The sequence below is a fragment of the Glycine soja genome, chromosome 18, assembly GCF_004193775.1.
Source record: "Glycine soja cultivar W05 chromosome 18, ASM419377v2, whole genome shotgun sequence".
NCBI classification, from domain to species: domain Eukaryota; kingdom Viridiplantae; phylum Streptophyta; class Magnoliopsida; order Fabales; family Fabaceae; genus Glycine; species Glycine soja.
The window spans coordinates 44,009,278-44,081,366 of NC_041019.1; the positions used below are offsets into that span (position 1 = coordinate 44,009,278).

General features: G+C 32.9%; 5 protein-coding genes and 1 pseudogene across 6 annotated transcripts; 2 read left to right on the forward strand and 4 right to left on the reverse strand.

Moving 5' to 3' along the window:
• Nucleotides 1-1,138: 1,138 nt before the first annotated feature.
• LOC114395188 lies at nt 1,139-2,472 on the reverse strand. Its single transcript, XM_028356901.1, has 2 exons — nt 2,099-2,472; nt 1,139-1,607 (listed from the first exon to the last, which is right to left on the reverse strand). The coding sequence occupies exons 1-2, from the start codon at nt 2,377-2,379 to the stop codon at nt 1,469-1,471; spliced, it is 420 nt and encodes a 139-aa protein (XP_028212702.1). The 5' UTR covers nt 2,380-2,472; the 3' UTR covers nt 1,139-1,468.
• A 6,509-nt stretch (nt 2,473-8,981) lies between these two features.
• Nucleotides 8,982-11,569, forward strand: LOC114397281. Its single transcript, XM_028359365.1, has 11 exons — nt 8,982-9,104; nt 9,197-9,464; nt 9,565-9,649; nt 9,766-9,896; nt 9,984-10,040; nt 10,157-10,293; nt 10,522-10,679; nt 10,784-10,904; nt 10,974-11,138; nt 11,219-11,293; nt 11,414-11,569. Exons 1-11 carry the CDS (start codon nt 8,982-8,984, stop codon nt 11,567-11,569), a joined length of 1,476 nt encoding a protein of 491 aa, XP_028215166.1.
• Nucleotides 11,570-18,658: 7,089 nt separating this feature from the next.
• LOC114397282 lies at nt 18,659-20,428 on the forward strand. The gene is made up of 4 exons (XM_028359366.1): nt 18,659-18,777; nt 18,899-19,542; nt 19,627-19,845; nt 19,992-20,428. The coding sequence occupies exons 1-4, from the start codon at nt 18,659-18,661 to the stop codon at nt 20,426-20,428; spliced, it is 1,419 nt and encodes a 472-aa protein (XP_028215167.1).
• Nucleotides 20,429-40,778: 20,350 nt separating this feature from the next.
• Nucleotides 40,779-41,685, reverse strand: LOC114395764 (fimbrin-5-like). 2 transcript variants are annotated; one of them, XR_003663098.1, is made up of 3 exons: nt 41,574-41,685; nt 41,279-41,413; nt 40,779-41,170 (listed from the first exon to the last, which is right to left on the reverse strand). XR_003663098.1 is itself a non-coding variant. In XM_028357611.1 (2 exons), exons 1-2 carry the CDS (start codon nt 41,328-41,330, stop codon nt 40,965-40,967), a joined length of 258 nt encoding a protein of 85 aa, XP_028213412.1. In that variant the 5' UTR covers nt 41,331-41,497; the 3' UTR covers nt 40,779-40,964. The 2 variants fall into 2 exon arrangements, 1 of the variants encoding a protein (XP_028213412.1); XM_028357611.1 differs by lacking the exon at nt 41,574-41,685 and having other exon boundaries at nt 41,279-41,497.
• Nucleotides 41,686-44,184: 2,499 nt separating this feature from the next.
• Nucleotides 44,185-45,888, reverse strand: LOC114394794 (E3 ubiquitin-protein ligase RDUF1-like). Its single transcript, XM_028356468.1, has one exon. It carries the CDS (start codon nt 45,703-45,705, stop codon nt 44,767-44,769), a length of 939 nt encoding a protein of 312 aa, XP_028212269.1. The 5' UTR covers nt 45,706-45,888; the 3' UTR covers nt 44,185-44,766.
• A 20,533-nt stretch (nt 45,889-66,421) lies between these two features.
• Nucleotides 66,422-67,817, reverse strand: LOC114397283 (annotated as a pseudogene).
• Nucleotides 67,818-72,089: the final 4,272 nt, after the last annotated feature.

Genomic DNA, 72,089 nt, shown 5'->3' on the forward strand with positions numbered 1-72,089 from the left:
GGAGTTAAATCTAATTAATATTAGTATGTTAGTTGGCTGAGTTAATGAGTTAGTTAGAGTTAGTTAATGAGAGCTGTTGACAGCTGCATAACTGTCTAGCCTATATAATCAAAACAGTAATCCTCAATTCAGTTGGCCAATAATATTTTCATCTTCTCTTTTCTAAGCTTTTCTTTTCTCTCAAATATTCTCTCTTTAGAATTCTGTTAAATAGTAACACGTGCTAAAGTTGTGTTTGGGGAAAAAAAGGTGAAATATGGATGTGGATGTTTAATTTACCCAGATTATTAAAATCAAAGGCGGGCATTGCAATTTCAAAATTTGATTATGTACTTTACAAAAAATAAGACGCTATCTGTTTAACGTTCTGGAGGCAAGATTATAAATCAAAAGTTCTGGAAAAGTTGATCTTCAAGTCGCTTGTTAGTATTTTAACTTCAACGGATGAATCTGTCTTGCCATCAATAAATACTTGGAACCTCAAGATGCATATTACTTATTTGTGGAATGGTCTCAATATTTCCACACTTTTTTTTTTTGTATCAAATATTATAGTTATCGTAGTTATATTTAAAGTTTCTAAAATATATCAATTAATTCCTGAAGTACATGCCACTAACATCATGGGTGCTTATTTTTCCTTGAGCTATTCAGCCCAATGAATCACGTTTGAGCCAGATATTTTGTTTGTCTTTCACTACAAAATTGGTCTCTCTTTATACATATTAAAGTTTCTATAATCTTTTTGTCACCTTCTCAAGCTTGTGAAGCATGTTCTGAAATTTTAAATTCTATACCTTTGGGACAGGGCAACTTATGCTTTCGCAGTTCTGTTTATAGTAAATCTTATAACAATCAGGGAGGATTTCTAGTAATCTAGTTTGAAGTTGGTATTCGATGATCTGCAGGCTCTGAATAGAATGATCAACAACAGTTGGTCTTAGCCATTGTTTTCTCGAACTTTACCAAAAAAAAAAAAAAGCGGAAATATAAAATATAAACAGTTTTTTTATACAAATATATTATAATAACCCAGTCCAAATACGTATTAAGGGTTTTGTTACTTTTGTAGGGTGAATTTTCTGTTTATAAAGATTGAATTTTCCCCTTTAATCAGATTCAGTCGAAAATAGAAATGTGAAGAAAGGACGAACATATATCGTATTTATTGGGCTTTCTTATTGAGAAGTGTACTTCAAGTACATACAACATATGCACACAATTAGACAAGAGATTAAGAGCATCGGGTTATCATGATACGGGAGAGAAAAACACAAATCAGATACATAATGCAAAATGGTAGTATTCTGAAGAAGTTAAATTTGTGTCTTTCTCTCCTATCATGGCATATTATAATGTTCATTTCATAGGAAGAAACACGAGGAGGGGATATTAATAATATATTATCCTTATATAATTACATAATAAGAAAAGAAAGAAAGGGGAAAAGTAGGAAGCATAATGTTGTCTATTTGTCAATTTGGTTTAGTTTGCCCAAACCATTGCAACGAGCACAAACGATTTGGGTTTGATCCTTTCGTGCTGCATTGGCCCTCAATGTCACATCAGCCTTACGCACAAACCCTGCTCCATCACATTCAGGGCATCTGCCACATTCATATTCATAAGTATCATTAACAAATCATCCTCACCAACAAACACATATTTTATGTATACATTCAAATTCGAACTCTAAAACCGTCCTAAACAAGAATTACATAAAGAGAACACTGGGAAAAATAATGCTTTTTGAAAAAAGAGAACACTTCAAGTTCCCAAGATAAAAAAACGTCAACTCAAAATAGTTTCTTAATAGAAATTCTTAAGTCTACACTAATTGCAGCATCAATGAGAAATGGGTTGCCTAACACACCCCAAACAAAAATGAGATTAAACACACCTATAGAAGTGATTGATACAGTTAATTATGTTCTTTCAGATATGGTTGATACAATCTTTTTCATTACATCAATAATTGTTTAATTATATTTTTACTTGAGGAAAATTAAAGTATTGCATGAAAGTGTGTACACTATATATTAAAGCCATCAAGTATTACAATGTTAATTGTTGGGAGAGAAAAGATGATGGAATTTACGTGTCTTTGCGGGAGAAGAAGATGGGGAAGGCTGTTCCAATGAGAGCCACAGCAATGGCACCAGCAACAAGGTAAGTGGTGCCATCAGATGAAACATCTCCAACTGCAGCAACCACAATGGAAGAAGATCTATTCCTGTTCCTCTGAATCCGGGTGCACGGTACCCTACCTGAGCCAGCAAATGAGATCTTAGTAGTGTTGTTGGAAACACCAACACGAGGAGGGAGATTCGGTGCATTCTTGGGAACCATGGTCTGAAGCATAGTCGTCATGGATGCCATGTTTGCTGGCACGAGATTTTGGATGTGAGAAGTGAGATTTTAGAAGGACTAAGTGTTTTTGTGTTCTTGGTCTTGGATGTTAACATGACACATAGCATAGGTTTTATTTTATGCATGAAGAGTTGAAGATGGTTTGAAAAATATTTGGATAAGGCCACGTCAGCATTACTTGAGATTTTCCAAGGAATGTGGATAAGACAGGGTGCACAACCCAGGTTTTTAGCAGGAGAAGGATGTTAACCACATGAAAATGAAGCAATGTAAGAATGAGAGGGTTACACGAGGTTGCCTATGTGACTCTGTCCCTTGCGACCACATTAAACAACATGTGTGGATCCGGTTTAGATTTTTCATTTTTTCTTCTTCACATGTTTTTTTTTTGTTAATTATTAATTTCATCTTTAAATCATTTTAAAGTATTTAATTTAGTCTTCAAGTTTTTAAATAATTTAATTTAATTTTTAATTTTTTTTAAAAATATACTAATTTGATCATCTTTGTTCAATTAATTAGAACTATCAATTTCAGTTTAGATTTTTCCTTTTTTCTTCTTCACATTTTTTTGTTTAATTATTAATTTGATCTTTAAATTATTTTAAAATATTTAATTTAGTCTTCAAATTTTTTAAAATTTTAATTTAATCCTTAAATTTTTTTTAAAAAATATACTAATTTGATCATTTTTGTTCAATTAAACTGACGCCGACACGTTAGAATTATGAATTCCAGCTAGTTTTGTTTGCAAAGGCTGACAATTTTTAATCCATACTATATTTTATTATTATTTTAAAAAAATAAAACGATTCCATTTCTGATTTGTAGTATCTCTTGTTCGGTGTCAAAACCGAAGGGTGGCTGATGCCTGACACATCCACGCGGCTTTCCAACAAAACAGAGCGAGCCACCATTGATGCTTTGCAAAAAGAAGGAAATGTTATAAAATTAAAATAAAATAAATAAATGAGATGAAAATGTAAAGTTTAAGTTAAATAATAAAATAGCTTCACTTGACAGAAATTTTTAAGGGAAAAATAATTTAAGGAAGAAAATTTTAATCAGCATGGGTTGAAGTGCGCAAATATTATCCTTAGATAGGAAACATCCTCAATGTATTGGTAGAAAAATCTGATTATGTTTCTCTCCCAAAATACGACAACCAGTTGATTTCGATCATGTGCAGCGAAAGGATCCGTGAACCTTCTGAACACCATGTTCTTGCTCTCAAAAATAATTTTTTCATAAGAAAGGAAAAGACAAAATTTAGAGAGAAAGAAATCAAATTGTTTAGTATGCTTGCGTGTCTTTTCCCGAGAGGAAGAAAAGGATATATATATAGGCATAGACTTTCTTATGCAACAACAAAAATCTAACAGATCTTAAAACAAATAGTTTATTTTATAAAAACAGAATTAATATGAATAACATATTTTTATAAATTTTAAATTATAAAACAAATATTTATTAGCATTCCCCCAAATAATTTAAAATTTTAAAATATTTTTTTAAAAATAATTTGTATAGAAACGTAAAAGAAAGAGCATGTGATATTGTATTTTGGTATAAGCAACCTTCTAAGTTTAAGTCTTATACCTAGTGTTTATGAACTTCCACCCAAAAAAAATATAATGACTTAATTGTCTTGAACTATACCTTTTTTAATCCGACTTTAGTATACAATCCCTACAATATTGACGTTCATTTAGGTTCTAATTAGTGGTAGCGCGTTACATGACCTTGCACATGTATCTTATTTCGTGAGTGTCACTTAGAAATTAGCCCATATCTCAATGGCAGTCCCACCACCACACTCACTAGGTGAATCCTCAAAGAGTGGTTTGTGACCCCTACCCCTATAATAATTGTCGTCGGATTCATTAAGAGGTATTTTTTTATACCAAAAATACACATATATAAATACCTCAGCCTTAATATTGTCACAATTTATAATACATCTCGTCATAGGAATGAGAAACGGAACAACTTCGCAAAATTTTATTTTGGTGTACTTTAGTCAACAAGCAATTTCGTTGTTACCCGTTAAACTTCATTCATGGGATCACCAATCACATGGAGATGAGTATCCATTGTTGTAACTAAATAATAGGCTCTAGTCACATCCCCTCAACGACTCAAGTACTTGTTGGCGCATCAACCCTTGTGTAAGGGAATCCGCAATATTATTTTCTGACCTGACAAAGTCAAGAGAAATGGCACCATGAGAAATCAAATTTCTGATAGACTTATGTCTCACTCTTAAGTGTCTTCTTTTTTCATTAAAATTTTTGCTAGTAACTTTAGATATAGCAACTTAACTATCACAATGCATTGGAATTGGAGGTATAGGCTTATTCAACAATGGCAAATCATATAACAAACTTTTAAGAAACTCAGTCTCACTAGTAGCAATATATAAAACAATAATTTCTTCTGCTTTCATGGTAGAACGTGAAATAATAGTTTGTTTAGCATATTTTCATAATACTACACCACCAACTAAAGTAAAGACATAACCACTTGTCGATTTTGTTTCATCAGAAATCCAATTTTTATTAGTTTTAAGAGAACTCATTTCATCATTAATAGCTTCTTTCCAAAAAGATGCATCAATTGACCTCATGGCCTCTTCATAAGTTTTAGGATCATCTTCAAGTAGAAAAGAACAAAATTCAAAACCAAAATCATTAACCTTTTTAGATCTTTTACTTCTCCTAGGTTCAAAAATAATGTCCTTATTAGCATTACTACAAGATGATAAATTAGAACAAGAAGTATCACAAACAAATTTAGACAATTTATTTTTCAAAGGAAAAACATTTTCAAAGAAAGTGACATCTCTAGATTCCATAATAGTACCATTAGAAATTTTGGATACTTCTGAATTAACAACCAAGAATCCATAAGTAGTATTATGCAAAGAATATCCAACCAAAACATAATCAACAATTTTTGGTCTAATTTTCCTTTTCTTATTAATAGGGATGTTAACATTTGTTAGACATCCCCACACTTTAAGATATTTCAGATTTGGTTATCTTTTTCTCCATAGCTCATAAGGGATTTTTTTCAAAAAAATTTATAAGGTACTCTATTAAGAATACGACATGCAAAATATAAAGTTTCATCCAAGTGTTCATTTTATTGCTTTGTGTGTTGTATTTTCACATGTTTATTTTTGTTAACAAGGAGTTACATATATAGAGGCAACCAGTCACCAACACATAGCAACAAAATACTTGCAGCAATAATATTAAGAAACAGAAAATAAAAATTGAACAATCTTCCTAACATCAAATACTTGTTACGTTCACAAAGGAAATTGATCAAGTAAAAGATAGCTTCCTAACATATAGGAATGAAAGTAGTGCGATGCTTTTAGTTTTTCAAAGAAACTCATCCTAAAAGCATTTTATCTTTAAAAAACATAACCGATAAAGAAAATATATTTTAATTTTAAATTTCAAATTATAAGAAAATATTTTTCAACAATCACCCACTAATTTAAAATTTAAAGAAATGAAATAATATAATAAAAATATTTTTAATGGAGCATAATACATTGCATTTTCATCCATTAATTTTTCAGGCTTACTAGAAAGGGACTCAATCATATCTATGACAGATATTTTGGTAAAATAGAATGCTATTTGTAGAAAAGACTATGCAAGAAATAAAATAAAATAAAATAACAAAACAACAGTATTTTTAGAGAGAAAACATGCAAAGGAAAATAATTTAAGGGATAATTTTTTAATTAGTCTAGGTTGAAGCGCACAAATGCTATTTTTAGAGAGAAAACACCCTCATTGCACTGGTAGGAAAATCTGATTGCGCTCCTCTCCCAAGATATGACAACCGGTTGGTTTCGATCGTGTGCAACGAAAGAATTCCCGAAACGAGTTCCGATCGTGTACAACAAAATGATCTCTAAACCTTCTGAACATTTGCTCTCAAACATAATTTTTCATAAGAAAGGAAAAAATAAAATTTAGGGAGAAAGAAAGCAAATTGTTTATCCTACTTATATTTCTTTTCTAGAGAGGGAGAAAAAGATATATATAGACATACACCCCCTTATGCAACAACAAAAATTCCAAAGTAAAACTATCTGACCGTTACCCAACATACAGATAAAAACAAACGTAACAAATACATAATAAACTACATCAATCCACTAAAACAAAATCTTAAAAAAAACTAATTTTACGTAACAAATTCTAAAACAAATAATTTATTTTATAAATATAAAATTAATATGATTAACATATTTTTATAATTTTCAAATCATAAAACAAATATTTACCAACAGGGTCAATGATTTGGCTCAACTAGTAGGCAGAGGGCAAGTTCATTGGGGAGACCAAGGGGGAGAGAGATAAAGGGTCCATGTGCACCGCCACGACTCTTCTCCACAACCACCTCACCATAACTAATAATTCTTCTTCTCCATTTCGCAACGCTCAATCTAAGAAAAAAAATCATGGATAAATAAAGAGGATATTGATTTGAATGAGGTATCATGTAGTGTAAGATGAAGAAGTGATTCAATTTTGGGAAGGGGAGGGAAGGGCGTGTTGCAGCGGGACGAGTAGGAAGTGCTTTCGTTAGGAATTGTTTTATTTATTTTTTAAATATAATAAATATACTAACAGTTAAAAATACTATTTATTCATAATAGTTTTTTTTTAAAAATTTGTAATCTTAACAACATCAGTCTAATTAGACAGAAATGATTAAATTGATATATTTTTAAAAATCTTTTGATAATCAAATTAAATTTTTTAAAAATTTGGAGATCAAATTGAATATTTTAAAATAATTTGAAAAATAAATTGATAATTAATTCTTTTTTCTTCAAGAAAATAATATTTTCTTGAGACATGATAAGCTATTGAATATTGACACCTCCATTGGCAAAGATTCGAAGTTATGATTCTTGGTTTTTGTAACATTAGTTATTACACTAGAAGGATATTCAGCTGATCGAATAGCTGAATACTCTCCTTAAATAAGAGCGACACTATAACTTTAAAACAAACAATTTTTAAAGCTTTGGGTATTTGACCTATTGAATAGCTGAATACCTTCCTAAAAACAACCAAGGTATAAGCGTCATTGTATGAAAGCGAGGTCTCAGGTATTCAACTGACCGAATACTCGAGTACCCTGTTACAAGTGATAATCATCTATCATGATACAAACAAGGCCCTGACAATGCTGACGTGGCATTGCCAGGGCTAACGTGTCACCATGCCATCGATCCAACTTCCCGCCTAAAAAGGTCTTTCACTGTGCATTAATTGTTTTCGTCGTTTTCTGCGTTGCCTGTTCAATTACCAATGCGTTTTCTAATTTTTTACGCTTTTCAATGTTTCATGTTTTCCATTGCTACGCGCCTTTCCAGTTTTCCATTTTCCATTTCCATTGTGCCTTTTGGATTGTGGGTTTTGAATTTTCTCCCGTTTCGATTTGCTCTCCAAGCTTTGCATTTTTTGTTGGACTCACCATAGGTGCTCTTTCTTCCTCATTTTTGTTTATCGTTTTCAGCTTGGTTTGGCATGTATGATGAGGTTTGAATATCGGTGTATATCGGTGTATGTGTTTTTGTTGTGCTATATGAGTTTTTGCAGGCCAACAAGACAAAAGCTTGGACCTTTGTTGATTTTATCATTAGTTTATCTTTTCCTATACCAAGCTTTTCGATTTTTGGTCGGTTATTTTTGTCTGTGAACCATTTTTGATGATGCATGTGCATCCTTTATAAGGTTTTCTTCGTCATTTTTGTTTTTCGTTTTCAGCTTGGTTTGGCATGTATGATGACTTTTGAATATCGGGGTATATCGGTGTATTTGTTTTTGTTATTTTATATGAGTTTTCGCAAGCCAACAAGACAAAAGCTTGGACCTTTGTTGATTTTATCATTAGTTTATCTTTTCCTATACCTTGCTTTTTGATTTTTGGTGGGTTAATTTTGTCTGTGACCCATTTTTGCCGTTGCATGTGCATCCTTTATAAGCTTTTCCATTTTCCATTTTCCATGGGTTAATTTTGTTTTCCGATGTATATCGGTGTATGCATTTTTGTTAAGGTATATGAGTTTTCGATTTTTCGTGGGTTATTTTTGTCTGTGAACCATTTTTGATGATGCATGTCTATCAGTGAATACGTTTTTGTTTTATTCTTGAGTTTTTGCAGGACAACAAAACAAAAGCTTAGACCTTTGGGCATTTTATCATTATGTTATCGTTTCCTAAACCCAGATTTGTTGTCTTTTGGTCTTCATTTTTGTTTGGCTTGGTTTGGTATGTTTGGTTTTTTCACTTCTTTATCAGTGTATGTGTTTTTGTATGAGTTTTCGCAGGCCAACAAGACGAAAGGTTGGACCTTTGTTGATGTTGCATGTGCATGTTTTAGTACCTTTTTTTTTGTTGTTGTCATTTATTTTGTCAACCCTCATTTATTTGTTCAATCCTCTTTAATTTGGTTGTCTATTGGCGGAGAATAACCAAGAAGCCGAAGACTATACCTACAGGTTTGTTCTTCAATTGTCTTATATTTGCTTAAGAAGTATGTATAATGTGTTTGACATAAATTTATTTGTAGTCATGTCTCGCAAAGAAAACCTCCTATGTGAACTGCATACAAAGAAAGGTACTTGGAAGATAGTGATGCGAATAACTGATATGTGGCATCTTAACAAGCATAATGGTCGACAATCCATTGAGATGGTGTTGATGGACCACGGTAATTTAAATGTTCTTCAGTTTAACAAGTTTTTCTACTTTAGTTAACTGACAAGTCTCATTTCTATTTGTTGCAGGGTACAAAGATTGGGGCAACTCTATGGCAAGAATTGTTCCCTGAATTTGAGCCCAAGTTGCGTTGTGGTGGTGCATATGTTATTCAGAACGTGAAGGTTGTTGATACTCATTCTGACTACAAAGTGACTACAATTAAATATTTGGTTTATTTTGTGAAGACAACGTCTGTGAAAGAGGTAGAAAGACCTGAGATTCCTCCTAATGTTCATGCCATTACTTCATTTGCTGATATAATTTCAGGCGTTGCAAAACCTGATACTTTAGTTGGTATGCAATTTATCTTTTTGGTACGCTTCATTGTACGCATCATTAGTTGGTATGAATATATTCAACATAATTGGCATTACTGTGTCTGCAATGTAAATAGATGTTGTTGGTGCTATTGCTGAAGTGATTGAGCGCAAAACAGTTAATCCTGCATACAGAGTGACTATCAAGTTGAGAGACAACAGGTTTTTTTAATTTTAATCCAGCTCTGCAGTATTCTGTGATCTGTAATCAAATTTAATTTTGTCATTCTACCCCAGTTGAGACACAACATGTATGTATATGTTTTGCTATGTTATAGTCATGCTGAGATCATCATGACTGTGTGGGAGGAATATGCTCTTCAGCTGGATGATGCTATTGAGAAAAACCATTTTGTGCAAAAGCCATTGGTTGTTATGCTAACCCTTGCTAAGATCAAAGAACCCAAGGGTCCTTATTAAGTCATTTTCCATCTATTAAATGTTTCATTGTTTACTTCAATTTATGAATGCATTATACGCGTTATATTTTTTGCAGACAAGTATCCCCTCAGTGTACAAAATATAAAGCATGGTTCGAAGTTGTATGTGAATGGTGACATCGTAGAAATCCAACAGTTTCATGATAGGTACAATGAATTATTTGAATTTCTTTGCTGGGTTATTAAGCAGTTTGGTACAGGTATACATTTATATTCTTCATTCATGCAGTTTACGTGTGCATTTATATTGGCGGTCTAGATGATGAGGGTGGTGTTTCTCAGTCGCAGTCTACCCAGTATTGCCAAGATAAGTTTTTGCATAATGCTCAAATAGTGAGCTTTGGTGAAATAAAGACTCTGCGACAGGTAAGTCTATTAACTATTGTTAATTTAAAATGATGAGAGTCATTATCATTTTCAAATATTGTTATTTATTATTAAAGTCATTGTTTTAAAATTATTATATTCATTTTATGAACTTAATCTGTTATGATATTTCAAATTTGTTATGAACTTAGTCTATAGTTAGCCGAGGACTTTGTTATGATATTTCTAATTTCTTATAATTTTTCAAGATGAATTAAACTTATTTAGGATTGTTACTGTTTGGCTGTTGGCACTGTCGATGAAGTGATGATTGATACACCATGGAGTTATGACAGTTGTCCATACTGTACTACCACTTTTAATCCATTAAAAATAGGTGCAGTCTGTCGTTCGTGCCAGAACCATGTTACTCACACTATTCCAAGGTAACATCTATTTTTCACCAAATACAAATTGAATTAAATTCGAATTTCTGTTGTTTAAGTCATCCACATTCACTGTTTTCTGTAACAATGTTTTGTTGGTCTAGGTATAAGTTAGTTGTCAAGATGAAACAGAATGGGGAGAAGGCTAACTTCCATTTTTGGGATGCAGTATGTATCAAAATATTTGGTAAAACTGCAGATGAATGTCGTCAAGAGTTGATTGCGGTAAGTTATTTATATCACAAAACGATTAATGAACACAAATGTGTATTTAAAATGGTTTTTTATTTGTAGAGTGGTGATGAGATCAAGGTGTTACCTGCGTGTGTTGATCAATTGTTGGGTAAAACTTGGGTTGTCAGATTCAAACACCGTATACAAATGCACCAATCATCTGTGTTGGATTTTAGTGAACAGAAACATCATATACAATCAGTGATATCCACGCTAGGTCTACAGGTAATAATAATTTGACCATGTCAGTGTAATTTGTAGTTTTAAGAAAATAATTTTTCTTATCAATCTATTCATACTTGTAGGATGAACAATGTATAAGCAACAAGTCACTGACTGTTGGTGTTGCATCTTCATCACAACAAGATTACCATCCTTCAGTAGACATTTTATTTATTTGTTTACATTATTTTTTTTTTACCGGGAATCACTTTAATTATTATTGTATTGCTATTTACTAATAATTGTTATTTACTAATAATATATGTATTGTTACACAGCCTTCATCATCACAGTCAGCTGAATATGATCCTGGAAATACTGTCTTTGTAACTCCTGCAAAAAGAATGTCCGATCAACAAGGAAGTAGTCAGTTTGATAGTGACGAGTTCGCAACATATGAACTATCGACCAACAAGCATATAAAAGCTGAGTAATTAGTTGTTATTTTCATTTAAAAAACTGTAACTTTTTAAGTGATGTATGTATGTTATGTTTGACATGTCATACCTTTTGGTTTGAACAATTAGGTCATCATTATGATGTATTTTGTGATATGGAACAAGTTTAATTACCGATGTATGAAGAATGAATTGTATGGATGTTACAACTTATACCAGCATCAACCTTGAGTTAATTTATAAAATAGATAATGTAGAATATGATAATAACAAAATAATAACTTTAAAATTGTTGATAATGAAATTCGAATATAAGATTAACAATATAATACCAAACATTAATGTCTTTTAATTGTTCTTGAAAACACTGAAATCATTCAACGTTTTGTGTTGTGTTTGAATTGTTTTATGCATTGTATTAAAATGAAATTAAAATTGTTGTCAAATTCAAATTTGTGTAATCAATTTGTTCAGTACATTTTATGTCTTTCATTTTCGTAAACAAAACTTGATTTTTATCATTTTACTATATAATTTTAATATGGAATGTCATACTTTTATTTACATGCAGGTGTTTGAATTCTTTTAAGCATTGTATTAAAATTAAATTAAAATTTTCCTAAGATTCGAATTCGTTTACTCAATTGGTTCAGAACATTTTATGTCTTTTATTTTCGTAACCAAAAATTGAGTATTATCATTTTAATATGGAATATGGAATGTGATAGTTTTATTTACTTGCAAGATGACAAGTACAAACGTAGAATGTAAAGCTTCACATATCAATGCTGACGTAGTTATCAAGGTAACATATACTCATTTACAAAATCCGGCCAAAGGATCTTCTTGGAATTATTACATATACAGGTATGCTGGATGCCTATACTTTATACTTTATAATATATAATATATAATATTATGGCCATAAAAATGATCATGGGCTTATAGCTATAATAAGGCTTATGGGTACAATTTAGATATAGACCAGTACATAGTAATTATTATAGGAGATTTATATAATTAATTGAGCAAATATAGAGTACAAATGTGAACAGGTGCAAATTCCCAATGCACAATATATGTGTCGAAAATTGTAGTAGTCTAATCATTATTGGGAGGTGAGAAAGGTAATCATTATCATTGCGGGAAGTGTAAAAGCCTCCCAACTAATACACATAAGCAATATTAAATATTTTAATTTAGTTTATATAATTAAGAAAACCTTTATTATTATTAACTGTTAATTAAGTGTTGATAGTGGTGCCATTAAATAGTATATTTGAAGAGACGTCACTTAAAAACTGGTTTCCAATCAGCAATAACTGCTACGACAAGTGCATTATGTATTTACTAAACCCCGTTCATTTTCATTCAATAATAATTACAAAAAGTTCAATATATCAAACCACCACCAACAATTATCCACATTTCTTATGTCATTTCTCAAAGAACATCATACAACCCTTAACAGTATGAGTACACAATCATCAACCACCTCCAATGTCGTAAGTTCTTTAACTTTTCCATCCTTCGTCTTTACTTTGTATATGTTTTTCCATCGTTCGTCTTTTCCTTCTCATTTGTATATGTTCAACTTTGTTTCATCACTCATCCTTGCAATGTTGTTAGTGTATTTTACTTTTCCCTCCTTTTTGTATGGTTATTATATATTATATGTATCTTATATTTATATGTTGTTTATAGACTACATGATGTTCATGTTTGTAACACTATTGACTACGATATTCATCATGTTCAGTCCCCAGATTTGGAAAATATGACTGTAAGATTTATGTCTTTTCCTATTACTTGTGTCATACTTCTTATATGTTTATGTTCCTTATAAATTGGTTATTCAATTCATGTGTGTGTGCCTAACTTGGACGGTGTTGACGATTTTCATCATATCTTCCATGATTTCCCTTATTTTTTTTTGGTTTGTATATTCATTATAATTTGCTTGCATTTTGGTTCATCTTTTGTTACATGTTTTTTAAAAATGTCTTCCAAACACAAACCCAAGTACATATATTTTGTAGTGCCTTCGTATAGCGTATTTTTCTATTTTGATTTTTGGTTTGTTGTAATGAACCATTATTTTTGTTTGTGTTGCCTTATAATCCCGCGTGTGTATGATTCACTACATTTTTTTGTCGGATCATTGAATATTAAGGTTTGTATTCGAAACATTAACGATATTTATTGATCATTTTCATCAGTACCTTCGTATACCTGTTGTTATGTTTCATTATTTGCTTGCATTTTGGTTATGTCATTCAGGACCCACCTATGTTATTCGCATCCGGTATGACATACCAATTTAAGGCCGTATTTCATGTTGACAGGATAAGTATTTGTCATCCTCTATGATATTTATCCATTTTTCTTAATCCCACAAAAAAAATAATATATGTTGTAATATTTACATGATCCCATATAAATCAGTAACACGTTTAGGTCTTCCAGAATATCATTGAGGTACCCTCACTTTATCATAAACAATGGGCTCTAGATTACCCAAATTATGTGGTGTTGGACTACAATGGAAACAAGCACCATATAAGAGTTAGAAAATTTAATAATCGAGTCTACATTGTTGATGGTCTCAAACACTTCAGGAGGGATATGAGAATATATGAAGGTGTGATGATCACATTTGCTGTGCCGGACAAGAATTGGAAGTTTGATATCCACTTCTCACCACCACTCCATGCACAGACATGTGGCAGGCCTCCATATTCTGCCAGAGAATATGTGTTTACTATGGATGTCGACAATCGCATGATTGTTAGACTTTATCCATTGGTAACACTTTGGTCATATGAAGTTTGTTTTTGTTTTCTAATATCATACATTTTAAATATTTACTCACTAGCTTCGTTCCAATGTATGTACTGTCACTCGATGCTGTGAGTTATGTTAATGCAGGAGACGAGTATATTACTGTCCTTGGTGTTCGTGAGCGTCGTCACTTTTGGAAGTTGAGTATCCATAATGGGCTTCAATGTCTTGCTGAGCCATGGTTCCAATTCTTAACAGAAAATGATTTGATGGCCGGTGACGAAGTTGTCTTTTATTTCAGGCCGAATCAACTTCTTTGGGAGGTCATTGCCAGAAAGTAGACGGTGTGGGACGAGGACGACTCCCCTTGATTATTTATCTTCAGAATCCACTAGCCTTTAATATTTTGGTTTAAAATATTTGTAACTTTGTTTGATATTTTATTTAGTAATCATGTCATATTTTTAACCATTTTAATATTCCCTAGGGGAACCAGACAATTTTTTATTTGTAATGTAAGTTTTATGAACAATATCTCGCTTAAGATTTGGATGTTATTGATTATGAATTTACTTAGTTGCTATATTTATGCCTTTACATGTTTGAATAAGGTATTTGATGTTAATTAATTAATATGATATTTATTCCTCATTGCTTAATACCATCCAACTAGACTGAAACAATGTAATGCGTACGATGAATTTAGTTTTTAGTCTTATTAATCATTCTGTTTGAACACCAACAAATTTTTAATTTTACCAACCTACATCAAATACAATGACTAATATATACGACATTAACTACTGTGGATAATTATAAAATATTTTAATAAAAAAAATCTATTGTGGATATTAACAAATATCGATGTATATTAATATATTAAATATTAAATATTAAAAAATATATCACAATAAAGCAACTTTTCCCATTTGTCAAATCAAAAGTACAAATTTCCAGGATTAATTGTACCATTGTCATGCATATCCATAAAGGCTACAACCACATTTAATGGAACAATTAATAACAAGTATTGTTGTGTACTGTGGGCCTGATTGACACAAGCGTGAGGGCCACACAATGTTTGATCAAAGGCTTGGAGGAAAAGAAAACTCCAAGAATTACAGCCAATGTACTGAAACCACTTCTTCTTTTTTGTTTAACAACTTCAGTGCAGAGTAATAACGGAGAATAATTCATAATCTTAGTCTCTCATCTTCAACAACATTCACTCACATTCACCACCATCTAAAACACATATATTCATAAATAATGAACCAAAAGTGAAGCTGCTAAACAACAACACCACATCACTAACTTCTATTGCTAACTCTCAAGTAAGCTTTTTATGTTAATGCAATAAATTATACTTTACATTAATTATCGTCCACTCTTTAATGTACATGTATGGGATGTATATGAGATGATGGTATTTGAGCATGTTGATCTGACATTTTCATTATGAAGCTCTGACACAATATTGTAGAACTTATTCATTACGAAAAGGTTAAATGGAAAATTTTTCTCAACAGAGGAAACATAGAAAACACATTTTGCAAGAAAGAAGACAAAGCTTTGCCACTCCAAATCCAGATTTACATAGTGGTAACAATACATTCAAATATTCTTTTAATTTGTACTTATTTTATAAATATTTATGCATGTATCACAATTATTGGTGCAGAAAAGCGTAGACGTACCTCACCATGTGAAACACACCTTTTTGTAGATAGTGCCTTACCACATACACACTCTACACCATTATCAGAAAGCACTTTGTCTGCGAATCAGAAAGAACAATATTTTACATGGCAATTTGAAACTCGACCAAATTTTTTTGTCAATTCACGTACCATCAATGCTTCTTCGATACAGAGGAATTTGTTGTCCAAGTTTGGGAAAGAGAATATAACTATGTCAACTCTTAATTCATCACCATGTACTGCACCACATACAACTACAGGTTTTTGACCTACTTAGATTGGGATGACTTCTCAACATATAAATTCAGGAAGATACACAATATTCAATTCCAAACTAATAGAGCACATCTCGGATGACACTGATGACAAACTCGATATAACACAGGGAGACATTGTTACAGGTAATACGTTGTTATGTTAATTACAACATTTTTAAATTTCCAACTATTTGTATTTAATTGCTGACTATGTATGTGCTATATAGATTATTCACTTGACGACATAACTGAGGATTTTGCTGATACCGATTACGATGGCAATCTAGACGCACCATATGACAATGAAAATACCGGTTTTTACATTCACTGTCCAAATTATGTTGTATTGTCCTTCATTACCTTTGACAATGTACACAGTCTAAATTTTTGCATTTACATGTTGGTGCAAGTTACAAGGATATTGGAGATCCAATTTGGCAATGCAAGCAATGTAAAGCGAATATGTGGTATGATGAGAGGATTAACAAAGATAAACATACAAAAAACCCAAAGTTTTCATTATGTTGTGGTGATGGAAAAATACAACGGCCAATACTACATGATGCTTCGCAACCCTTGCGGCAACTACTCTTTGACAGCAGAGACTCACAAGCAAAGAAATTCCAGCAAAACATACGTTTATACAACCTAATGTTTGCATTCACATCTCCTGGTGTCAAAGTAGACACATCCTATAATACTGGAAGAGGTCCTCCTACATTGCGCATACATGGTCAATCACATCACCTTATTGAAAGCCTCCTACCTATGTCTGATAACTCACCAAAGTTTGCACAACTATATATTTATGACACGGAAAATGAAGTCAACAATAGCCTTTCACAATACCCGTAAGTCAAAACATTCGACTAATCTAATGTCACCTTTATAGTTATTTAAATTTAAATTTAAATATTTTTTTAAGAATGGTTACCATTAACAATTGTCTATGTCCAGTATAAAAAATAATGTTGATGAAGACATTATAATTGGTATCAAGAATATGCTAGATACCCACAATCCATATGCACAAAAATTCAAAATGGCAAGGGATAAACTAGACTCTTCTGCAGTGTGTGACCTGAAACTAAAGCTCATTAGTGACAGGCAATCAGATGGCAGATTATATAATTTGTCAAATGCTTCTGAAGTGGTTGCTTTAATTGTTGGTGATGAGCATACAATGAATAACAGAGATATCATCATCGAGAAGCAAACAGGCATGCTGCAAAGAATAAATGAACTTCATGCTGCATATTTACCTTTGCAATATCCTCTTTTGTAACCACACGGTGAAGATGACTACAGACCAAACATTCTTCATAAGGATCATCCGCATGGCCATGCTGCAAAGAGGAACAAAGTTACCATGCGTGAGTATTTTTGTTACATGATGCAATCAAGGGATAATGAAGCACAAACAATACTTCATTGAAGAAGATTGTTTCACCAATGGGTTGTTGATGGGTATTGTATGATTGAGTCTCAAAAACTAAACTATGTTAGACAACATCAACAAGAACTCCGAGTTGACAAGTACATCAATTTAAATGACTGTAATAATCAGCCCCTAACCCAAGGCAATGAAAAAGGTAAGAGAATTATACTACCAAGTTCGTTCGTTAGTAGTCAGAGATATATGGAACAATTGTATTTTGATGGGATGACAATTTGTGCCCATGTTGGATTTCCTGACCTATTCTTGACATTAACGTGTAATCCAACATGGCCAGAAATACAACGACAAGTTGCAAAGTCAAATCTTACAGCTCATGATTGCCCTGATGTTGTGTCACGGGTATTCAAAATGAAACTAAAGCAGTTGATGCATGATCTTAAAAGTGGACATGTGTTTGGTCTTTTTCCTACATTCCAATTTTACAATTATACTTAGAATTATACATTATTAATCATGATACTGATATTTTATTTGTAATACAGTTCTTTACACCATTGAGTGGCAAAAAAGAGGATTGCTTCATGCTCATATCTTAATCTTTTTGCATCCTTCAAATAAGTATCCAAATCCAGAAGACATTGACAACATAATTTCTGCTGAGATACCTAACAAGGACACACATCCAGAATTGTATCAAATTGTCTCCAACCATATGATGCATGGACCATGTGGACTAGCCAATAGAAGGGCACCATGTATGGCCAATGGCAAGTGTATCAGGTTTTTCCCAAAAAAGTTTCAGCCAACCACAATTGTTGACCAAGATGGTTTTCCTGTTTATAGAAGAAGAGACACCAGACGAACTGTGAAAAAGCAGGGTGTTCAACTCGATAATTGATTTGTTGTCCCATATAGTCCACATTTGCTACTCAAATATAGAACACACCTAAATATGGAATCGTGCAATCAAAGTACCTCAATAAAATACATGTTTAAGTACATCAACAAAGGATCTGATCGGATTACAACAGATATTGTCAATGACCAAAACCAAGATGGCACACACAATCAGGTTCATGATGAAATTAAACACTATCTTGGTTGTCGGTATGTGTCCATCATCTTCTCATTAAATGCAATTCTTCTATAGACAAAAAAACCCTTTGTTATTTCATTAATTAATAATTACTACAAATTATGTGTTCATATTTTATTTTTCATTCTCCAGGTATGTGTCGGCTCCTGAAACATGTTGGAAGATTTTCGCATTCCCAATGCATGGACGTGCACCAGTAGTTGAACGCCTTTATTTCCACCTAGAAAATCAACAGCCTGTTTACTGGAAAGATAATCATGAAATTGGCACAGTACTGGCTAAGAGTACAATCAAAGAATCAATGTCCACAACATGGATGGATTCTAATAAAATATACCATCATGGACGAGATCTTACTTATGCTGAATATGTGTCCAAATTTGTTTATGATGCCCGAAAAAGATGTTGGAAACCAAGGAAACAAGGAAATACTATTGGCAGGCTCATTTGGGTGCCCCTTTCCAGTGGAGAGTTGTTCTACATGAGGATGATGCTTTCCTCTGCTAAAGGATCACAATGTTACAAAGATATTAGAACAGTAGAAAATGTTGTCTATCATACATTCAGAGAAGCATGCTTTGCAAAAGGTTTTCTAGGAAGTGATCAAGAATTTGTTGGTGCCTTACAAGAAGCAAACAGTTGGGGAACTCCACACTATCTTAGGAAGTTATTTGTGAAGTTTCTATTTATGAATACCATGGATAGGCCAGAATATGTGTGGAAACAAACTTGGCAATGGATGGCAGATGATATTGTATTTAATCATAGGAGACAAGGTAATTTCATCAATCCTAAATAAATACGTATCAATCATAGCAAAAAACTCACTTACTGACAATGTCATTTTTTACTATTCATAGGCATCCAACTAACAGACAAAGAAAAAATGCATCTTTGTTTGACGGAAATTGAAAACCTCCTGCAAGCCAACAGGAAAAGCCTACGAGATTTTCCTTCAATGTCATACCCACTAGGATATGTTGTCAACCCGCACCAAAATAATCTCATCTACAATGAACTGGCTTACGACAGGGACATATTGGCCGCCGAATTTGATAAATGCTACCAGTCGCTAACAGGTATTTACAAAATATTTCACTTTTTACTAACACAATATGAATGCCCAACAATCCACACTAATAATACATCATTCATACATTACTAAATGTAGATGAGCAGGCTTCTATTTTTAATAAGATTATGCATGTGGTTGCAACTCAATCAGGTGGAGTTTATTTTCTGTATGGATATGGTGGCACATGCAAGACATTTGTGTGGAAAACTTTATCATATGCTATACGCTCTACTGACAACATTGTTTTAACAGTGGCTTCAAGGGGGATTGCCTCAATACTATTGCCTGGCAGTAGAACAACACATTCTAAGTTTGCTATTCCTGTCCCTGCAACACAAAATTCTACATGCAATATCCATCAAGGGAGTGATTTTGCTGAATTGTTGCATATCACAAAACTCATCATATGGGATGAAGCTCCAATGTGTCACAGATACAGTGTTGAGGCCCTTGACAAAAGTTTACAGGACATCATGCACAACGGCAATCCTTTTGGAGGAAAGGTCATTGTTTTCGGTGGTGATTTCCGTCAAATACTACCTGTTGTGCCAAGAGGTAATCGTTCTGACATTTCTATGCAACTCTAAATTCATCTTACATTTGGAACCATTGTCAAATTCTAAAGCTGACAAAAAATATGCGATTGCAATCAAATCCTACTGACCATTCCAACTTGGATGAACTAAAACAATTTTCTGAGTGGCTGCTAGACATAGGTGATGGTAAACTTGCAGAACCAAATGATGGTTATGGTGAAATCACCATCCCAGATGAGTTTCTTATCAAGGACTTTCAAGATCCTATCCAGGCAATTGTTGAAGCAACATATCCAGACTTATTACACAATTACAACAATGGAGATTTCTTGCAAAAAAGAGTTGTCCTTGCCTCTACAAAAGATGTTGTTGATAAAATAAATGACTATGTCTTGTCTTTGATTCCTGGTGAGGAGAAAGAGTATTGTAGTGCTGATTCTGTTGACAAATCAGATGAACTACATTTTATAGGGGGAGTAAACGCATGCACATTTTATCTATATACAATTGTTTGTTGCTTGCTTGAATCTTGATTTCAGGTATTGTATTGTCATCATCAAAAAGGGGGAGATTGTAGATGCAATTGGCTTTGATGTTTTGATGATGATCATGATGATGTGTTGCAATTGATGCAAATGGGCTTTTCAAGATTAAAATTCAAGACAATACTTCAAGATTACAAGTCACAACATCAAGATGATCACTAGAATATTAGGAAGGGAATTCCTAATTGAATTAGCAAAGGTTTGGCCAAGTGATTTAAATTAAAAAGTGTTTCTCAAAGGTTTTACTCTCTGGTAATCTATTACCAGAGGATGTAATCGATTACCAGTGGCCAAATACATTTTATAACAGCTACACAAATTTGAATTCGAAATTTTAGACTGTGTAATCGATTACACAATTTTGGTAATCGATTACCAGCAGTTAGTAAACGTTTTAATTCAAATTTTAAAAGCTGTAATCGATTACACAATTACTGTAATCGATTACCAGACAGGATTTTCAGAAAAATAATTTCAAGAGTCACAACTTTTCAAAGGCTTTATTCATGACCACCAATGGTCTATATATATGTGACTTAAACACGAAATTGCTTAGAGATTTTCAGAACAACAAAGTGTTTATCCTCTCAAAGAGAAAATTCATTTTATCCTCTTAAGAATTCCTTGGCCAATTCAATTGCAATTCATTAAGGAATTATTTGAGTGCTCAATCTGTAAAATCCATCTCTTTCTAGAGAGATTTGCTCTTCTTCTTCTTCTCATTCTCTAAGGGATTAAGAGACTGTGAGTCTCTTGTTGTAAAGGATCTCTAAACACAAAGGAAGGATTGTCCTTGTGTGTTTAGAACTTGTAAAAGGAATTTACAAGATAGTGGAACTCTCAAGCGGGTTGCTTGGGGACTGGACGTAGGCACAAGGGTGTGGCCGAACCAGTATAAAACTGAGTTTGCATTTTCTCTTCCCTTAATCTCCTTTATTTATTATTGCTTTATATTCATATTCAAATTGTTTCATTTGAATTAATATTTAAGAAGATTGTCATTAAGGGAATTCATAACTTGAGTAAAAAGTGAAATAGATTTTTAATTAGGGGAAACAGTTTCGAATATCTTAATTCAACCCCCCCTTCTTAAGATATCTGAGGCCACTTGTCTAACAAGTGGTATCAGAGCTTCATTCTTGTATAAAGTTTAGAAGCTTCAAGAAAAAGATGGCCTCAGCAAATTCCTTATTTCCGGAAGGGAATTCTATCAATAGACCTCCAATCTTTAATGGAGAGGGTTACCACTATTGGAAAACCCGAATGCAAATTTTTATCGAGGCAATAGATCTAAATATCTGGGAAGCCATAGAAATAGGGCCTTATATACCCACCACAGTAGAAAGAGTTTCAATAGATGGTAGTTCATCAAGTGAAAGCATAACCATAGAAAAACCTAGAGATAGATGGTCTGAAGAGGATAGAAAACGAGTACAATACAACTTAAAAGCCAAAAACATAATAACATCTGCCCTAGGAATGGATGAATATTTCAGGGTTTCAAATTGTAAGAGTGCTAAGGAAATGTGGGACACTCTTCGATTAACACATGAAGGAACTACAGATGTTAAAAGATCTAGGATAAATGCACTAACTCATGAGTATGAATTATTTAGAATGAATGCAAATGAAAATATTCAGAGTATGCAAAAGAGATTTACACATATAGTAAATCATCTAGCAGCCTTAGGCAAAGAATTTCAAAATGAAGATCTTATAAACAAGGTGCTAAGATGTTTAAGTAGAGAATGGCAACCCAAAGTAACGGCTATTTCTGAATCAAGAGATTTGTCTAACATGTCTCTTGCCACTTTATTTGGTAAGTTGCAGGAACACGAGATGGAACTATTGAGATTGCACCAAAATGAAGAAAATGACAAGAAAAAGAAAGGAATTGCTCTTAAAGCATCATCCTCAATTCAAGAAGAAAGTGATCAGGATAATGATCCAGATGATGATGATGATCTAAGTCTCTTTGTAAAAAGATTCAACAAGTTTCTTAAAGTAAGAGGAAATCAGAGGCGACCAAATTTTAAATCAAAGAGAAGGACAAAAAATTCATCCTCTACTCTAAAATGCTTTGAATGCAATCAACCTGGACATCTGAGGGTTGATTGTCCCATCTTCAAGAAAAAGATGGAAAAATCTGAAAAGAAAAATCATAGTGAGAAGAAACTAAAGAAAGCATACATCACATGGGATGAAAATGATTTGGAATCCTCTGAAGATTCTGAAAATGAAGAGATAAATCTTTGCCTTATGGCCAAAAGTTACGAAAGTGATGAAGAGGTAACATCTTCAAACAACTTATCTATTTCTTTTGATGAATTGCAAGATGCATTTGCTGATTTGCATAAAGAATCAATTAAACTTGCAAAATTAGTTTCATCATCAAAGAAAACAATTTCAAATTTAGAAAATGAAGTTTCGAAATTAAACAAAGAATTAGATCTTCTTAGAAATGAAGTATCAATCTCTAGAACAAATGAAAAAGTTAATATCTCCACTATTAATGACAAGAAAATAACAGATTCTTGTAGTTGTTGTGATAAATATGTAAAAGAAATTAAAGAGTTGAAAAATTCACTTGCAAAATTCTCATATAGTAGAAATAATTTAGATGTTATATTAAGTAAACAAAGATATGTGTCTAATAAAAATGGACTAGGGTATAAATATGAAAAACAACAAAAGGTTCATAAAAACTTTTTCACTTCCACACAAAAATGTAATTCTAATTCTATCACTTGTTTTTACTGTGGAAGAAGAGGACATGGCATATCAACTTGCTACTTCAAGAAAAATTACAGTAACATTAAAATGATATGGGTCCCAAAAGGATCCTCAGTTTATACTAACATGCAAGGACCCAATAAAATTTGGGTACCTAAGTCAAAAACTTGATTATGCAGGTATCTTTGAGAAAGAAGTGGTACATAGATAGCGGATGCTCAAAACATATGACTGGAGATGCATCAAATTTTACACATATATCTCCAAAGAAAAGCGGGCATGTAACATATGGTGACAACAACAAAGGTAGAATTCTTGGAGTGGGTAAAATAGGTACAAATTCTTCAAACTCCATTGAAAATGTTCTACTTGTTGAAGGCCTTAAGCACAGCCTGCTTAGCGTTAGTCAACTATGTGACAAAGGCTATCTAGTATCATTTGATTCTCAGAAATGTCTTATAGAACATAAGCATGACATTAATATAAAGCATGTAGGACATAGAGTCAATAATATTTACATGATAGACTTAAGCATAAAACAAGAAAACAATCATTGCTTTCTTAGTAAAGATGATGATCCATGGTTATGGCATAAAAGAATTGCTCACATAAACATGGATCACTTAAATAAATTAATTTCAAAAGATTTAGTAGTTGGTTTGCCTAAATTGAAATTTGAAAAAGATAAACTATGTGATGCATGTCAAAAGGGCAAACAAACAAGAGTCTCATTCAAATCTAAAAATGTTGTTTCAACCACTCGACCATTACAGTTATTGCATATGGATCTATTTGGTCCATCTAGAACCATGAGTTTTGGAGGAAATTACTACGCTTTAGTTATAGTTGATGATTTCTCTAGATATACTTGGACATTATTTATTACACATAAAAGTGATTCATTCCAAGCATTTAGGAAACTTGCTAAAGTCATACAAAACAAGAAAAATCTCAAGATTGCATCCATTAGAAGTGATCATGGGGGTGAATTTGAAAATAAAGATTTTGAATTATTTTGTGATGAACATGGTATTGAACATAATTTTTCTGCACCAAGAACCCCTCAACAAAATGGAGTTGTTGAGAGGAAAAATAGGTCATTGGAAGAAATTGCAAGAACTTTATTAAATGATACTTCTCTTCCAAAGTATTTTTGGGCTGAAGCTGTCAATACTGCATGTTACATCATGAATAGAGCCTTGATAAGACCTATTTTAAAGAAAACCCCATATGAGTTATTTAATGGTAGAAAACCTAATATTTCTCATCTACATGTTTTTGGTTGCAAGTGCTTTGTACTTAATAATGGTAAAGATAATCTAGGAAAATTCGATGCAAAATCTGATGAAGGCATTTTTCTTGGATATTCATTACAAAGCAAAGCATATAGAATATATAATAAGAGAACTATGAATATAGAGGAATCCATTCATGTTACCTTTGATGAATCTAATGCTATATTGTCAAGAAAGAATATGCTAGATGACATTGCTGATTCTTTAGAACATATGAACATTCATGAACAAGATTCCAAAGGAAATGACAAAGGAAACAATGAAGATCCTCCATAAGAAGGCAAATCCAATGATGCACTCCCAAGAGAATGGAAAACTTCAAGAGATCATCCCCTCGACAACATTATTGGTGATATCTCAAAAGGGGTAACAACTAGACACTCTCTTAAAGATTTATGCAATAATATGGCTTTTGTATCCATGATTGAACCTAAAAATATAAAAGAAGCCATAATAGATGATAATTGGATCATTGCCATGCAAGAAGAATTAAACCAATTTGAAAGAAATAATGTGTGGAAATTAGTAGAAAAACCTGAAAATTATCCTATCATAGGTACACAATGGGTTTTTAGAAATAAATTAGATGAACATGGTATAATTATTAGAAATAAAGCCAGGTTAGTAGCAAAAGGGTATAATCAAGAAGAAGGAATAGACTATGAAGAAACATATGCTCCTGTTGCAAGATTAGAAGCCATTAGAATGCTATTGGCATATGCATCCATAATGAATTTTAAACTTTATCAAATGGATGTTAAGAGTGCCTTTCTAAATGGCTTAATTCAAGAAGAGGTATATGTTGAACAACCCCCTGGTTTTGAAATTCCTGATAAACCAAACCATGTTTATAAATTACAAAAGGCTCTTTATGGTTTGAAACAAGCCCCTAGGGCATGGTATGAACGATTAAGCAATTTTCTTCTAGAAATAGATTTCTCCAGAGGTAAAGTGGATACCACATTGTTCATAAAGAGAAAGCATAATGATATTTTGTTGGTTCAAATATATGTTGATGATATAATTTTTGGATCCACTAATGATTCATTGTGCAAGGAGTTTTCCCTTGATATGCAAAGTGAATTTGAAATGTCAATGATGGGAGAACTAAAGTACTTTCTGGGATTACAAATCAAGCAAACTCAAGAACGTATATTCATCAATCAATCCAAATACTGCAAGGAATTGATCAAAAGATTTGGGATGGATAGTGCAAAACACATGTCTACACCGATGAGCACTAATTGTTACTTAGATAAAGATGAATCTGGTCAGTCTATAGACATAAAACAATATCGAGGTATGATCGGATCTCTTCTTTATTTATCTGCTAGTAGACCTGATATTATGTTTAGTGTATGCATGTGTGCTAGGTTTCAATCCAACCCCAAACAATCACATTTAAGTGCAGTAAAGAGAATCATGAGATATCTATTAGGAACAATCAATTTAGGATTATGGTATCCTAAGAATTCAACATGTAACTTAATAGGATATTCTGATTCTGATTTTGCCGGATCTAAAACTGATAGAAAAAGTACAAGTGGAACTTGTCAATTTATTGGATCGGTTCTTGTCTCATGGCATAGTAAGAAACAAAACAGTGTTGCTTTATCTACTGCTGAAGCGGAGTATATCTCTGCCGGTAGTTGTTGTGCACAAATTTTATGGATGAAGCAACAATTATCTGACTATGGCATCATTCTTGATCGCATACCTATTAAGTGTGATAATACTAGTGCCATAAATCTATCCAAAAACCCAGTTCAACATTCAAGAACTAAACATATAGAGATTAGACACCACTTTCTTAGAGATCATGTCTTAAAGGGAGATTGTGTATTAGAATTTGTTGACACTAAGAATCAACTTGCTGATATTTTCACTAAACCTCTCCCCAAGGAAGTGTTCTTCTCTATTAGAAGAGAATTAGGTCTCTTAGATGTAAGAGATTTAGAAAAATAGGGATTGATTGGTTGATTGATTGGTTGATTTACTTCTACCTTTTGATTGTAGATTATTTTGTTTGATCTTGTTTGAATTCTTGTTTTTATGATAGAATTTATGATTTCTTGTGTATATAATAATTGAATGATTGAATTTAGTGTATTAATAGTGAAAATTAGTCATATAGGATGTATTTGAGCATAAATATAGATATTCTCTTAAGAAACTAGCCTAGGATAGGCTCTGGTAATCGATTACCATCCAGTGTAATCGATTACACATGAACAGGCAGCCTGTAATCGATTACAACATCCTGTAATCGATTACCAGAAGGCTTATTGGGCCTGTAATCGATTACCAATACCTGTAATCGATTACAATGCGTCATCTTCTATAAATACTCACGAAATCAGAGCTGCTGCGCAGCCAAAGCATCCTCCACGTTTTCCTCCATACCTAGAACTTCAAACCTTCGATTCTCACTCAATTCTTCACCAAATCACGTCCCGTAAAGCCCAATCTTCCTCTTTTTCACTCCTCTTTCACTTCCACCGATCAAAATCCAGAAAAACTTCATCAAATGGCAGAGCCATCAAAGAAGAGAACGGGATCATCCTCCACCGCTACCGCTGCTGCCCATCGCCGTCACGGCCCATCCGGAGCACCCACAGCACCTATTCCTCCTTCTTTGTCATCTCCAAGATCATCAACACTGTTTTCATCCGATGATCAACGTCTACGATACCTTTCTCAGTTTTCTTCTAGAATAATCTTAGATCCTAAGTACCTAGACGTAGAGTTCTTTAATGATGAAACGTTTGATTGCTATCAAGTGTTTCAAAACTCTGGTCTTGTTGATTTCATGTCATTAAAATTGCCGTATTATCCTGAACTTGTTAAGGTCTTCTACTGCAATTTAAAAATTCAGGATGGTATTATTATGTCTGAGGTGCATGGTACTTCTATGGTCATTGATCAGTCACTTTTCTTTTCTTTGACTCATTTACCCAGTCAAGGTGCACCTTTTGAGGGCACCATTGTTGATGACTGGAAATTCGATTATTCAAGTCATGATGCTCGTCGCATGGTCTGCAATGATCAAGCTGAAATGACCGGTAGATTGCTGGCCGAGTCATTAACTTTTGATAATCGCATCATGCATTATATCATTGTTAGAATTTTGCTACCTCGGTCTTCAAATTTAGCACAAGCCTCTGAGGAGGATTTGATTCTTATGTGGGCTTTTCTTACCGGTCGTCAGATCGACTGGGCCCATTTGGTTCGGTACCGAATGCATAAGGCATTACGGGCCAATGCACCTCTTCCTTATCCACATTTGATTACTCTGTTTTTGCGTCATTTTCAAATTCCGCTTGATGATGAACCCTTTGTTCAAGTCAAGCGTTCCTTTGCAATTGGTGCTGGTGCAGTGACCTCCTTTGGGTATCGTAAAGATCGGAATGGACAATGGCTGAAGAAGGATGCACTCCCTCCTCAAGATGAACGTACTCCTTCACCTCCCCCTCAACGTGAAGATTCCGCACTCATGAATGAAGTCCTCTCCGAATTACGGGGTCTTCGTTCTTATGTTGGTGACCGCTTCGACTCGTTAGATTCACGCTTTGCCGGTATGGACATTTGCCTTACACAGCTTGAAGAGGATGTCGGATACATTCGTCAGAGTTTTGATCTTCCTCCACCACCTCCATCTTCTTAGATTTTAGTTTCTGACTATATGTCTTTTTATAAGCCGTGTATTTTGGCTTTTAGTTTCTTAGAATTTACATTATTATGCTAAGTACTTTGCTTATTTATCTTTTGGTTTTTAAATTTCAGTCTTGGATATTTTGTGGTTGTTGACATTTTATGTTATTTGAATTCTAGTTTGATTATTTCTTGTTTGTGAGTTTGGCTTATTGTGTTTAAATACTCTGATATTTATATCTTGCAACTCCATTGTTATATCTGTGTTGATTTCCGAGTTCTTTGGCTTTTTGATGTTGCCAAAGGGGGAGAAAAGGTTGCTTAACAAACTTAGAAATCAAGTGATCATGTATTCCGAAATATAGGGGGAGTAAACGCATGCACATTTTATCTATATACAATTGTTTGTTGCTTGCTTGAATCTTGATTTCAGGTATTGTATTGTCATCATCAAAAAGGGGGAGATTGTAGATGCAATTGGCTTTGATGTTTTGATGATGATCATGATGATGTGTTGCAATTGATGCAAATGGGCTTTTCAAGATTAAAATTCAAGACAATACTTCAAGATTACAAGTCACAACATCAAGATGATCACTAGAATATTAGGAAGGGAATTCCTAATTGAATTAGCAAAGGTTTGGCCAAGTGATTTAAATTAAAAAGTGTTTCTCAAAGGTTTTACTCTCTGGTAATCGATTACCAGAGGATGTAATCGATTACCAGTGGCCAAATACATTTTATAACAGCTACAAAAATTTGAATTCGAAATTTTAGACTGTGTAATCGATTACACAATTTTGGTAATCGATTACCAGCAGTTAGTAAACGTTTTAATTCAAATTTTAAAAGCTGTAATCGATTACACAATTACTGTAATCGATTACCAGACAGGATTTTTAGAAAAATAATTTCAAGAGTCACAACTTTTCAAAGGCTTTATTCATGACCACCAATGGTCTATATATATGTGACTTAAACACGAAATTGCTTAGAGATTTTCAGAACAACAAAGTGTTTATCCTCTCAAAGAGCAAATTCATTTTATCCTCTTAAGAATTCCTTGGCCAATTCAATTGCAATTCATTAAGGAATTATTTGAGTGCTCAATCTGTAAAATCCATCTCTTTCTAGAGAGATTTGCTCTTCTTCTTCTTCTCATTCTCTAAGGGATTAAGAGACTGTGAGTCTCTTGTTGTAAAGGATCTCTAAACACAAAGGAAGGATTGTCCTTGTGTGTTTAGAACTTGTAAAAGGAATTTACAAGATAGTGGAACTCTCAAGCGGGTTGCTTGGGGACTGGACGTAGGCACAAGGGTGTGGCCGAACCAGTATAAAACTGAGTTTGCATTTTCTCTTCCCTTAATCTCCTTTATTTATTATTGTTTTATATTCATATTCAAATTGTTTCATTTGAATTAATATTTAAGAAGATTGTCATTAAGGGAATTCATAACTTGAGTAAAAAGTGAAATAGATTTTTAATTAGGGGAAACAGTTTCGAATATCTTAATTCAACCCCCCCCCCTTTTTAAGATATCTGAGGTCACTTGTCTAACAATTGTAACAATAATTAACGACGGATTACCTAAAGTGATAGTCAAATATAAAAGTTCATAACTCCAACACCCATTAAGGTATCTATAAATATGAGTGAATTCTTGAGTTAAAAATATTGTTGATTTTCATTTATTATATTTATTTATTGCTTATTGGCAAGTCTTATTGACTTTATACCTTGGTGTGTCTTTTTCAAATATCTCACCCTCTAAAGAGAATCAAACAACCAAATATTTAGAGAAAAGATCATGAAGTGAAGAAGTTATTGAGAGGAAAGTTACTTTACTACACTTTGACATGTATAATTACTTTGGCTAAAATCAAATCCTATTCGATAACTTTGACATAGTTAGATAATTTAGAAATTTTATAAAATCTTGAGACATTATAATATACACTGAATTTGTTGTCTAAACTTGACTATTTAAAAGTGTCAAATTGAAAAAAAAAACAAACATAAATGCAAATGTAGAATTTATTGTTATACTTCCTCCGGTTTAGTATCAAGGTGATTCTGTTTCTGTTTCTATATATATATGGGTCCGTGCAGCATTTCCACGATATCGTTATGATTATAAGATCCAAATTAAAAATGATGTTTATTTATTTTTATAAGATCAATTTCATGTTGTCACATGCATTATTTTTTTTTAGACTAGAATATCCCAAATTAATTGTATGATAAGAAATTGATTAGAAGAGAAAAAAGAGTCTATACAAGAGAGGGAAGATTATTAATGATATGGGTAATTTTGAAAAAAGAAAAAAACAGTTTGGATAAATTTATTATTGTCTACTAAATTAATGATTTTCAATAATTGTAATGAATTAGATAATTAAATTTTATAAATAGGAATAAAGGAAGTAAGTTATTTTAAGTATGAGACTTGTACTAAACTAGGGTAATCCCAAATTACACTTTTTAAGTATATAAGACTTTTTATAAAATTAGGATGAGTTTAGACTAATTTCGACGAGTTTAGATTTTAGAAATTAGACTCAATTATTTTGAGGATATGCCTTTTTTATACTTTGGGCTATTCTAATTCTAGTCTGGTGTTTTATATATAATTTTCTTAAAATAATTTTTTCTTAATAATAAAATTTCATGACTTAAAAGAAGTTCATGTTATATTCTCACTAATTCTTGAAAGGGTTAATATCATAAGGTCTTCTCGTGTCAATGATAATGCGAGGTTCATTTGTAATGAATCTAACACTCTAGTTTGTAAGAAATAAAGTGATTAATAATTTGTAAAGGTTATTCAAGGTATTTATAACCAACTTGAATGTTTCACTCTACTAAGAGGTACGTGAATGTATATATACAAGGAAGGCATAATCGAAAAATGAAATAATTAATCCTAAATTTGTGATCAAATAATTTGTTCTATTTACAATAACTAGAAAAGTTAAAAATAAGGAAAATATTAATAACTAGGAATAAAATCTCAATATAATAATTTAACTATAAATATATTTGTGAATCTGATTGATTTATTTTTTAAATGCTTGAAGAGATTTTAGTATGCCATTATGTGGTTTAAATGTTAACCATTATTTATTATGTTTTGATTTACTTGAAAATCAATTTTTGCATGTTTTCTATTGGGTTGACCTATTTCTAAACTTACAGGCCGTTGGGCTAAGACGCTATCTTCAGTCCAGAATATTTTACCCAAATTCATGTGGGTGTCATTCCAGTTTTTTGTTTTTTCAACTGTTGCTATGCGCACCCAGCATAATTGTTGGTATACTCAGAAAAATCACAAAATTTCATTTTTGTCCTTCTGTAAAATAGATAGATTGATGAATTTGTAAGCCTAATATGGATTGATCAATCCATAAGCCTCATATGAATCCGTATGAGGCCCAAACGATGCCAAACGAATTGAATTGGGCTTATGACCAATCCATATGAGGCCCAAACAATTTTTTTAAATTTTTTTCAAAAATATGTTTTACAAATTAATTTAAAATTAATGACCCATGCATGAATCAAACTTGTTACTTTCGTGTTATTAGCACGATGTTCTAATCAACTGAGTTAATAGGTCAATTATGTTATAAAATAATTAATGTCGCTATATATAACAATAAAATTTCTAATGCATATTTAATGCACATGTAAATTTAAAAAATAAATTTTGTGACAATTAATTTTGATCTAATAATTAATTTTTTTACATATATAAATTGTAAATAAAAATCATAGGTTTGATAAAAATTTATATATGTAAGTAAATAAATTATTAGATCAAAATTAATTATCATAAAATTTATTATCTAAATTTACATGTGCATGAAATATGCATTAGAAATGTTCTTGTTATATATAACGATATTAATTATTTTATAACATAATTGGCTTATTAGCTCAATTGGTTAAAATATTTTTGAAAAAAAACAAAAAAAAAACTGTTTGGGCCTCCTACGAATTCCGTAAGCCATTTCGTATTAGCTTTAGGGTGAAAATGGAATTTTACTGTTTTACTGGGTGTACCAGCAATGCTGGATGCGGGTAGCAACAACCTTATTTTTTGTTTAATATTTGATTTGGGTTTAGAATTTAAAGTTTACATTTTTTTCTTGTAGTTAATTGTTTTAAAAAGTATAAATAAAATAATTTTTGATTTGGACAAAAAATAATAATAATAAAATATTAAATATAATTAGTAAGGAGTACATATGGACAACAAATAAAAACAAATAATCTCACCTAAAAACTCAAATGTATGAGGAAAAAAAACAATGATAACAACATTGTCTAATAAAAACTCTTCATAATGCTGCATGTAATTTCTCCCAATGTTTTTTTTTAAAATAAATGTGTTGAAAGATGTCAGATAGAATATATAATTCGTAACAGAATAATGTGAATTGTGACAATGTCAAATTGTTTTATGCTCATAGTGTGCAACTTCTTCCCTCTGTAGTAGTAGTAGTTAAGAAAAAATTCTAAGTAATTATTCAGAGAGGAAATCAAGTCAGCACGTCTTCCGCAAACATTCATTATGCCAATTCCTATTTTCAAAATCTTGTAGAGTCCAAAGATGATTGACCCAGCCCAAGTTTACACGCAAAAGGAGTGTAATACTTTGTTCATACCACTCGTGTACACATTCATCCATGCTACCTAATCAAGTGGTTTAATTATAAATTTGTTTAGACAAATACGGAAATTGCTAACCCCTACTATTCAAACTTGTCCGGTGCAAATTTGTTTTGTGTTTGTAAATATCAAAACTCGTAATTTGGCAAGTTTCCTTCACTCAACACAATCATAAATATGTCTTATCATTGTTATCGACCATCAAAATTGTCTACAAATCGTGCTAACAAGTCAAGAAAATCAATTAAGTAATAAGGAGTAGGATGAAAAGGGTGTAGTCTATTGGACAATGGCAACATGCAGGTATTCCAGTCAAGTTTCGCTTTCAAGACAGCGGTTTCCATGGCACAACTGCTTCTTTTGTGTTTCTATTTTGTATTATTCTTCCTTATTTTTCTAACAATTTGAAAGTGAACCTTTATTGTAGTAATAAACAAAAATGATTTAGAATGTGCCAAAGATTGTTCTTGGTTTGTCAAAGTTAGTACCTCCCAATGGAATGAACTATCAGTGATGGTCACAAAAATTGATGATTCTATTTGAAGCCCGAGAGGTTGATTATGCATTGTTTGATGATCCTCCCAATGACCCAATTAATAACATTGATGTACCAGCAACACCTATACCTACTAGAACTGAGAAAGCACTTATAACATCAACACTTGCTACAACCGGGAAAGCTTGTGAAGAGGCCAAGATAAAATATGCAAAGGACAACAAAACTGTAACGAGTCATTTATCGACTCGTATGATAGATAATATGTTTGATATATCCATCAATCAAAAGTCTCTGAAGGAGATCTGGGACACTCTGTTGAAACATTGTTAAGTCTGGTTGTGTCCAAGTCACTTGGACTGTACTAAACAATTAAATCCCTAAGATTTTGATGTTAACAAAGTATAAATATAATATAATATATATATATATATATATAAGCACAGAAAAACATGAAATGAAAGGCTCTAGACGATAGGCAAAATATCAGTCATTAGACGATATTGCTTCAGTGTCAAGTCTTGAGAAGACAAGTGCTTTAACACTTGGCTCACAGTATAAAAGCAATGAAACAGTTACTATATCCTCAAGTATTGAAAACAATCACAAGAAAGTAACGTCCATAGGCTTAGTAAGAAACTCCCACCATAACGCACAAAAGGAAGATTTAAATTATCTTATCTTGACATTCTTAATTTATTTTTGTCTTATGTTATTAATGTTTCTTTCAATTTGTATGTTGTAAGTCAGCTTTGAGCACTAGACAACATTGACAAACTATACTTCTTTAAAGATATGCACAGTAATGGCCTCATGTCAAGCACCAAAGCTATTAAACAACGACCAACTGGAATTTCTCAATGGATTGAAGTTCTGAAGTCTATATGAAACCTAAAGATGTTCATGTTAAGGTTGTCGAATTACAAGAGAATATTTTGAGAAAAAATGAACAAGTGTTGTAATGCTATCAGTCCACTGGTCGAAGGAAACTTGAGCATATTGAGTGAATCTTAGCTCCGCCAAGTTAGCGAGTTTCATTATATTCGAACTTATTGTGTAAACACTCATTGAGTGATTATAATACATTTTCTATCAAACATATATTGTTTGTAAAATCTAAGAGTGACTTAGTGACAAAAAATACTTGGGTTCTAATCTTAGGGGATTAAATGTAGTGTCAAGAGTGACCTAGAAAGTATTCGTTGTAGCCAGAAGTGGCATAGAGTATACTTAGTTGTAATCAAAGAATTGATTAGTGAAACCCTTCAAGGTTTGAAGGAGAACTGGACGTAGCCCAAGAGTAGGGGTGAACTTGTGACTCCTACCTCATACATATATGTACTAATAATAAAAGAAATAAGAATTCTGAATTAATTATTTTTTTAAAACGCATTTAAATACAAGCCTTTCAAAAGGGTAAAAGACTCACATTTACTTTTTTAACATCAAAATAAAACTTGTCCAAATAAATAATAAATCATCTCGTCTCAAAACAAGGTCGTCCAAGACTTCATGCAATTAATATAGAAACATATATCCTAATGTCACATCCTATCAGAGTATTGTGTTCTCGTTTCCTCTAGCATGAGATTCTTCATAGTCATCCACCTAATCATCTACTCCCACGAATACAAAGTTCGAGATCATCACATGATCCAAACACAAATAGCACACGGGGAGTGAGTTATCACATTCCTAGCTAATATATATATATATATATATATATATATATATATATAATAAATGAGATATAACTTACTTAAACATAACTCATGTAATTCCACCTCTTTGTCATTTAAAATTCACTTTTCAATCTTCAATCACATTACACATGAATCACACAATCCGATCAAGATATAATAACACATCAATTTCATAATAAACAATTAGCAAGCATTATGCAACAGTTATGCTGAGACTCAATGCTATATACAATGTGGTACCATGTTAGTGAAAAACCACATTGAGGCGCTTAGGAGTACATAACAAGACACACTACAAAATGGATATTGTCAGATTACTCTCACTAAGTAAAATCATAGGGAGACCAGTCAGGATCACGTTGTTTTGCGAGAATACTCCAATCATATGAGATCAGCACAAACTTAAAGGAGCATTCAAACTGAGTGTATTTACCCCCAAGGTCTACACTCCGAAGAGTCTGTTCGGGTCTCTCCCGCCTGATTCAGATCCAACCCCTAAAACAATTTTTACATACAGACACTGTTCATGAATTATACAATACTCACGACCTCACACTCGTGTTTTAAACACGTTCAACACAATTGCACTACAATTTAACATTGGTTCTTAAATAGGAAACCTACACTTTCCCTTTAACACTGCGCATCAACATTTTTTTCAAGATAAACACTGATCGGGTTATTGTATAATTCACAACTCACGACACAAGTAATGTCACATCAAGTGTTAACTGCACACTTATTCACAACTAAAACTCATGTTTACAATTTCACATCTCATAATATCACAATCCATCATCACATGTTTACATGTATATCACAAATTAACACAGTTCAACTTTGCACTTGTACTAAATTTCAATAATAATATTATAATCCCAAAACAACATATTATTCCACAATTCATCACAAATTCAATTTATAAACACTGCTCATGAATTATACAATACTCATGACCTCACACTCATGTTTTGAACACGTTCAATACAATTGCACTACAATTTAATATTGGTTCATAAATAGGAAACCTACATTTTTCCTTTAACACTGCGAATCAACATTTTTCTTAAGATAAACATTGGTCAGATTATTATACAATTCATAGCTCACAACATAAGTAATATCACATCAAGTGTTAACCATACACTTACAACTAAAATTCATGTTCACAATTTCACATCTCATTATATCACAATCAACCATATCAAGTTTACACGTATCTCATAAATTGACACATTTCACTTTGCATTACTCAATCTTCATAACAATATTATAATCTCATTTAATAATTTATCACGCTTCATAACTCATATACGCATCACACAGAAATAATATTTGCATGACACAAAATACATACATACATACATACATGTTGATCATCATTGTGGGAGAGTTAGAACAAGATAATAATTTGTATAAAATAAGTCATTAAAGAATATTATTTAGAATATAATTCGCGTTAATTAAAAGAACTCAATTTTTTAAGGATTCACACTCAACACAAGAATATATCAATTTCATAGCAACTTCTCATTGGGACATCAATTGATTTGTCAAACATATATAATTCACAATTATAAATGCAAGGATAAAATCAAAATTTGCATAAACACCCAAAAACCCATTTTAGTTGATACTCTAAGGATCTCTACATATGTTTTCATTACTCCCCAATTGTGAATAACTCATTCCTTACCTCTAAGCGGATTTACGTGTGTATTGTGACAGTAATAGCAACATCTCTAACGATTTCCCGAGATTCCTTAAGTTTTTCTTCTAATTGTTCTGATAGGATTCTCAAAACGTTAGAGAGAAGGAGAAGAGATTGAAATCTCCATTCCATTATCTACGTGCGATGAATATTTCTCCATCTATAGGCATTATTTTGCAAATCCCAACAGTGAAGATGTACACAAATAAATAAAGAACCACATATCAAAATTTCACGACAATCCAACGATTAACGAATCTAAGATCATGGTTTTACTGAGACAATTTTGGGTTTCTGCGAGAAAAGAAAAAACTACGATACAAAGGATATTTTTCTCAGCTCTGACATGTTTTCTTAATTTCTAACGGTGAGAGTGTTCGAAAATGAGTTTCGAACCTGGTTTTTAAATTTTACGACAATCCAACGGTGAATGAGTCTGAGATCATCGTTTTTCTGAGATAGATTTGGTGGTATGCGAGAAAAAGAGATGATTTTGGAAGGAGGAAAAGGGAAAACGAAATTGAGAGGAAGAGGAGACGTAAAGAGTATCGTCAGAAAATTGACTTAAGATGTCTCTATTTATAGATAGGGTACTCATTTTATAAAAAAGAACTATATTTTATTCCCTATCAAATGAATAAATAAAATACTCTTTTTATTTTCTCTCAAACCATTATTTTAATTAATAAAGTTATTTCTCCTTATTTATTTAACTATAAAAAACTCATCATTTTTCTCAAACTCTATTTATTTATAAATAACAATCTTTTTTAAATTAGTTTACAAAAAAAATGGGATGTTACAAAACCAATATAAAACCTTTATGTTTTCTTTATTGCTTCTATATAACTAGTTATTTTCTATATATCACTTCTACACTATTACATCCAAGTTTTGTGACTGGTTTCTAAGCACAATGTGATTTTGAACTCCTTGGACAAAATCCTTTGTCCATTGATATCTGTTTGAAAAAAATTTTATTAGTTTCCGAAAGACCAAGTTTTTATTTATCACACTATTCAACCCCCCCACCCCCCCTTTACTAGTGTGCTTCAAACACTATGGCACCGATGATGTTGGAAAGAAAAAATATGTGGTGGGGAATTGACTGTGTTTTTGAATGAAAGATGACAAACTAATCATGGACTAGGTTCATGAGTATAAGAATCTGGTTGGTGATGTGTTGAATATAGGAATGAAGATGTGCGAGATATTGCAGGCTAACATGATGTTGGAGAAATTTCCATCCTCCTAGAGTAATTGTCGCAACCAATTGAAACAAAAGAAAAGAGATTTGTAATCAACCATATGAAGACTGAAGAGGCCAACAGACTTAAAGATAAGAATGCTTCACATTCTATAGATTCATTTAATGCTAATGTTGTTGAGTTTGCTAATCAAAAAAGGTTCAAAGGCAAAGGGAAAAAAAATTCTAGAAACAAGGACAATAGAAAAAATAGCTTAACTTCAACAAAAGTGACAACAAAATTCAAAAAAAGAAGATTGTTGGCTATGTTTATGGCATGTTTGGTCACAAAGCATACCAATGCAATATGAGATAGAGACAATAGAAGAAGTGTCAGAAGCTTGCTGCACCTCAAGCAAACTTGGCAGAAATAGAAGAAGTGATAGCTGTTGTGGTAGTGGAGGCAAACCTGGTGGAAAACAAAGTAGATTGGATTATGGATACTAGAGCTTCTAAACACCTGTGCACCAACAAAGAGCTCTTCCGCCAATTTTAGGATGTTATTGATGGAGAATGTATCTTCATGGGAAATTCTGCTACAATTGAAGCACTCGATAAAGGAAAGATTTTGCTCAAACTTATTTTTGTAAAAATCTTATATTTGAGTGATGTCTTGTATGTTCCTTCCCTACGTAGGAATCCAGTCTCTAGTAGCTTTACTTAATAAAGCTAGACTAAAATTGGTTTTTGAAGCTAATAAAGTCATAATAACTTAGAATGAGGACTTTGTGGGGGAAGGATACCACCTTGTTGATGGATTGTTTGTACTAAACACTATTGCTTTTGCATCTAATAATAATTTCTCTACTGGTTGTGCTTATATTGTTGAATCTGTTAATCTTTGGCATTATAGGTTGGGACATGTGAATGTGGATTCCATTAAGAAACTAAAAAATATGCATTTTATTAATATGTTAGATGCAAATAACTTCTCTAAGTGCCTTATATGTAAAAAATAATGGCAAAAATTATCATAAACCAAGAAAGAGAGAGAATTGATTTCAAAATGATATATGACCCCACATGAAAACTTTTCAAAATACATTCCTTAATTCAATTAATCCAAGAGATTTTTGGTGTGTTGCAAATACTTCTTGATTCCTTAAACTCAAACAAACACTTACCCAATTATGAACGACAATTATTCAAAGCTTAAAGGATAAGAATCTTATGCAAGAAGTGATACTTGAGATTAAAGGTTAGAAACAAAGATGCACACAATAATTTGTATTGATTTGATTTCTAGGAAATCTACACCCAGTTGATTCAAGCAACTGACTTGAACCTTTCAACTATAATCTTTTGAGTCACAAATAAACTCACAAGCAAATGCACACCACATATGCCTAATCTCTTGAAAACCTATCAAGATCTAACACACATGTAAAAAAACCCATTACATGCAAACCATTGAGAACCCTACTCAATGAAAAACAAAAAAATAGAATCACAATTTAGGAAAGATTTCACCTTGTCTGTGAAAGATATAAAAGTTTTGAAATACTCCCTATGTAACTTCAAACTACTCTTCATGATCCATGCCAAGATCCATTAAATCCATGTGAAATCATGATTTTTAATCAAGGATTCAAGTGGTGATGACACTTTGAGGTTTTTAGAAACTCTCTTAGTGAAAACATAATGAAAAATAAGAGAGATAAAGGTGTCACACCAAAATCCTTCAAAAAACTCATTTTTATAGTCTCATAACTAAAATAGTCGATTATGCCATACAGATTGTCAACAAAATTGTTCTTCGCATTACCTGGGTTTTCTGAAGGACATATAGTTGATTATATTACCATTTAATCAACTGTTTGAAAAAGCAACAACTTCTTCAGAACTAGATAGTCAATTAGATTCTTAGGATAATCGATTAGCTGTGAGTTGTTCTGAATTATGAGAATTCAAAGGCTCGATATAGTCGAAAATAATAGCATACAGTCGATTATCATGATGCAAAGTTGAAACTTCGTGATTATAAAAGCTAAGTTACAAAGTCCAACTCTTTAAGGCTTCAAATCAATGATTAATGCAATGATTAGCATGTAGAGTAATATTGATCTACTTCTCCTAGTCTAGGATGCATGTAAGCATGTTTACCACACACATTCAAGCATTATAAGTGTAAACATACATCCTAATAATGACTAAGGTTCCTCAAAACAAAATGCATCATCATCATCAAAATAAGCTAAGAGCCTTCATCTTTATCTACTCTTTATTTGCACAAATTTGGTCCTAAATTACACATTTTTTGGTGAGGAAGAATCATCGCCAATGATAAAAATTTACACAATATTTTGTGATGAAGCATTTGTTGTAATTATAATTTTTTGACAGCAAGTGTTGAATTGATTTTTTGTAGCTTTTATTTTTCTGATGAGAGAGTATATTTGTTGTCCTTAGACATTGTCCTAACCAAACAATGTGAAACACTATTGTTTTGACAAATTATGATAGTAAAATTGGGAAGCAAATTGGTGAATAAGAGAAAAAATGTCATACAAGATTTAGTTCGGCTGAAATCATGCCTCAACTTCTCAGTGGGTAAAATAAAAATAAAAAACAAAAACTCACCCTAAGGAAGGACTCAAAATCAATCTCTTCATCCATGTTCTGATGTGACTCTGCCAAGGCATCCTTAATCTCATCCTCAGTGAACAGTTCAGAGAAACCCTTCAATTTCTTAAAAATAGGTCGAAAATTTCCGACAGTAACACGTCCTGATTGAGTCCTTTCTGACACATAATAGAAAGAATGTAACAAACATACACAATGCGTGTTCTGAGTCTGAGATTGTGGTGTCGAAGAAAAAAAAATCAAAAGAGAGGAAGAAAGAAACATACCTTGGATTTGAGGGTTTGAAGTTCGACTTGAGTGAACTGGCTCTGAAGCCATGGATCAGAAACAAGGACACCGACGAAACTAGACATGTTCGACTCGGTTGGAGAAAAACAACAAACACTCGGAACAACATTGAGCTAACACACGAAAATCAAACGTTTAAAAGCCAATAGAAATAACACATTTGTTTTGAAATCAAATCAACGATGCGTGAATATTTAAATTACACCGATCCAACAGTAGATTGCGACAAGGCTGGCACGAAGCGATTGGGAAAGGAGAATTGAGAAAACGTACCTGAGAAAGTCAGAAAATGAGAGCGAGATTAAAAGGCTTCGTATAGAGGCTTGTGTTTGTTTGATTGTGCGAGAGAGGGAATGGGATAGGGAGAAAAAAAATGAAAGGACCTTTTTATTTTGTAGCACCTTAATTAAGATGTGACTGAGGTGTTACACTCTCTGATGATACTTTGAAGTTATAATAATTTTATGATTTTTTCTTACTTGAATAATTTATTTTATTTTATTTTATTTGATATAAAAAATTTGTAAAATTATATCACAAATACTTATAGGTAAAAGCTGAACCAAACATTAAAACTTCTTAAAAAAAAACTTCTTATTTTTTTAAGAAAAAAATAACAAAAAGATGAAGAATTTTTAGAAAGTTTAATATTTATGGCTATACACTCAATTATATCGATCTATAACATACATTTTATTGTAACTTTAATAACTATTAGTATTATTTTATAAACAACACTTTATGATGAAGTTTAAATTTAATTATATCAATATATAGTATATATGATATTACTTTTTATTATTTAATGAAATTTATATAATAATTGTTTATATTAGATTTAGAAATATAGTAACCAAAAATTGCTGTCAAAAATCTAAATAGATATAAGTAGTATGATGAGTTTTATGTTAATGTATTGAAAAACTCCTATTATCTTCCGTGTTTTATCAATATATTCATAATTTATATATTGGTGTAAATTTTTTAGTTTGATCAAATTTATCATAAAACAAATTATAAATTATAATCATAATAAGTATAAATCTTTCCAAGATAGTAGTAAGCACACAAATTAAACCAAGAGTCATTCACACACTTACCAATACCAAGGTAGGATATGTGGCATTTTATTGTTTGAAAACTCCAGATATTTTATTAACCTTCACCTAAACAAAAGATAATCATATAATATGATGATGACAAAACATCTGCTGCAGCAAATGACCACACCAATCATTCGTAACATTAATGATGATTATGCATAAAGTATACAGCTTAAAACTGTAAACCAGAAACCATACCCTAGAATCAAGAATCAACCATAAATAAAAACCCCAAATCTCACATGTCATCAAGCAATAGAGTGAATCAACAGATTCCAGTCATTTTAACAAATACCAGATTGCATTATAAGCTCGGGAAAGAAAGTGTGTTCCTTGAGTCATGCATAAACTCAAGAAAATTGAGGCAAACATATGCTTAAAGTTGAAAAGATCCTATAAAATAACGACAGAGAGCCACAGGCGCAATGAAACTTCCTAATGCATCACATAAGATCCCAATAGAGGCATCCTGGCATTCAGTAGAAAAAAACATAAAAAGCAATTGGTAAAACACAAAAAGAGACATGCAAGTTTATGGCGAGTTTAAGATATCAGAGAATCCCTCCTTAACAATTTTTTGTAAGCATGTCAAATGCCATTAAGCAAACATACAAATATCACTTTATTGACTATAGTGAGAAAAGATTTTTCACTCAAACATTAGTAATAAGAAAATTCCCCAACAAAAGAAGTCAGCATATGCAAATGGCATCTGAATGCAGCTAATGCTGGCATCATTTTGCATTCAGTTGTCAAATTACTTTCCTTCAATCTTCTAGTGAAGTAAAGTGACATATCACAATACCTTCAAAGTATCACTGGCAACCGCCTACAAGAGAAATACATATGAAAAGTACACTTGAAAATTATTCAAGTTATGAGCATTTATTTCCTTTTTTACCCAGTCAAGATAAAACTTGCAAATGAAAGTGGTCAAGCAAGAAAAAGGACACCCAAAACCAGAGAATACAACATAGCTTCTTAAATGTAGATTAGACCATTAAAGGCATAGGTGAGAGTCAATCCCTAGATTGACAATTTACTCAGTCATAAGTAGCATGATCCTCCTAAATAAGCATCAGACAACACAAAAGGAGGTGGAGTTCTTATTTCAAATGGTGATCTATTTTCCTTAACCCATCCTTTACTGCTATTTGGTACTATCATATATGAATAAGCAATTTTCAATTGCCCAATTCTAAAGGTGTGAAATGTTCATCTACCTAAACCAATCACATGGAAAATGAAATTTGAAAGCGACAAATGCCACCAAAGCAGACCCACAAATATTAAACACCACCTAACATGAACCCATAAGAAACCAAAGCCGTGGTAGACAAAGAAACAAACCATGTTACATCAACAATAGAAGTCATAATTTCTCATAACCCAATAGAACCACATTTCAAAACAAATAAAACACCATAACTCACAAGCATTAATTACTCTAACAACAAAACCAATAAAATTATTCAAAACCAAAAGACAAAGAGATACAACAACAGTTACACAAGATCCTCTTCCACCCCCAATTTCCACCCTAACATGACATCCCATCTTCATGTCTTCCATCCTAACTCACTCATCACAACCACAAGCAAACTGCATAACCCTGAACCTGAATTTCTTAAACAGTCAGGAATTTAACACATTCATGCAATCAGCTAATCTTAACTAAATCATGTTTCATCTCATACAACAACAACAAAGCCTTATCCCACTAAGTGAGATCGGCAAAAAGAAATCACACAACAACATTTAATACTGTTAAAAACTAAAACTTCAGGAAATACAAATCATATTTTTATCTCATAAATAAATTATCAATTATAAAAATACATATCAGAAGTTTAAACCGTCTGATCCTTATCCAACAGCACTAATTCACAACTGCCTGAATGCTCTTATCCAGTTCCCAAAACCCTGTGCCAATCCAAAACCGCCATTCAGCAATTTCCAGAAACCGTTTTATCAGTTATAGTTATTTACAGTATCAGAATCCAATCGAATACTTAACAGACTAAAAACATTACAAAAAAAAAAAAAATCGCAATTCCCCTAAAAATTCAAACGAATACTCAGTAAACTAAAAACATCACAAAAAATTGAAAATCCCACTGTGGTCGGGGTTGCAGTATCGTGATTGTTTCCGATACTACAGAAAAAATTGCAGACAGAAGCAGCTGATGCGACCGCAATTGCAATCACGTTTTTTTCAAAACCTTATTGCGGGGTCTCGTCCCGGCCGAGTCTTTGATATGACAAAACGCGACCAATGTGGTGACGCCGATTGCGAGACCGCTTTACAGAGTCAGTGACCTCAAAAACCTTGAGGTTACGGTGGAAATTGCAGTGTTTTTTTTTTAAGAGCGAGATCTTCCGTTGGCACGCGAATTTCTCGTTCGGCGAGAAAACGAGCTCCTCACCCTCCCGAAATACGAAAAGACATTCCTCAGAGCAGAACCGAACCCTCTGCTCTCCCTAGACCTCCCAACAGAGCTATCCCAAGCGACTCTTCTGGGAGCGCCGTTAGCGCCGTTAAACCCTCCGTCCATCTCCGTGTAAACCAGCGGGAGCTCCCTCCCTCCGATGAACCTGCCCACAGCGAATCCCCCCCCAGGAAGTCTCCAAATAGTCAACCCCACAGTATTATTGTTACTATTACTATTACTTTCTTCAACTTCATCGGAAGGAACCTCGTGGCGGCACACGGGGCACGAGTTTCTCACCGAGAGCCACGGCACGATGCACTCTGAGTGGTACACGTGCCCGCACGGCATCTCACGTGCGTCGCAGTTGATCTCAAAATTCTCCATGCAAACCGCGCAGTGGGATTCTGCGTAGGTGTGGCTCGCGAGGATCTTAACCACCGGCATCGACTCAATCGCCGCTTTCGACGCCGCCGCGGGGGGAGGCGGAGCGCTGCCCCCCGCGGCGCCGTCGAGCTGGTCGAGTAAATTGTCGAAGCCCGAGCCCAAAAGAAACTCGGTTACTCCTTGCGGTAAGGGGCGGAGAGTGCTTGGGCCGGAGGAACCTGAAACGGCGTCGTTGTAGTAGAGTTCGAAGTTCCGCGTTTCGGGCGAGACGACGTCGTTCGCGTTGCGGAGGACGATTACCGGGTTGAAGGGGGACCCGCCGCCGCCGCGCGTGGATCGGCGCGAGTGGGGAGGGGTTTGTAGCTCTTCTAGGAAGCCGGAGTTGCAATCTGGGCAGAGGAGAACGGCGTCGTTTTGTGGAACCCTAACGATGCGGTTGCAGCGGTAGCACCAGAATGATGAAGACGGAGATCCCAGTGATGCCATTAACTTTTTTTTTTCTTTTCTTTTCTCTTTCTCTATCCTTCGAATCGGGAAAGAATTAAGAAGGAATTCGAATGTTTTTTTTGTTGGTCTTTCTCTTGGCTGAGAAATGAGGGTGAGATTTTCCGGAAAAATTCTCGAGTGCGAGAATTGGTGAGGGGGTTTAGAAACAGAGAGAGTACGGGTTGAAAGTGAGGGAGATATTTATAATTTAATTGAATTTGTATTTTATAGTTGATTTTTTTTTTCTTACTAAAAACAAGAAGACGCTTTACCATGTGCGTGAAACTGAAGAACTATTAACTGTATTTCGTATTTTTTTAATAATTTAATATAAAAAATAAGATTTTAGATTTTTTAAGATAATAAGTTCGTTTTTTATGGTGATTAACTGATTATTTTATCGTAAAAAATTACATATATTTCATAATTATGTTTTGGGCAAGAGAATATTCCGACGCACATTCCTTTTATATTTTTGTTGAACTATTGAACATATGTGATATGTTAAAATTTAAGATGGAATAGTTTGAATATTATGAGTTCGATTTTTTATTAAAATATTTTTTTGTTAATTTTATTATTCAACTTCAAATTAATTATGATTGTTCTTGCTGGTGATGAATAGGGGTTCAAGACAAAATAAAAAATTTGTACATATTCTCTGTATCTTCGACTCTTAAGTGAGTTATGATTAATAATTATTAATCATTAATAAAAAAAAGGAAAGAAAAATAGAAAAAGTTGTCTACGTTATTCTTTTTTTTAGAAGTGTCTGCGTTATTCTATTCTGTCTTGATTATGATTTTCTTTAATTTCTTGCAATAATATGAACTAACGAACTCTTGTATATTCTATGAAAATGCTAATCAGATGCTAAAATCATGATCGTATTCGGGGTGCAGGATACTATGAATGTTCTGTATCTGAAAAAAAATAAAAAGATGCAATGAATGTTCTACAGGGTTACTTCAAAGTGGATTGTGTCATCAGGTAATTTATTTTAAATGGACCAAATTGTGTTTATGCATCAAAACTTGCTTTCTCCCTCGCACTTTTACCCGAAGAAAAGTAATATATGACAAGTGATAATATTTTTACTCTTGATGATTATTATGCGCAATGCTATGAGATTTACCTGAGATATAAAGTTTGCACTGGTTGAGGACGCGTGAAGGAAAAAGGAAGAAAAATTTATGATAGTTTTAAAAAAAAAAGTAATTCATATCTACAACTAGCCACAATTTTTTTCAGAAAAAATTAACATAAAGAAAACATATTTCCTTTGCTTAACAAGGGTGTGAATAATACACAACGGAAAACATGTTTTAGTCATATATTTTATACAACAGAATCGTATTTTAATTGCAGCGAAGGGGTGCAAATAAATGTAAAACAAAAATATTTTTTTCATTGTATAAAAATACAACATAAATATATTTTTGTTGTATTTTTTTTAAGCCTCTTACATAATAAAAATGTTTTAGTTAAAAGGGTTTTTGTGTAATTTTATTATGGACGTCGGGTGTGAATAGCAAAAATGGGACTAAGAATAGCCATTCCCTTTGTTCTAATGCCATCACCACGCATGGGCTGTGGCTAGCACCATTTTGGCAACTACATCGAATCATTATGTGCCCTTCAACATCAGCACACAGAATTTGTGACCAAATTTACTATGGCCAATGGCCGGAAATTGTCATGGTTTATGTAATTTTTTTTACTAAATGGATTTTGAGAATAAATCTTTGAAAAAAATGAAAAAGTTTAATGCCCGCAAAAGTATATTTGACCAATTAAATAAAATTAAAATATTGATGTAACAATTAGGCCACCTTGGCAACTCAAAATTTAAATATATAATCAATTAAATCTGAATATAACTTAGTAATTGGATCGTCTTAATGGTTGATTTTTTATATAAGAAAAAAACTCATTTGACTTCTGAAAAATTCAAATAGTGCAAAAATAATGGAAAAAAATTAGTAAGTCACGAGGCACAAAAAAGTTATTAGCCCATATTTTAAGCTTGGCCAGTATGAAACCATCCGAACCACGAGAGTTGTTTGGGGCACCCAACATTTTTGTTGGGACACCCAACAACTCGGGTGAAAGAGCCAAAATGCCCTTCACCCTTTCATATAAAACTAAATAGTGACTCGTCTGTACGAGTCACTATTCCCGTAAACTTTTACGTTTCTTCTTCCTCCTGAGCTTCCTGCTTCCTCCTTCCTCTTCGGTTTCGTGCTTCTTCTTCCTTTTTCTTCCTACTCCATAGGACCTCTCGTTGTTGCGTTCATGCTTCCGTGAAGTTGCTGATGTTCGTGGTTCTTGTTGTGTTCATGCGTTGCTGCTTCTTCTTCATCTCTATGTGGGTTCTCCTTCGAGGTAAGTTATTTCTTGAGTTTTTTTAATTTCTTCACTTGTTGGTGATGTTTGTTGCTGGTTGTTGCTGCTTGTTCTTCTTCTTCATTGCACTTTTCTTCTTATTCATTGCATTTTTGTGCCTCTGCATGTTTTGGTCTGTGAAAAAACATATAAGGATTGACAATCCGTAAGTGATTTTTTTAAAATTGTTTAGTATGTGATTTATTTGGTTATTATTTATTTTATGTATGATTTATTTGTTTATTATTGATTTTATGTATGATTTATTTATTATTGAAGTATGAAATATTTATGTTAGTTATTAGTTAGATTATATTAGATTTTAGATTAGATTAGATTTGAAAAACAAACATTAGATTTGAAAAAAAAAATAGATTAGAAAATATAAATTTGTTAAATTATGAAACAAAAATTTAAATTGTAAAAGATTGTTAGTTTAAGAAAATTGGGTGAAAACCAAAAACAATATCTTAGTTATAAGTAACATTAGATTAGATTAGATATTAAGAAGTAATGGTTTTATGTATGAAAAAAATATGTTAGTTGCTATGAAGATTAGATTTTAGATTAGATATTAAAAAAATATTGAAACCATATTTCAAAAAGTTGGTAGTTATTTTTAGAAAATTATTGAAAAATAAATTTAAGATATTTAAAAATGTTACTTAGTTTTTAAGAAAGATTAAAACATATTTATTTTGGAAATTGTTAGAGGATGATTGAAAAAAAATATTAAAAATGTTAGTTAGTGAAAATAAAGATTGAAAACCTAATTTAAAAAAATTTGAAAGTGTTAGTTTTTTGTAGAGATTGATTGAAAACAAAAATTAAAATATTTAAAAATGTTAGATAGTGAAAATAAAGATTGAAAACCTAATTTAAATTTTTTTGAAATTGTTAGTTATTTTTAGAGAATGATTGAAAACAATAATTAAAATATTGAAAAATGTTAGTTAGTGAAAATAAAGATTGAAAACATATTTTGAAAAATATAGATTTTGTTATTTTTTTAGAGAATAATTGAAAACAAAATTTTAAATATTAAAAAATGTTAGTTAGTGAAATAAAATATTGAAAACATATTTTTCAAAAGTTGAAAATTGTTACTTAATTTTAGACAATGAGTTTTTAGGTAAAAAAATAATTGAAAGCAAATTTTTTAAAAAAATGGACATTTTGTATTTAATTTTAAAAAACAATTGAAAAAAAATACAAAAGTTGTTAATTTTAGGTAAAAAAAACTGTTGAAATAATTTTTTTAAAAAATTTGAAAATATTATGTGTTTGTAATAAGTGATTGAAAACAAAATATACGATATACGAAAATGTTTTATAGTGAAAAAAAAAGAGTGGAAGACAATTTAAAAATTATTTGAAATTGGTATTTATTTATAAAAAATGAATGAAAATAAAATTCAAAAAAAATTGAAATATTAGTTAGTTTAAAAAAAAGATTGAAAGCATATTTTTAAAAATTATAAAATTGGTAGTTATTTTTAGAGAATGATTGAAAATAAAATTTTAAATATTTAAAAATTTAGTTAGTCAAAATAAAAATTGAATACGTATTTTTAAAAAATTTAGATATTGTTAGTTATTTTTAGGGAATGATTGAAAACAAAAATTCAAATATTTATAAATGTTAGTTACTGAACATAAAAATTCGATATGTTTTTTTAAAAATTTAGAAATTGTTAGTTATTTTTAGAGAATAATTGAAAACAATAATTAAAATATTTTAAAATGTTAGTGAAAATAAAGATTGAAAATGTATTTTAAAAAAAATTGAAATTGTTATTTGTAGAGAATGATTGAAAATAAAATTTAAGATATGATAGGTTAAGATGTTAGTTAGTTAAAAAAAATACGATGCAAATAATGGTTAAAATTAGAGGTCTTGGTCGAACTTTAGACCGAGCTATAAGAAAAGCCTTGAGGAGGAGAGACGCGAGTGACGATGATGCCCCCAGCGGTGGAAGCCTACTGCATCAGCCCGTAGACAGCGACAACAAGAGCATGTTGTCGAGGACCCTCCTAGGGCCGCGGAGGAAGAGCAGCCAGAAGCACCTGTTGAAGAATCTATTATTGATGTTGAGGGTTTTCCAGACGGACCCCATGACACATCAGTTCTCAAAGATTTTTAAAATCACATTGCTTTGAGAGTTTGAAATGGAGAGATATGTAATTTGTAAAAAACATAAACATCGTAGTTTACTAGTTAATAATTTTTGTACATGATCAATATTATTGTTTGCAGGAACATCCTGAGCTGAAACTATCTTCCCATGGAAGGAAGATGAATAAGTTTGGGAGGCCTGCTCCAAAGATTGAAGACCTTCTGGCGGCCACCTTGGCAACTAAAAATTTAAATATATAATTAATTAAATTTGAATATAACTTAGTCATTGGACTGTCATAATGGTTGATTTTTTATATAAAAAAACTCATTTGACTTCTGAAAAATTCAAATAGTGCAAAAACAATGGGGAAAAAATTAGTAAGTCACGAGGCACAAAAAAGTTATTAGCCCATATTTTAAGCTCGGCTAGTATGAAACCATCCGAACCACTTGTAACTCATCCAACTCGAAGGTCCAGTTAGACGAATACCAGCAAGCAAGAAATTAAAGGGATCACTTTGATTCAAATTGGAATTTTGGGATGTAAATCCAACTAAACTCGACTCATGATAACCCTAATAACCATGTAAAGGAGAAACAATTCCTTTAAATTATTTAGTTTATGTTTAATTTTACACTTTAATACATTTCTTGTGTTTAAACTAATTTCATCGTGTATCATTTAATTTTGATGTCCTTGGCAAATTTTATTTTTAAGTCATAATTTTTTTTATTCACAAAAATTAAATTTAAATGTAAGTAAGTTTATAACAATTTGTGACATTGCTCAACTAACTAAGCTAGACCCTTTTGTTTGAGTCATAATCTAATATAATTAATCAATTTTAATTTTTTAACGATTTTTATTTTATTTTTTCTTCTAACTTTTTGAACCGCGAGATTTTTAGTCAAAGTTTTATAATCAAAGTGATTTTGCCCTGCCAACTATATGGTAATCCAATCCATCTTTGGGAGTTTTGGGGCTTCTTGAAGGATGACATAATGAGGTATCTTAGGGAGTTCCATGCACATGGGATTCTTCCTAGGGGTACTAATTCTTCCTTCATTTCCTTGATTGCTAAGTGTGAAAACCCTCAAGGATTTGGTGACTTTAGGTCAATCTCCCTTGTCAATTGCCTTTATAAAATACTAGCTAAGTTATTAGCTAATAGGATGAGTAAGGTGTTGGGTGAAGTTATTGATTTGACACAAAGTGCTTTTCTTGGTAGACAACTCCTTGGTGGCTAATGAGGTTGTGGAGGAAGCTAAAAGGAGAAAGAGGAAGTGTCTTTTATTCAAAGTTGACTTCAACAAAGCTTATAATTCGGCGTCATGGGAATTCCTCCTCTATATGTTACATAGATTGGGATTTGCGGGTATTTGGATTAGATAGATAATAGGTTGTTTGGAGTCATCATGGACTTTGATGCTAGTGAATGGAAGTCCATCACATGAATTTAAATGAGAGGGGACTTCGCTAACACGATCCTTTGACACCTTTCTTGTTCCTTGTGGTAGCAGAGGGTTTAAGCGGGTTGATGAAAGAAGCAAAGAGGTGTAACTTGTTCTCCGGATATAAGGTTGATGATAACGGTTGTGAGGTGGGTTTACTTCAATACGCCGATGATGCTATCTTTGTAGGGGAAGTAAATTCTAGGAATGCTTTTACTATTAAAGTTATTCTTAGAGATTTTGAACTTGTTAATTTTGCAGATAGTTGTGGTGGTGTTATAGGGGTACCAAGTTGGGAGGTGGAAAAATGTGTGGACTTGTTGTATTGTCATATGCTTTCTTTTCCTTTTGTATACCTGGGCATCCTTATAGGTGCCAACCCTAGGAAGGAGCATATGCGGGAGCCCATTGTGCAAAAGTTTTCCAAGAAGCTAGCTTTATGGAAACACAAGTCCATCTCTTTGGCGGGTAGAGTTTGCTTAAGAAATCTGATATTATCCTCTTTGTCTCTGTTCTTCCTTTGGTGGGGGGATTTTTTTTTTTTTTTGGGGGGGGGGGGATATATGGAGAACAAAAAATTTCTTAAGTGAGTTGGGAGGATATATCTATTAGTAAAGAGTGTGGTGGTTGGGTATTAGAAATATCACACACTTTAATGAGGTGTTATTGGGAAGTGGAGATGAAATTTATTTCACAATAAGAAAGGGTTGTGGGTGAATGTGCTTGAATCAAAGTATGCGGGTGGAGGAGACTTTAGAGGGAGAAAGGTGTTAGGTGGGAGTCAACATAATGGAGAGACCTTAGGACTATTTATGGGGGACCTCTCGGGGAGGGATGGTTTGATAAAGGGATTAATTGGAAAATAGGTGTTGGTGAAAAAGTGAGATTTTGGTATGATCCTAGGGTAAATGGGAAAAAGCTTCTTGATTTGTTTCCTAGACTGTTCATGCTCTCAGCACAAAAAGAGAAAACCATTGGCAATATGGATGCTTTGAGGGAAGGGGGTTGGAACTGGGATCTTATTTGGAGGAGAGAAGGATTTGAATGGAAAAAGGACTTGATACATCAATTAAATCAAGTGTTGGACAATATACCTATACTTGGTTCAGCAAAGGACTCTTGGTTGTGGAAAGGAAGCAAAGAAGGGATATATACATCTAATTTGGCTTACAATTGGATTATGTGTGTGGATAGACCTATTAAGGTGAAGGAATTATATGCTTTTTTGTGGCACATTAAAATTCCAAGAAAAGTGCTAATTTTTGTTTAGAGAATACTTAAGAACCGACTACCTACTTGGGATAATCTTACTAGAGGAAATGTTATGCAGTAAGATAAGAGGCTTTGTCCGTTGTGTTGGCATCATGAAAAGTCTGCCCAACATCTCTTTTCCATGTGTGGGGTGGCATCAGGTATTTGGAGGAAGATTTATGCTTGGAGATGTGAAGATTTTGTGTTGGTGTTGCCTACAACAATTAAAGATCTCTTTTGGCAAAATACTTCAATTGGTTATTCCCGATCTCAGTTGAGTGGCGGCAAATCATTTGTTATGCCACTGTATTCTGTATTTGGAGAAGAAGAAATGATGTAGTCTTCAATATTTCTCAGTTTGATCCAAATAGCATTTGCACTACCACAAAAATGGTCTTCTACGATGCAGGTTTTACGATGATTGTACAAAAACTGATGTTGTAAGTAAAGTGGTGGTATTTTTGTAAATAATTGGAAATTTTTAAAGGCGGTGTTGCCAAAATCGTCTTTGAAAATGCATTACGACATCGGTTCTTGTAGAATCGACGTAGAATGCGAGAATACAATGTATTTGGGAAATACGCGAATTGGCTCTCTCTCACTCCTTATGTTCATCTTCTTTTTAATCTCTCTCTCCCTCAGTTTTAGAAAACCCTAAATTATCCTCCTCACTCTCTCTCTCTGTTCGCACCTCCATTGCCATGGAGATTCCCACAGAGGCGGTGAAAATATAAAGGCACATGTGTTCGTTGCTGACGAGATTGAGTTGGATTCTTCACCTCCGAAAACTATCTTTTTTCTCGTTCCTTCACGACTGCTCTTTGGTGTTGTTGTTGTTATTTGCCCTAGTCTCTCTCTCTCGCCGCCTCTTTGCAAGTTAGATGGGACAACCACCAAGGAAATCAATTTACTGGTAGTTATTTTTTTTACCATTTTCCTCCTGTTTTTTCAATGTCTCCTTGCTTTGCCGAATCGCTTCTTCTGCTTCTTCTTCCATCTTTTTTCCTTTGAAGAAAATTTTCATTCAATTTTATATGATGCACCGATACAATACCTGAGTTGCCTTTCATCTTATGTCATTCTCTTTTGGGCAATTCATAAACTTTTTTCAATGCCCCTCCCTATTTCGAGCCCTTCTTTTTGTGTACTTTGTTGCACAGTAAGAAAGGGATCACATTGCATGTCAAGAGTTTTGAACTTGATTGAGTAATTTATTTGTGGTATTGCTGATAGATGGACTCAACAGTTATTCTTCTTCTACCTTTAATAAACTGATTATTTAGTTGTGTGTATTTGAATGACAGTGAAGAATAATGAAAAAGCTTAAGTTTCAAGAAAAGAAGCTTTTGAAGAAGGCTAATTTTTTGGAATGGAAGAAGGGAGGGGTCAGAGAGAGAACCTCAATATGCAACGCTACCATGTTACTGGATGGGACGATTACAAAAAGTATTATATATATTAAATAATTTGAAATATGAAGATATCTAACTTATGAATCAGAAAATAAACAATCACATATATGGAGGCTAATAAGTTAGACATGGGAGTATTATATATATATATATATATATATATATATATATATATATATATATATATATATAAACTCAAGCTTCTATATACATTAAATGTGGAATATCAAGCTTTCCCTTGTGATTTCCCTTGTACGAAGATAATCAATCTGTAGAAATGACAATCATTTTCAATCGATTTTGACCATAATCATAATCAATCTTAATTGTCTACTATATATTAGTAATTGAATCAAATTAAAAGCTAATATAGAGCTTTAAAACCAAAATTGATCAAATGACTCTCTCTCACTCTCTCCCTCTCCCTCTCTCTCTCTATATATATATTACAGACATTTCAAATTTACACACTACAAATATCTATATACAAAGTTATATATGCATTAAATTTTATATCGTTAATATATGATTCTTGAATAATCATATATTATATAACTTATATTGACAAGTGGTTAAATCAATTTTAAATAAATATTTAATACTACTAATCATATACTCTAACAAAAAATCATTCTTATCATTAGATATGTTCCTTTTCCTAAGTGAAAGAATTTGTCTAGTGAAATAATTAATTTTTTGAAATAATGATCCACGCATTTTGTTTTATACTGTATAACCAAAAAGTATTTGCAACTTCTATATTTTTTTTTTTGAAAGAGGAACATCTGTATAGTGTGTAGTAATATCCACTTTTTTTTTTTTGTAAATAGTAATCTCCACATTTAATCACATGTATTGAATAGTCTGAATGTTTTTGCTTTTTAGTGAATGAATAGTCTGAAAGCTGCAAAGATCCTTATATACGTAACATTAATTTGAAAGTATTTGTTCTTTTACATTACCTCTTCTCTTTTTTTTTTTTTAAAAAAAAGTTTTTAAAAAAAAGAAGGTAAAGTAATTCCATCGCTTATGATTAACAGAGTTGTTCACATGTGTCGTGGTCCTCTATGACCTCATTACCGAAATTTTGGACACGTGTATTTTCCTTCTTTAATCACTTTTTTTTGGGGGGAATTGAGGCAGCTTTGTTTGTTTTAGTATTTTCTTTTCTTTAAAGAGAGGGGCAGGGCAGAAGTTATGATCAACCAAATATCTTTGTCCACATCAAGTCATAGTCAAATCAACAACTTCAATATAGTTGACGATTATCCAAATCCAAAAGACACAAAAAGAAGAAACAACAACATTATATATAGTATTAATTCCTTCCTTGGCCCATAACTAGCGTATTTGCATGAAATTCTGATTGGCACAAACAACATATTCCATGAAGATTCCTATCATCGATCGATACTCAAATAATTGTAACTACAATGCTCGCCAACTCTTAATTTATAACTCCATCACTCAATAATCTCTTACAATTTAATTACAAAAGCTACCATAAGACAAAAGTAGCAACAACACCAAAAAGTAGACACCCCCTAAATCTCTCTAACGTTCTCCTTCCAACAACGTGGGGTTTCTCGAAAACACCCCATGCACATTTCCTCTTCTCATAATAAAAGAGAAAATAAACTTAGAAAAAAATTGGTTGTTTGAGTAAGGATTTTGATTTTCTGTTTTCTGTTATTTTGGTGGTCTCATTGATATGATATGATGCAAGATGCTGCTAATCCAACACATGAAAGCACGACCTATATTAGTCTAACACATTCTAAAGTGTGAAGGCAGTGAGTCCATTCTCAAGTTCTTTGGCATCACTCAGATGCAGTTTTGTGCTGATCTTTAAGAGTATGTTTGGATGGAAGAATTTAAAATTTTGATAAATTTTAAATTCTAAGAATTTCAAATACTTCAATTGAAATTCTTTTATTTTCAAAATTTTGTGTTTGGATAAAAAAAAGTTAAAATTATGAGGGTGAAAAAAAATGAATGAAAAAAAAGAAAAGATATGATTGATGTGCTAGTTATACGTGTTCCTCTACGCTCAGACCCGATCGATGTTACACGATCTCATACGGTATTTCTTGAGGAAGACTGTAAGAAGAGAATTTCAATTTTTCACCTTTTAGAAGGAAATTGAAATTCCAGATTTTTAGTTGTTTAAAATTCTGTTTTAAAATTCCAAAATTTTAAATTCTTCAAAAAAAACATCCAAACAATGAATTCTAAATTACAGAAATTCAAATTCTCTGATAAATTACTTTCCTCAGTTAAAATTTTGTATCCAAACATACTCTTAAGGTGATTTCTTTATTCCCACTTATGCTAATTAATTTCATTTGTGATGTTCTACACAAATGCTTTTGTAAGAATTTGATTATAATTTTTTTAAAATGGATGTCAGTACTTACTGGCTATGGGGTGAGAGACTTATTTACTTCAACATTGATGAAGTGGCAGTTTAATCTCTCTAATATGAACTTGTCATTATGTTAAATTCATAATCTTGACTAAAGGGCTATGATGATGCAGGAGTTATACTAAAAACAGAACATAGATTAGAGATGTTGTTCCTCTTATGTCGGGAATTTTCTTTTATTTTTCCTATGTTGTTCGATGGAGTCAACGATTGTCAGGTGGAATGCCATGTTATCTATAATTTGGGATATGCTATTTATATGATCTATGTTTGATATCTATGAATCCATTTCCTTATGTGACCTGTGATCCTTCTATAGACAGCGTACTTTGTTCAAAGAATTTATTGCCTTTCAATCTATTATAATTTTAGCCTCTTGGCACTTGATTGAAGAATTTATTCTTGAAATAATCCAGGTTAGCTTACCTAATGGTGGTGATTCAACAATATCCTCTATGAACAAACTATTCTGTATTATGAAACCTCGTCTTCAAAGCTTCAACTTATGGCAGGCGTGCCTTTGAACATTCTCAAATAATTTTTATAAGCCAAATTTTATTCCATCACAAGTACATCTTTTGTTTTGTACAAACTCAAGTTAGATGGTCATCCAATGAGTGGAGATATTTGGAGAGGAGCAACTAAGGAATCTATTGCCTTTGCTGTTCAATTGGCTAAAGCAAAAGAAAGACCTCCAAGTTTGTATTTCTAGCTCAATTTATGGTCCCTAAAAAACCTTCAAGAAAGACCTCCTGTTTAATTGAAAGTGTAAGCATGTAAAGGATGAATGGAAACTTGTTAGGAAAATAGTAATCAAGCTAAATGTCATTTTTAATTCTTTATATTTAAGTATTTTTTTGTATTAACTTTTAGTCATTTAAGTTTTTGAAAAAATTCATGGTGGCTATTTTTTTAGTTTTTAGTTAAAAACCTTGTTAAGTTTACTTCACTTACCTTTAAATCATGAGTAGCATTATATTGATGACAAGAAATATTTTTAATTTTTTTTTTAAAAAATAAAACATTTTAAGATGGTTATTTAAAAAATCATTTTAAAAAATATATATTCTAAGACGATTTTTCTAAGAACCGTCATAGAAGAATATTTTTTTAAGATGTTTTTTAATTGAATTGTCGTGAAAAGTCTTCACTTTAGACGATGTTGGTTTCAAAGACAGTTCAAAACCGTCTTTGAAAGTGGTTAGAACCGATGTTGTAGAATCTTTTATAGTAGTGTTGGGAGGATATTTCTTATCAATTTTTGTTATAACTTGTGCAAATGAAGACTCCTTTTAATTTCTCATTCATGCAGTTGTTTGTGAATATTTGTGCCTACCTAAATGGTCTTGCGGGAAACTCTTGAAGATGGTAAGTATGTAGGAAATACCTCTAATAAGACATTAGCTTTTTTATTAATATTTGTTTCAAAATCTCCAATTTTGGGAAAAAATATTAAGACCATCAATATCAAATTAATGCTCACTGTAACATAAAATTGTTCTAAGATTAGTACAACATTTTTTCATTTTATCCCTATTAATAATTTTTAATTTAAGACCATGAATATCAAATTAATGCTCCCTATAACATCAAATGTTTGTAAAAAAGAAAAGTAGAGATTAAAAAAAATAATTGCAGTTTAATATTATAAAATTTGTTCAAATAAACTCTCAATAAAAAATATATTTATTTAATATACATTTAAAATAATCAAAATAAAAATAATTTTTTAGTGACAGTAAAAAGAACTAATCTTCAATTTAATGTGTCATCTTATTATCATTTTCATTAAAATATTTTCTATATAGATCATACCATTTTTATGAAATTTAAATTCCACAATCATATCAATTACTATTTTTATTTGTTGGGAAATAATGAAAATGTATTTTATTGTTATAACTTTTTAAACGAATACTAAAATTTATTAAATACTTTAAAATAATATATATATATATATATATATATATATATTAAAATAACATGATTGTGTTGATGATTTAAAAACAAGTAATATAAAATTTACTATTTATAATTTAAATTATTAAAAAAAGTTTAAGTGTATGATTAAAAGAACTTAGATAATTTGAGCCTTCACTACTACAAAAGTAGCTTTTTAAGACGCGAGATTTACGTCGGTTCTTAAAGAACCGCTTTAGTATAAGGCGCGGTGGCATTTTTGTAATTATGGGAGAAATTTTGTTTTTAAAGTCGCATATTCTAAGGCGGTTACAAATAACCGCCTTAGAATGTTACCTTAATGTAAGACAACGATGATCCTCTGATAAGCCCGTCTTTGTTCCTCACGTGCGTGGCCCATACACGCTTGGAGACCTTTCCAATTAAAGCTGAACCTCTCTCCCTGAAGCTCTGCTGGGCCTTAACTCTAACCCCTCTCTCCCTGAAGCTCGTCAAACATCGAAGTCTCTACCTAGGTCTCCCTCAAACCTCGCTCTCCCTCAAACTCATCTCTCCCTATCTTAAACAACATACCCCTGAAAGTTCCTCGAAACCTCGCTCTCTCGACAACGTCCATTGTGTGCAGTGGAGCTCATGCTGTGAGTACGCATAGTGAGAGAGCCCGTGCCTGTGGACCTGTGTGACATCTCCAAGAAGTGTAGCTGCTGTGACCCGCCATGGTCTTTGCACGTTAGGTCATCGTACCGGTAAGTTTACGAATCTCCTAGCCTATAACATGCTATGATGAAATGCTGTAACATGCTATGATGAAATGTTACATGTTTTTGCTTTGAATGTAGAAATTTACTTCGATTGGTGGGTTGGTTCCACTTAATAGTTAGGGCTCAGGGGTTGACATTCTGACCCCTCGAATAGGGTCTTTAATTTATGCTACATATTTCCCCCATTTCTTGCGTTGAACTCCTCTGTACATGCTTGATGGTTTCCTGTTCTAGACCTAGAGAGCTGACACATGAAAATAGCCTAAATACTACAAGGCCTTGGCCGAATTTTCAAACCAAATAACTGAGAATATAGTTTGGCCCATTAGTTTTCTTCGATCCTAGCTACCATCTTAATTAATTGTAAGTTGTTAATTTGATACACTAGCATGGATCACAGAGGCACTTCATATAACTTGAAAAGATCCTGCATCACTTTGCTCATCAATTCATCCCCCGTCATGTTGTATTCCTCACCCATCTATAATCCAGCAACATTTTAATTAATGTTCCAACAATCGAACTTTAAATTAATGTATAATTAAAATCAGAGATATACCTGAGCAATAATGGTGATGTTGAGAGTATTTTTTCCAAGTGGTAGGACGTTGCTACTAACAATAGAAAGATGCATATTTTCATGTAAGGTGAGTAGTTTGAGCAAGATGCCCTGTCGTTTCTCACAAAGGATTTTAATAAGTACTTCCCTCTCTAACTGTAGACCTATTGCTTCGACTTGGAGTTTAGGGAGCACGTGATTAGAGTTTTTTTCACAATGAGGATGAGATTGATACAACAATTACTTTTCTTAAACACTAATTTCTGCTACTTGCTTTGATCTTATTTTAATAACCCAAACACTTACTTTTCTCAAAAAAATTGATATAGCAATTTTAGTTTTTTTTTAATAATCATAGTTAACCAATATATACACAGACGCTAGAGTTATTACTTATTGGGTATTTGTCTATTTAAGGAGAGAGAGGTTCTTTTGGCAAATGCTATGTTTGTTACTTTCTTTTTTACAAAAATCATTTTCTTTGGTCCTTTAAACATTTGGGTGCAACAATCTTGAAAAATATGTATGAGATGTAAGATTAGTTTTAAGCCCTAGGTGAACCTAAAGTTACATTCTCAAATGATTCCAACTTCGAACCAATGACTTGAAATTTTACCTATGAGTGACTACTTTTGTCAGTCTAATTAAGTGTTTATATATTTAGTTTTGTGAGTATTCAATTCCTTGTAGACCAATGATAAGTTCTAAGGGTTAATTTGGGGAATGCAAAAAATGAATTTTCGCAGCATCAGGCTGATTTATTTCTCTACCTGGTAAAAATTGCAAGAACCTAAACCTATTATATATAAAATGAGATTAAAGTAAATGAACGTACGAAAAAAAAATAAAACTACAATGTCAATTTATGGTAGGTTATACTTAAAGTATAATATCAATGATCTCTATATATTGATAATACTTAACACAGTTCAAATCAGAGTAATTAGGTGGGCACTAATTTTATCTATTGGACTATACTACAAAATGCAAGCATATAATTATTCAATAATTTTTTTTGGAGTTTATTAGAATAATGCAAAGTTTATAGTTTATCTGAGTTGTTTGCCTAATTTTCATTGTCAAGTTATCATTCTGGTTTGGCTGCAAATTTATAAGACATTACATTATTACATGTATCTCCATTGTTGATTGAAGAAAACTGAGGTTCATTCATAAACTGTTAAACCATCTGTGCCTCTGACTTTGACCACATGGTTGACTGAAGAATAGCAAGTAAAAAGGGTTTCAACAAAAAAGTATAAAAGGGTCTGAACAAGAAAGCAAGAGTCCATTATATAGGTACTTAAAAGAGCTTTGATTAATTGGTTCTCTCTAATGGCCTTTAAGGACAGCACAATAAAGCTTTTTACTTTCTTTATGGTTCCTAGACTAAGAGAAAGCAGCCGACAGTGTGGTCACTAAGGTTATATGGCGTTTGATGCTACCACACTTTCATTTTCCTAGCAAGTATCTTAGTTATTTTTGTTTTTAAGTGGACGAAAACACCGGTATTTATCAGAATGTTGTTATTTTGATTGCACTGCCTATCAACTTAACAATGAAAATAAAATCTCCAAATTCCAAAGATAATCAATGGTAATCATATAACAAGAATTCTCTTGATTTAGGAGGTTATATTTTGACACTTCAACATCCAGTATGATTTGTCTTTATTAGAGCATTTATGATCAAGTAATTAAGAATTTGATGCATATAAGGGTAGCTTAAACTTTGAAAATAATTAAGAATATAACATCCCACTTGAACTTTGAAATGAAAGAACCACAAATTTCATTCTAATAATAAATGGGAACTTGGCACCCACACTAAGAAAAAAGCAAGTTGGGCACGAAATCAAGTTAATTTTTACCACACAACACTAGCACAACATCATATATGCTGACATTTGGTCTGTGTGTGTATATATATAAACACACTATAATGATGAAATATAAGCTAAGTTCATGATTTCTATAATAAGGAATAAAAAAATGTCGCATCAACATTTGTGTCCCCATATGTTAAGTGACTTTATTCACACCCACTAATCAATAAAGAAAAGCATGCTCTTATCTATTGATCATTATGCACGTTATTAGGCAGCTTTAATTGTTGCTTCAATCTTATTAGTTACAACTTGCTTATAATAAAGAAAGCTCCACTAAGGTTATATATAGAATACACCTAGTGAATCTCATTAAATAGTTGCTTGTGGAGCAATGCATCATTTAAAATCTGGTAGAATGTTCCTAAAATATACACCATAATTACTCTCTGTCTGCTTTTAGTTCATTTTTTTTCAGACTTCACATTATTGTTATTATATTCTGGTAATAGAGAGTTCACATTATTTTATGTCAATAATTGTGCCAAGGTCTATTGTGCCCTGACCCCATGCCATTTTCTAAAGGGTCTTCTAATTGACAATAGAGAGGGGAAGTTGAATATTCCTAGAACTCTTTTCTGAATAAAATGGAGGTAAAACAAGCTTTAACATTAATCTTTATGTTTCACAATTGCCCCACAACTAAATTGAAGCTCATCTTCGTTGTTGTGATGATTGACTGCCACTCATTGTTGGCATTTTCTGACAGAATATGGTGAGAAGCTGCACGAGTTCGAGTAATTTAAATGCACTGCTTAGGAAATAGTAAGTAGGAATATGATGGCACTTCGCAACATGTAGACCCACAAGAAATTTTCTCATTTAGCAGATGATGATAATTGATATATGGGTATCTATTCCAAGGAGTAGTCCTTTGTCTAGTTATAGTTGTCCATTTCAGTGAACAATAATAGTAGTGGAGTAAGTTACTCCAATTAGTGGGATAGAACAAACAAAAAGGTCTTAGGGGGGGTTTTGGTTTATAGCTTGCAAAGATCACTAAAGTCTAAAAATCACTAACTGCATTAATCCACTAACTCAGTTGCTCTTGTTTAATTAATGGTCTCATTTAAATTTTAAGTATAAAGATGTATTAAATACTCAAAGGAAGAACTTCATCACTATAATAATCCTATTTGGACTTGAGTAAAATTGTTCCCATAACAAATATATGTGGTCTTTAAAATATAAATAAAATTATAGTTTAAAATATATGTGGTCTGTAAAATTGTTCCCCTAACATGTGTTTGTTCATGACCTTTTTGCTTGCTCCTTTCTTTGAACCCTAGCGCATGTTTGTTCACCTTTCTGCTTGGTCCTTTCTTTGACATTCAACATTGAACTTCTGCTCTTTGACATTGTAGCCCTACCCCTTCTTCCATTGAACTGGACGAGGTCGACTTCATCACTCCAACTTCCCGGCTTCAAGTTTCATGAAGAAAGAGATTGGTTAGTGACTTACAAACTTTGTTAGGTTAAGGTTATTTGAAGGTTGTTTTTGGTTAAGTGGTTCGTGTACTGTTGAATAAAGGTTGCGGGTTCCATATATAATTTCTTTTAATGGTGATGTTTGCTAATTGTGGTTGCAGGGAAGACACACGGATGTCATCAGTGAGTTGTTGGTGAAGAAGCTAATGTGTTTTTGACTGGGCTGCAAACGGGTCAGTGGATTTTTTTTATTTAAGCTTTGGTTGATGTTCATATGATGTTTTATTAATTTTATATTTTGTTCATATGTTAAAGTTTGTTCATATACAGATGAATGTTAGCTTGACATGGTAATTGTTATGATGATAATAAATTTGTTGGTCTTTAATCCCTTCCAGAAGTTAGTGTAGAAGCCTAATTTTAGTGAAATTTAAATTAAAATGGTTCATTGAAGTCATGAACTTCATTCCTTTTGTGCAATTTCACTCCCCAATCTGTTATATTACTCCAAATCCAATCAGTTATTTTGTCATCCTCGACTGCTAATTCAATTCCATCTTCCAGCTCCCTCTCAATGAGATCATCCTCATCCATACGAGGTAGGAAACTCAACTAAAATAATAATAGTATGTGAAACAGACAATACAAATACTTGATTACAAATCCCTACTGAAAAGTAAAATTCTTGTACTCAGTCTTAGTATATAGACATCCTCTGAAACATATACAGTCCTTAGACAATTTCTGTTAGGTCCCAGCCAGAGACAGACAGAATTAGGAAGGTTTGTTCTCATAAGACAAATGGACCCACTAGTGAGGAAAGGCCCAATACTTAGACTTGTTAGACCGAAGTTAGTAGGTTGACAGTTATTCTATTATAGTAGGTTGTTAAATAGTAAAGGATGTAACAGAATGAGGGGAACATCCCTTGGAGGACTTCTCTCCTTATGCCCAATTCTATCCAGTATCAATTCTTTTATGTCCATCTGTGATTTCATTCTTTCTGTTCTTCTGTTTACCACTCTCCCCATGCAACCTTTCAACTTTACAGAATTTTAGAAAAAAATTCCAGACTGAATGTCCAAATTTATATGCTTGTAAAAAAAAGATAATGAAAAAAATCTCATTCATATATCTTATCAGATAATAATGTTAAATATACCTTAACAATGCAGTGTGCAAGATTAAAATTATCTACTGTCAAACCATATCTTCTCCATACACCAAAGAATGTAGCATACAGGACCAATTTCTGCCCAGAAAAAAACTTTTCCTTCTATCCTCATTCCTCGTATATACTAAATTACTTTAGTCCTTGAAATGAACAAAAAGAGGAGAAAGCAGTTCATGTAGTTCCAAAGAGGTTTCAACAATCCAATTCCCATTACTGATCTTGAAGGATACTCGTAGTAAAAGTCAAAACTTGTTCCCATTCCAGAATCCTGCAAAACATTAGAGACATGTAGTCATGATTAGGTAAAATGATGTCTCTTTGAAATGTTGTTACTATTCTGGCAGAGAAAATGATCTTTAAGAAATGAAGAGCAATGTTCAGCAACTACAAACCATATATACAACAAATATCAATTTATCCTACATTTTTCAGATATCCCCATATATTTTGCATACAACAGGGTTTATAAACTTTTGGCTTACTCTTTTTCAGTTTTGGATATTACAAACATAACTCTTTTCTCAATGGTATAAGTAAATGTAAATCTATCTTAAAGGAGTACAAAATTAGGGAGAATAAGTGTTAGTCTTAGTGCATACTGTGTTAGCTTATTCATTAGCTAGGATATGGATGAAGATGCAAATTTTCTGCAAAACATGTACATATATATAGCATACAGTACGGTTAAATTAATTAAAGTGTGTTGATTTAATGAAAGGGATGTATGTCCCTTCAATAAGTCTAACTTACAAAGTAAAGAGATACTCTGGAATTGGGAAAAGGAATAAAAGGGTAAAAATATATTGGGAAGTCGAGGAAGGTTAGATATAATTAGGCTTTGTTTATGCTATTCTCTAAATTATTTAGACCAAGTTTGTTATTATCAAAATAAAAATAGAACTTACATTAAGTTCTTTATATTTTTATCATCAAATTTTTTTAATTGGTATCTTTTTAGAGGTAAATTTGTTTAAAACACAATTAGGCATTAAATATAAATATGCCTATTAATACATTGTGTAAGACCAGTTCTTTTTACTAACTTAAAACTTACATGATTGCTTTGCCCATATAATTTTGTTTTAGTTGAAGTGAAAGTAAAGCAAAGAGAATCTGTCAAATTGCCAATTAATTGCCACCGCCTCCCCAATGTAGTAGTGGAATTGAAATGCGGTTTGGGGTTTGGGGGAAATTTTTAATAGCGCCCGAAGAGGGTCGATCTCTGTGTATGTGTGACTGTGTGTGTGTGTCATGTCTCTTTTGGCATATGTTGTGTTCCCCTACTTTCAGTGTTCCGCCATCTCGCCGTGGTCCGGTATTAAAAGAGCAGTTGGTTAAATAGGAAAATAAAATTTAATTAAAGACTAATAAAAATTTGGTCTATTATTTTAATTTTTGTATCAGATTAGTCCCTTAATAATAAACTTAGTTTTAAAAATTGATCGATCCAATCAAGACACTTAATCATTAGGACAATGGTTGAATCAATTCATCACTAATCAAATTACACTTGGACTCTATTAAAAAATTTACATCCTTACTAATGAATTGATATAATATTTTACATGATGGCAAAAATAAAATTTCATAATGACAAAATATAGTTTTATGTCACAAAATATAATTTGTTAGGCAACAAAATAAGATATTTATATTTTTTTCAAGAGTGTTATGGTGCACAAGTCTTTTAAACGGTATGTAGTGGACTACAAGTAATGCCCATTAGATTAATCTCATCCTTATATTATTATAGTGCATCATCTACATTGTATTTCTTCTTTGTTCACCGTCTTCCACTGTTGTGGGTCGAAAATCTGCTACTATTATTCTGCAATCATAGAGCTTCATTTCGCACCGCAAAATAACAATTTTTTACGACAATTTCTTCCTATCCAACACTCTCTTCTTTGACGACATCATCTACATTTTTTATGACAATTTCTTCCTATCCAAGTCCTGCCTCCTGCATTTTTTTAAGATAAGATTTGGCAATGTGTGGCTTGTCAGCACTGGCCAAAATAGGAATGAGAGAACTGTAGCTGCATTTGTTTGCAACAACACCAAATTTTTTCATACTATCAAACAATTGGTATGCTTTATCATAGCATTTTCCTATCCCATAAGCCTTAATCATCACATTAAACTCAAGGACAGTGAGCTTCTTCAATTCTTTGCAGAAAATAAAGACTTCCTTGGCTGCTAAAGTATACCCCCGCTCTCCATATGCATCAATATTGGCAGAATAACAATCAGAACTGATATTTCCAGCTAGGTGAAACCTCTTGAACCACAACCACGACTGCTCAAGCATACCTGATTCTACATACATTCTAGTCAACGCAAATTGGGTGAATTCATCAATCTCAAGATCCCTTTCATCCATCTCCTGTATAAGCTCTTCTGCTTCTCGAACCATTTTCCTAGTCGAGTATGCATACAACAGGGTTTGGTAACTCACAACGTCTGCCTCAAGGAGGCCTCTTTCATCCTTGCAAATTATTTAGCTGCCAATTTGACCTTATTATTCTTAATATTAAGATAAATGAGGATGTTATACGTCCAAGTGTCGGGTACACACCGAAACTCTCCCATTTTCTGGAACAACAAACAAGCTTGTCGTAACCGTCCACAGTTTCCATACAAGTGAATCATTGTATTAAGTGTAACTGTATTCAAGGATCTGCCTTGTCTGATGATCCTAGCAAAAGTTTCACATGCTGCGCGAAATTGGCCACCCTTCCCATACGTGTCAATGAAGGTAGCATATGTATGAGATCTTAAACAAACATTGGTATGTGATACTAATTTATCATCCACACCTAATCTAAAAGGTGCACCTCTTATCCATCTCCTGAAAAACTCTTGAGCTTTTTGAAACTCTCCGGCCCTCTTGTACAAGAGAACAACAATCCCCATGGTGACCTCATCAGGCTCCATTCCTTGACTTTGCATCGTCTTAAGCCAAGCAAGTGCTTCCTCTTTGAGTCCATATTTACTATAAGCATCAATCAAGGTCCCATAAGTGGAATTCACAGGGGCAACCCCTTTCGCATTCATTTCGGTCCACAAACTCTCCACGAGGTCCCACTTGCGTGCTCTGCCGAGGGTGCAAAGCATTATGTTGTAGTGAATGACGTCCAAGGTGAATAAAACTTTTAGAATAATATAGTGCTCTACTAGGCCTCTACCCTTTAGAATCGACCCACCGTTTCCCTTGATCTAAAAGCTAGCCAGCTAGGCAGCCAAAAATGGAGCAATCATAAATAATGGAAAACAAATGAACAAAAAATATAATAATTTTCAAAGACAATAACAACACAAACGAGCCTCATGTCACTCATGAATACCCTTACGTACAGAGAATTTAATTACTTGACTTCTGTACATAATTGGTATTGTTATACACCTACAAAATCGGGCCTTGGTCAATGGATGTTGTACTAATTGAAGTAATATTTTTGTGTAATTCAAGCTCTAATTCAATGTAATTAAATTAGTGTGCACATAGCAACTTTGGCATGGTATTATTATCATGTGAAAGAAGCTTGTTGGCCTCAACATGTTAAAGAATACATAAGTATGCTTTTCCCTGTTCTGGTCAAGTTAAGATGTTAGCCAAAACGTAATTTGTTTCCATTTGACAAAATATTTAAATTATCCTTATTTCACTTAAAATAAACCTCTTTACTGGTTGTACTATTTTATAAACCTTAAACATGATGCATTGTTATTTGAGTATGATTGATCCAGCTGATAGTTTCTCCCATTGATGGTACAGGTTATATGTCGTCATTACGACATTTGTGTTAGTGTTTTCCCTGTAACTGCATCCCCGCACTCGTTGTCGTTGGCACTGAGCATCTTTCGAGGTATGTCTCTATTTTTAAAAAGTGGTATGATTGTAACATGTCGTTGTTCAAATATTGGTATTGTTTCATGTTACTAGTTAGTTGCATTATTAGTGAACCTTAGTTGCCCGTTCGAGATTCGATACATCGATTAATACAGATAGTTTGAATTAATCGATGTATTGATTCTTGAATTGTCCGTTTGGACAGTTTGGGATGACATATTTTTATAGTTGAATCATACGTAGAGGTAAATTATATTTTGAATGATTTGAAGAAATTTCGGTATACTGCATTTGACATTGTTCTTCGGGTGCATATTTGATTGCGGTGATTGTTCACACATTCACCGCTTTCATCTTGTGTACTTGAAGACCAATGCGAAATGCTGCTGAAATTTCATCAAATCACTCGAAAGAGATTTTACTTGTACGTTTGATTCAACTATAAAAAAATGTCTTCCTGAATGGGATAGGGCCACACCTTCAATGCAAAAAAGTGAGTTTAGCATGCATGACAGATAACTTATTGATTGTCATGAATAGAAAAGACGAAACATGGATCGAAGTTGGATGAAAGCAAAACGCATCAGTGACGAGTATGAGAACGGGGTGGAACAATTTCTACAGTTTACGCAACTTAATGCTGAAAGTTTAAGGGGCAATTATTTTTGCCCATGTGTTAAATGTCTTAATGGTAGACGTCAGTCAGTTGATGAAATCCGATCACATCTGATATGTTACGACATCATTCCGAATTACACAAAATGGACATGGCATGGGGAATCGGCCGACATTCCAACTGTTTCTCAATCTCAGGCGGTTCATGAAGATAGCGGAGAGCGTATATAGGAAATGATCCGTGATCTTGGACAAGAGACTTTGAGCAAGCGCATGCACCTCTGTATGATACAATAGAATGTGATTCTAACACGCCATTGTATCAGGGGTGCACATCTTTCACGCGGTTGTTAGCAGTGTTAGCTTTGGTAAACTTGAAGGAAAGATTTGGGTGGAGTGATAAAAGCTTCACTGAATTGCTGGTCTTATTGAAGAACATGCTTCCTGAACAAAACACTTTGCCAAAAAATCACTACAAGGCCAAACAGATTTTGTGTCCAGTGGGAATGGAGTACAAGAAGATCCATGCATGCCCTAATAATTGCATATTGTATAGAAATGAGTATGCCGAACTACAGCAATGCCCCACGTGTGGGGTATCACGATACAAAGTGCAACATGATGAATTAACTGAAGATGCAAGAACCAAAAATTGTCGTCCTGCCAAGGTGTGATGGTATCTTCCAATAATACCAAGGTTTAAGTGATTGTTTGTTAATGCACATGATGCAAAAAACCTTTCATGGCATTCGGATGACCGAAAATCTAATGGATTACTGCGACATCCTGCCGATTCTCCACAGTGGAAGACAATTGATCGTTTGTATCTAGAGTTTGGGGATGATCCAAGGAACCTAAGGCTTGCTCTTGCTTCTGATGGAATTAATCCTTATGGTAGCTTAAGCAGCAACCACAGTTCGTGGCCTATTTTACTTATGATTTACAACCTTCCCACATGGTTGTGCATTTTGCGTAAATACATTATCCTGTGTATGATGATCGCGGATCCAAGGCAGCCAGGGAATGATATTGATTTGTATCTTACGCCGTTAATCGAAGACTTGAAACAATTGTGGGAAGAAGGGGTAGATGCGTGGGATGCAAATGTGCAGCAGACGTTCAGGTTACGCACAATGGTGTTTTGTACTATTAATGATTTTCTAGCATATGGAAATTTAAGTGGATACAGTGTGAAAAGGCATCATGCATGTCCTATCTGTGAGAAAAACACAAGCTTCGTCCAACTCAAGCATGGAAAGAAGACAGTATATACCAGGCATCGAAGATTTCTAAAAGCTTTTCACCCTTATCGACGATTGAAAAAAGCTTTTAATGGAAGTCAGGAGAATGAAGGCCCCCTGGAAGCATTAACTTGAAATCAAGTTCATGATCGCGTAAAGGACATTGTAACCGTGTTTGGGAAGTCCCAGAAGAAGACATCATCTCCCAACAATATGTGGAAGAAACGCTCAATATTCTTTGATCTTCCATACTGGTCTGATCTATATGTGCATCACTGTCTAGATGTTATGCATGTGGAGAAAAATGTGTGTGATAGTTTAATTGGTACTCTTCTTAACATTAAAAGGAAGACAAAGGATGGTTTGAAATGTCGTCAAGACTTGGTTGACATGGGAATACGAGAGCAGTTGCATCCCATATCACAAGGTCGGCGAACATATTTACCCCCAGCATGCCACACACTGTCAACAGCAGAGAAGAAAAGTTTTTGTCAATGTCTGCGGAATGTCAAAGTTCCACAAGGATACTCTTCAAATATCAAGAGCCTTGTCGCCCTCAATGATCTTAAGTTGGTTGGCTTGAAGTCTCATGATTGCCATGTCTTAATGCAACAATGATTGCCTGTTGCGATTCGCGGCATCTTGCCTGACAAAGTTAGGGTTGCCATAACCCGTTTGTGCTTTCTTTTTAATGCCATATGTAGTAAAGTCATTAATCCTCATCAATTGGATGACTTAGAGAATGAGGCTGCCATTGTCATTTGTCAGTTGGAGATGTATTTCTCACCATCATTTTTTGACATCATGGTTCACCTAATTGTTCATCTTGTGAGGGAAATTCGGTTGTGTGGTCCAATTTTTTTTGCGGTGGATGTATCCAATTGAACGCTACATGAAAGTGTTGAAGGGATATACCAAAAATCAATACCGACCAGAAGCTTCCATTGTAGAAAGGTATGTTGTTGAAGAAGCTATTGAGTTTTGTTCACAGTACATGGAAATAGTTGAAGCTGTGGGGGTACCGAAAATTCGTCATGACCAGACACGAGGAGGTCAAGGGACACGAGGCTTCAATGTTGTTACCATGAGTCGACAAGATGTGTCACAAGCGCATTTGTATATCTTGAATAACACACAGGAGGTCGTTCCATACATACAAACTCAGAAACAATATCTGACATCTATTAACCCAAAATTGAACATGATAAAATTGTTGCAAGAGCATAATAGAACTTTCATGAACTGGTTTAAAGAAACAATTATGAGTGATGACAATGCTTCCAAAACATTAAGATTGTTGGCTATTGGTCCGAATCTAAATGTCCCTACTTGGAAGGGGTATGACATAAACAATTATTCGTTCTATACAAAGTCACAAGATGATAAAAGTAGTGTGCAGAATAGTGGGGTGATTGTGGAGGCTCATTCTGAGCACTTTTCTAGAGCATCTGATAACAACCCAATTGAAGCCTCAATGCCTTACTTCAGAGTTATTGAAGAAATCCGGGAGCTTGATTATAATCAATTTAGAGTGCCAGTATTTAAATGTAAATGGGTTAATGGAAATACCGGTGTTCATAGAGATGAAATGGGATTCACTTTAGTAGACCTTAACAAGGTAGGTTACAAGGAGGAACCATTCATTATGGCAGAACAAGCTAGACAAGTGTTTTACATCCAAGATCCAAATAATTGTAGATTATTAGTGGTTCTACAAGGAAGGCCAATTGGTGTTAGGGAACAAATTCATGATGCATCCCTTGACATTTGTGAGACTCCTCGTTTTTGCACAAAAATGCCTTCAATATGTGAACAAGCAGAGGTGGTTGACGTACATGCGATTCGTCATGATCATGCTGAAGGTTTATGGGAGAACATTGCTCCTTAACCGCCTTGTATCAATG

Bases quoted from the DNA above. Each gene is read 5' to 3' on its own strand.
- LOC114397282 (XM_028359366.1), top strand. From the start codon at position 18,659: ATGTTTAAGTACATCAACAAAGGATCTGATCGGATTACAACAGATATT. The intron at 19,543-19,626 runs GTAATTTCATCA...TACTATTCATAG, and splicing joins ATTTAATCATAGGAGACAAG to GCATCCAACTAACAGACAAA. The intron at 19,846-19,991 runs GTATTTACAAAA...CAACTCAATCAG, and splicing joins ATGCTACCAGTCGCTAACAG to GTGGAGTTTATTTTCTGTAT.
- LOC114395764 (XM_028357611.1), bottom strand. From the start codon at position 41,330: ATGGCTTCAGAGCCAGTTCACTCAAGTCGAACTTCAAACCCTCAAATC. The intron at 41,171-41,278 runs GTATGTTTCTTT...ATTATGTGTCAG, and splicing joins TTCAAACCCTCAAATCCAAG to AAAGGACTCAATCAGGACGT.
- LOC114397281 (XM_028359365.1), top strand. From the start codon at position 8,982: ATGTCTCGCAAAGAAAACCTCCTATGTGAACTGCATACAAAGAAAGGT. The intron at 9,465-9,564 runs GTATGCAATTTA...CAATGTAAATAG, and splicing joins AAAACCTGATACTTTAGTTG to ATGTTGTTGGTGCTATTGCT. The intron at 10,680-10,783 runs GTAACATCTATT...TTGTTGGTCTAG, and splicing joins GTTACTCACACTATTCCAAG to GTATAAGTTAGTTGTCAAGA.
- LOC114395188 (XM_028356901.1), bottom strand. From the start codon at position 2,379: ATGGCATCCATGACGACTATGCTTCAGACCATGGTTCCCAAGAATGCA. The intron at 1,608-2,098 runs GTAAATTCCATC...TGAATGTGGCAG, and splicing joins TTCTTCTCCCGCAAAGACAC to ATGCCCTGAATGTGATGGAG.
- LOC114394794 (XM_028356468.1), bottom strand. From the start codon at position 45,705: ATGGCATCACTGGGATCTCCGTCTTCATCATTCTGGTGCTACCGCTGC.